Below are 71,652 nucleotides of genomic sequence, written 5' to 3'. Positions count from 1 at the left end.
GTGTAAAAGACATCACCTCGGGACACACAAGTCACAGATGGCAGGGGCAACATGGCAGAAGAGTTCCCAAGTAAGATACAAATCCAAACACCCCATACTAGAGAAGCTTCTACAAGGCAAAGGCTGCTCAAGCCCTCCTACTCCACATGAACACTTTGGAAAGTCTCATGGACCTCATATTTAGTACTTCAGATCTAGTGTAAGTAACGCTTTTGAGGTGGTAAAATTATACAAAGGAAGTTGCTAATTTGCACCTCGTTTAGCCTGGAAAGCACCAGCTTTTCCAGCAAGCTTTTCAATAGATTCAAATATTAAGAGACTTTGTACCACACTTTCCTCTCTAATATGACATACATACAGTGTTTTGTGACTTTGACAGATTTCCTCAGGGTATTTTTTAAAAATAGGAATGCAAACACTCTCTTAAAGGGATTAAAAATCAAGCCGGTTACCACTGCTGCTTGAACTGAATGCTCCCAAACAAGCCTTTCCTGCAAATGACCAACTGTAGGTCACAGACAGTTAAACTGGGAGAGCACTTTAAATCCCAGATGAGATACTATTACACACCATGGAGCGCAACCTGAGTCCAAGAAAAGGGGGGCCTGCAATCCAACGCAGGATAGGGAGCTTGGAAAAGCAACAAGGAGTAGTGTTTACCAGGAAGAAAAGGCTTCTGGAAACACCTGGCCATAAGCTTCTGTACATAAGCTGCAAAATCTCAATTCCTGCACAAACTACTATTTTTCTCGGATTTCTGCTTTCCCCTAAAAAAAAAAAAAAAAAAAGAAATCAAGAACTTTAAGTTCTAGAAAAACGCAGAAAGCAACTGAATGAGTGATAGGAAATGTAAGCTTAAAAATTCTGAACCATTATCCAAAAGAGACCTTAAAACAAGTCAAACACCATTATTCAGATCACATTCTTTCCCTACCCATGTAGCTGCATTTCCTGTGCTGCTTCAACCCAACCTTCACTGAACCTCTAAGGCTTATTATAAGGGACCTCTTGAGATCTAGCCAAGCTCTTCCCCTACCTCCATAAGCAACTCTTTTCCCCATTCCACGTGGGGCAAGAGCCCTCTGTAATGTCACTTGCATGCCTTAGATCATTACAAGCAAAGACCCCTGAGGGGACACAGAGCTACTCAAACCATGAAGAGTCCAAATGCAGCAACAGGGTTCAGAATATCCTCCCAAGAACCTTACTGGGCCAATAAAAAAATCCACCCACTTTGTTCAACTTCCGAAGACCTAAGATGAAAGTAGAAGGGACACGTAAACAAATAATTTCCTGCCTTACAGAAGGACAGGTGAAGTTCCCGACGACTGGAAGAAGGGAAATACAACCCCCATTTTCAAGCAGGGGAAAATGGATGACCCAGGGAATTACAGACCAGTCAGTCTCACCTCTGTGCCTGGCAAACTCTTGGAGCAGATTCTCCTGGAAGGCATGCTAAGGCACATGAAAAACAGGGAGGTGCTTGGTGACAGCCAGCATGGCTTCACCAAGGGGAAATCCTGCCTGACCAATCTGGTGGCCTTCTATGATGGGGCTACAAAACTGATGGACAGGGGCAGAGCAGTTGACATCACCTTCCTGGATTTGTGCAAAGCGTTCGACGCTGTCCCACATGACATCCTTGTCTCTAAATTGGAGAGACATCAATTTGATGGGTGGACCACTCGGTGGATAAAGAACTGGCTGGATGGCCGCACGCAAAGAGTTGTGGTCAATGGCTCGATGTACAATTGGAAAACAGTAACGAGTGGTGCCCCTCAGCGATCGGTGTTGGGACCGGTCTTGTTCAACACCTTTGTTGGTGACATGGACAGTGGAATTGAGTGCGCCCTCAGCAAGTTTGCCGATGACACCAAGCTGTATGGTTTGGTTGACATGTCGGAGGGAAGGGATGCCATCCAGAGGGACCCTGACACACTTCTGAGGTGGGCCAATGTCAACCTTATGAAGTTCAACAAAATCAAGTGCAAGGTCCTACACCTGGGTCGGAGCAATCCCAGGCACAGCTACAGGTTGGGCAGAGAAGAGATTCAGAGCAGCCCTGCGGAGAAGGACTTGGGGACATTGGCTGATGAGAAAATGAACATGAGCCAGCTGCAGTGTGCGCTCGCAGCCCAGAAAGCAACCGTATCCTGGGCTGCATCAAGAGGAGCGTGACCAGCAGGTCGAAGGAGGTGATCCTGCCCCTCTACTCTGCTCTCGTGAGACCTCACTTGCAGTATTGTGTGCAGTTCTGGTGTCCTCAACATAAAAAGGACATGGAACTGTTGGAACAAGTCCAGAGCATGCCACGAGGATGATCAGGGGAGTGGAGCACCTCCCATATGGAGACAGGCTGAGAAAGTTGGGGCTGTTCAGCCTGAAGCAGGGAAGGCTGCGTGGAGACCTCATAGCAGCCTTCCAGTATTTGAAGGGGGCCTACAAGGATGCTGGGGATGGACTGTTCATCAGGGACTGTAGTGACAGGACAAGGGGTAACGGGTTCAAACTTAAACAGGGGAAGTTTAGATTGGATATAAAGAAGAAATTCTTTACTGTGAGGGTGGTGAGGCACTGGAATGGGTTGCCCAGGGAGGTTGTGAATGCTTCATCCTTGGCAGTGTTCAAGGCCAGACTGGATGAGGCCTTGGGTGCCATGGTTTAGTGTGAGGTGTCCCTGCCCACGGCAGGGAGTTTGGAACTGGATGATCTTAAGGTCCTTTCCAACCCTAACTATTCTATGATTCTATGACATAGAGGCCCTGAGTTCTGTTTAAGCATCTCCATAAAATAAGATACATAGCCCATAGTTAGAACCTAAGTTGTCTCAATGTACTCATACCTGTTTCAACAGGTTCCTAAGTGGGTGCTAATATAACTTCAAAGCTAGGGCAATCTACATACAATAACACTCCCTCTTAGTGAGGTATTGCCTAACCATTTGCTAGGCCAGAGGAGAAAGCAATGCTTCCAGAAAGCATCACACAGTACCTTTTACGTTTAAAAGCTCACATACTCCTACTAAAAATAAGACCTGTCATCCTTGAAAGGCAGAAATAAATGCAGAATTTCCAGATGAACAAGAGAAGTGTTTCTCAAGTATCATGGGGGAGGGGGGTGAAGAGACACAACCTGGTTGATGGGCAGCAGCCTCTACTCCCTTTAGAAATATGTATTAGAACAATGTACCATCAATAAGCCTTCAACAGTAATCTTCAATTATTTTTTGCTACTTTGGCAATTTCCACCAAGCTCCCTCCCTCCCACCCACCAGAACAGAAAAGATAATTTTTAACCCAGAATTAATTCTTCAATCAAATTTCATCACAATTGCATAGGTAATGTTGGACTCGCCAATTTCTCTTAATCTAGCTCAAATTAAAGTACTAATAGCACCTTTCTAATCAGTCAGTCCTACTGCTACAACATGCAGACAACCCTCCCCTCCTAGAAAACAACCCTTGAACATCTTCCTACAGCTACTACCATCAGCTGCAGTTCACAGCCAACAGCAGAAATGTTCGGGTATTGTCAGGCAGCCAGTCTCTCAAGTAATGCTGCCTTCAAACTCTTAAAGGAAACACTGCTTTATTACCAAGGATTAGAAAAAACAACATCAGTCAACTACCAACTTGCTTATCCCCCAATACAGCACTATCAAGGATTCTGACACAAAGATGTTATTTTTCAGTAGTATCACAGGCCAATTGTAACCAGAACTGGAGTTTGGACATAGCAGAAACTTGACACTGATCACACAGCACACATTTTGCTCTTACACGTGTGAAAACGTCAAAAGTCTGGCTAACCAAGATGGACCTACCATCAGCCAGAGCTGAGGCTATCAGTGAAGGTGACAGCATCATAATATTGTATTTAAGAAGGCGGAAAGCCTGCTGCACAACAGCAGCTGGGAGACAGGAGTGGGAGCATGTGAGAGAAACAGCTCTTCAGACACCAGGGTCAACGAGGAAGGAGGGAAGAAGGCGCTGCAGGTGGCAGAGCAGAGATGTCCCCGCAGCCCATGAAGGTCCATGGTGGAGCAGATCTGCACCTGCAGCCCAGGCAGGATCCCACGGCTGGAAGAAGGAAGTGCCTGGAGGAGGCTGTGACCCCATGGGAAGCCTGCGCTGGAGCAGAACCGGTGGCCCCGTGGAGACAGCAGCTGATGCTGGAGTAGGTTTGCTACAGGACTTGTGACTGTGTGGGGGACCCACACTGGAGCCGTCTGCTTGCGAAGGACTGCACCCTGCGGAAAGGACCCATGCTGGAGCAGCTCGTGAAGAACTACAGCCTGTGAGAAGGACCCCTACTGGAGAAGTTTGTGAAGAACTATCTCCTGTGGGAGGAATACCACACTGGAGCAGAATAGGAGCATGAGAAGGAAGAAATGGGAGAGACAATGCGTAAGGAATTCACCACAACCCCCTTTCCCCTTCTCACTGCATCACTCAGGGGGAGGAAACAAAGAAATCGAGTGTGAAGTTGAGCCCAGAAAAGAAGGGAAGGTGATTTAACTTTTCTTATTTCTCATTATCCTACTCTGATTTGATAGGAAAATTAATTTAACTTATTCCCAAAGTCTATTTTGCTCGTAACAGTAACTGCTGTGTGATCTCTCTCTCTCTTCGTCTTGACACACAGGCCTTTCATCTTATCTTCTCTCCCCCTGTCCAGCTGAGGAAGGGGAATGAGAGCGAAGCTTAGTGGTTGTGGCAGCCAGCCAAGATCAGCCCACCACAGCAGAAAAAGAATTCTCTCTGAAACTCCTCCCTTCCACTGCATATACAAAGCGGTCCTCCAGAGCAGGCAGACAAGGAAATTATTATTTATTGTGGTACACAAAAACCCCAGTCATGCACGAGCCATTCATTGTGCTCCTGCACATTGTCTTGCCCCAGACAGCACACACCATGCCATAAAACGTGCAACACAACAGAAAACAGAAGTGAGCACTGAACCAAGAAAGCATACTCTAAAAAACAAACAAAAAAAATACACCCAACAAATAAACCTACAACCACCACAAATAAAAACGAACCCCCCACCTAACACAACCAAACATACCTTGGCACTTTCAAGTCCAGTGAGGGATGGTAGGCACTGCTGCAGAAGGCATTAAGTACAGGAAAGGCAGAAGAAGCTTTACACCAGCTGGAGTAAAAGAAATCATCTCCAGGAGGGACTTTATTTGAGGAGGATATGGAACAGGAATTCATCAAAGCTAGCGTCCTCGGCCAAGTGAAGGTAATGATTAGCAAATGAAAAAAGTTATTACCAATAACAAAGCCAAATAACATGCACTGAAAACAAAAACAAGCTTGAATTTGAGGTACTGGAAGAAGGAGCCTAGAGAGGGGAAACCAAAGAGACAGTCACATGAGCAGAGTAAAAAACCAGCAGGAAGCAAGAACAAGGCCAACTGTCCAGACACTGGTGCTAAATCCAAAAATGCAGAGAAAAAAGTGGCAATATCAGAGCACACCCACAGGGTAAACTTCTTTCTCTGACTGAAGCAGCAGACTCCAACTGCTTCCCTTGCATCCTGGAGGGCCATGCGTCTCAGCAAGCAGAATGTCCCCGACCTCTATCCCAAGGACACCAACACATGGTTTTTGCCAGGTCTGCAAACCAGCTATTAGAGAATATTTAATCACTCTTAGACAGTACCAATATAAATACAGACTATTTGCAAGAGCAGGAGTCTCAACTAGACAAAGAGAATAAGAATCAACAGCTAGAAGCTGAAGCAGGAAAAACTCTTACTGGAAAATGCACATAAGTTTTAATCTGCTGGGACGATACATCTAGATATTGGCTGTCCTCCACTACCTGGAGCCTCAAAAAAAAAAAAAAAAAATCAACATGAGATACCTTTATGGTCTAACTCCATCAGATGGTTGTAACGCTGATTCGAAAGTCACAAAGAAAAGTTGTGTAGTCTGGGTTCAAAACAATTAAAATGAAGGAAAAGTACAAAAAGCTGTCACTGCATGTGCTGCTGACGTAGACTTTTTTAATACTTGTGTCTGCGGAAAGACTAAAAATGTTTCTTTCTTCTCTCACTAGTTTGGAAGACAGGTGAAAGAGAAAATAACAGTTTTGTCCACGAGAAAATAAATAGAAAATTTGCACCTGATCTACTACAGTCAAAAAAAATCTGCACCAGTAAAGACACAAAAACGTTCCTATGTTTCAGATTCTGGCAGTTAATCAGCTAACTTCACAATTCCTGGATGTCTACAAGGACATCATGTACCTGTCCCTGTGCTGAAAAGGGATTTTAGCAGAGAGTAGCTTGTTTCAGAGTATTTCTGACATGCAATAAACAACATCATCTTCCTCAAGCAGTAGAGGCTTTAATAACATCGTATTTGTGCAGTTGTTGCAACAGGAACACGTGACAAGTATCTGGTAGACAGCAGAAAAACTGTAAGAAGGAGAGGGCAGAAACTCTGTCAAACTGAGTTTCAGTGATCACAGCGTAACCACCAGCCAGAAGCTGGCAACGGGACAGGGAACACTGCTGGCTGACAGGGAACACTGCTGACACTCAACCCATAACAGGTCATTTTTGTAGCTCATCATGCAAAGACTTTCAGAATGCCAAGCACTCAGAACAAGACAACCTCAAAAAAAGAAAAAAAGTCTCCCTTTCCCTAACTCCCCACCAGATTTGCTCATGCTCAGGGTCACTAAACAGCTGCATAACATACCACACTGCCTTTCCCCCATCTTGTCTAGTGCCTTGTGCTGACACCAGGAATTTCAAACATTACTGTCTTTGCCTTACAACTCATCCTATAGAAACAAGACTCACAAAAGTAGACCAAGAAACCAGCAGGTGTCCAAACTAAAGGAAGACACCAACAATACTTAATTAGAATTCCACTCTTCAAAGAACATATTTGGTAATTTCAAAATTACCAAAAAGCAAAGGATTAGTGGGTAACACAGGCCAAATTTTTCTCAATGACTGATGTACCCTCCCTGGCAAGATGCAGCTGAACCAAAGACGATATTAATATTTTGGCACTGAAGTGCGGAACTTCATTATCACATATGCAGAAGTCTTTTTCAAGGCACAGTGTACCATTCTGTTGCCCAAGCTAACTGCCTTGATCACTTACAATTAGTAACTAAATAAGCTTAAATACCTGGAAGGTATAGCACCACTGAAGTTATCATACCTCAAAACTAAGTTGATTTCTTGCAAATAAGGGTTATAAGAAACACTCCACAATACCAGATAGTCAAGAACTGCTATGTGACAACTACTTGCTTTGGTTATTTTGAGCTGCTCTCTTTTTGCATTACATACAATATTCCTTCAGAAACCACCAACCACACAGCAAAAACCTGGTCTCTGAATCGTACTCTGTGCAAACAGCTGCATCTCTCCTCATAGCCTGTCTTTCATTACTATTTCCAATGACTCATAGAAAAAGCATGCAGAGCCAGGCAGAGATGGTGGTACCCCCCACCGTCCTCCCTCCTCTGTCAACCCACTTCTCAGAGAAATAGGGTTCTGAATGTGCATTTCAAGACACTTCCAGCCCAGACAGCCGCTTCCTGCCAGCCGCATCAGGTCATCAATGGAACAAAAGAGGGACTGTGAAGAAGCACCTCCTCAAGTCTAAACAGGAGCTGACAGGAAGCCCCATATGAAGTGGGGAGAGTTAAACAGCAACTACTGCAACTAACAGCTATTGATAATAAAATAATACAGCTATTGATAAAAAAAAACCCAAAACATTATCTGTGAATATTCATGGATTACAATCTAACATGGGACTTGCATTGTATCTGACAGAAGCAGAAACCAAACAACCCCCAAACACACACACACAAAAAAAAAAAAAAAACACCAACCCACGGAAATAAAGAAAACAGCCTTGATTAGCCTGGAATAAAAAGAGCAACCCCGTTTATGCCACATAAGAATAAGCTCTGCTATGTCAATTAGTGACCTTCTGACCCACTCACCTAATCTGGAATGGTCACTTTGGGTAGAAGATGACAAGAAGTGTCAGAAATTCAGTTGGAAAATAAAACCAAAATATTTCCAAAAAGGAGCCATACATTTGAAATAAAACATGGGCAAACCAGACAGACATCATTCAGAAGTCTCAAATTGCCTCCCATCTAAGCCTGAAGACCTCATCAAGAAGAGGAACATAGGTTCTGAATTACAGGCTACTAATTAAATTACCACAGGTGTTTGCAAAACATAACCAATTCCATCTTTAAATCTTTTCCAGCATGGAATACTGTCCAGCAATTATTAAAGAAGGGACCATTTATGATCTGAAGTATTAAATATAGACTAGAGATTAAATATAAATACATGCAGGCTGACCTGCATAAAGCAAAATAGCTTTCACATATCATAACTTCAGAATGCGTTTCACACCTAATCTGCAAATAGTTCAAGATCTACAATCTTCTCTTGTCCTGTTGTTTGCACAGTTGCAACAATTTCCTGTGCTTCTGAGGTAATACAATTAAGTGCCCATAATTACTGAAAGACACTACCTTGTAGCTGGGGCACATGCACTCCAGATATTAGAATGGGAATGCAAATAGAAGCATCTTTAAAAGCTAAAAGTAACCCTACACCACAAAGTCAAGTTTGCCTTAACCTAAGGGGGGGAAGGAAGGGAAAAAAGAATGAGCTCAGAGATAAATCCAAAACAATCCTCACTCTTTCTTTGAAGGACTCCGGAGTTACATTGCTGTTCTTGCTAGCCTGAGATTTACAGCAAAAAAAAAAAAAAAAAAAATTAAATTCTTCAACAGCAGCTCTGGTTCACACCACCAGAACTGTTGCACTCTAAGCTCCACTCGCAGACTGCTTCATCCTCAGAATCCTGCAAGAGGCAGCGTACTAACTCTACAGTTTCCAAACCCATATGAAACTTACCTGTCTAACTTGCAGATGAGTCTAAGCAGACTCTAAGTAAGATATTCTGCACATTACTTGCTTATCTGAGGCACACTGAAAACTGTACCAAAATAAGTGAGAAAGCCTAATGCTGCTTTTCTCAAACCACATTATTGTTACCTACTGCTAATCACAGCCCTGTTCTTAAACAGAGGCTTGTAAGACACATTTTAACTGAACTATCTCACTTTTCTCAGTTGAGGCTAATAAGAGAATGGAACCGATGCTATTTATCACCTTTCTGAAAAATCTCTGATTTGAGAGTAAATCTGAGTAAAAGAGCAACCGTTACGTTTCCTTCACACACAGATTTAAGCTGCAGTGTACTATTTAAAATACTTCATCTTCAAATTACAGCTCTTTCAGCAACTGATACCTATACTTTTACAAAAACAACAGGGAACCAGCATTACAAAGTTACTCACATAATAAGCTTTATAGAGCTTCCCATCTAGCTCTAACTTTAGATGTGCTGATCTGTCCAGAAAGTGGTGTCCTTTATAATTCTTCCTCTTCATTCTTCTGGGTACCCTACACCTCTGAAGATAAAGAAATCTGTTTAAGCAGATCTTGGGTGACTATGCCAGATTTCAAGAGACAATGATATCCAAACACTTTCAAGCTAAAAATGGGAAACCCAAAAAGATGAAGACCAGATTTTTTAATTTAAACATTAGATTTTTTCAAGAAAACAAAGTTTAACTGAGACACACACAAATCATCCCAGTCAAAAAAAAATTGTTTCCCACTTTAAAGAGAGAAAGCATGCATCGAGGGAGAGGGGAATGTAATTCTTACAGAAAAGCAATGAATGAGAAAGACTCTTCAGGCTTTACCACAGAGGCAAAAAGTATTAATTTCGCTCAACGGTATCAGTTTACATTAAGCCATCTTCTAATCTGCCAGAAAGAAGGGGATTACCACAAAACCACAGGCAGTACACTTCAATCCTGAACATATTAAAAGAGCAATAAAGAGCAAGCATCATCCTTTTCTTGCTCAACAGGTTAACATCTTCTACAAGAAACCTCAAAAAGGAGAAAAAGAACAACATTGCCACATTCCATCCTGATGCATACAAGAAATGACACACTGCTCGGGCACAATGGAAGTTAGTTATTGGAAGCCAAATAATCTGGGCACCAAAATGCTTAAACCATGCTCAGGAATAACCCAGAATGAAAATATTTTCTACTATTCCAGGGGAAAAGCATGGTATCATCACCCAGCAAGCCAGATGAGGAAACAAGAGAGTCAATAATATTTTAGTTTCCAAAATGAAGGAACCTAAAATACTCCATAGTGAAAAATAAAGCTTGAAAAAAGCCTTTGCCAAACTGGTAAGTGCTAATTTCATCACAAAAATGTCACAATACCCCAACAAGGGGTATTTCCCACATAGGAAAAAAGCTATCACAAAACACAGATGAAGAATATTACTGTGCACCAGCCCAAGCTCTAGATAACAGCAAAGTACTTCTTACAGTTTTATCTGAACTGCCATATCTTTTCTGTATAGACTATTGTGATTTGGAGAAGAAAAAAACCCCCAAACAAACAAAATCCACCAAAACCAAGCAACCAAACACAAAACACCAAACTTGAAGTATTAGAAAACACCAACTCATAAAGCCATTTTTATTCAAGAAAGAGGCATCTGGTTCAAGCATAGTACAGGAATCCCTCTTATTACCAATCTTCAATTTAGCTCAAATATTCAGGTCAATGTCATTCATAATCTTGAGCAACTTAGCTGCACTCTGCCTCCCTTTCTCCAACTAAGCAAGAAAACACCTGTTTCTCAAGACTGTTGCACATTGGTTGCGGAAGTCAAACACTGTTAAATAACAACAGTACAGCAGTGACAGCTCAAGATAAAAAAAAAAAGGAAAGAAGACAAGCTGGAATGCCATTAAATAAGTTATTGTTATCCCTCTGATGTATGCTCCTCAGCAGACACAAACTTCAAACAACTTCATGAAATACCCATGTGCTGTTCCAGTTTCTAGATCCTTTATTTGTTGCTTGATTGAAGCAACAGCAAGCCTCTGACAATGCTGATGCAAGGCTAATCAGCATGATTATTCACATTATTATATTCCATGATTCTATGTTAGGTCCTCTCCTTATAAATACATTTTCCAATCTGAAAATCTCTTACTGTGAAGAAAGATTATAAACTCTCTTTATCCATACCTATAGCTCTGAGGCACTGTAATTAATAACACAAGCAAAATGCTACATTAACTAATTCACATTATGGCTCACACTGCTGGCAGGGAAATTAAGTACAGAAAATGTCAGACCAAAGACATAAACTGCAAATATAATGATCTCTTGCAGTTCCAGCTTAGTTGTTTTTGTTAAATAAGCTCCTTTGTAACAATGCAGCTGAGCCTTCTTTTAGAATGTATTAGTAGCAATAATCATAAGGGGAGGTGGGCAGGAATCAAAGGAATTTTTACAAAAAGACTGCTCAGTGGAAAAAAAAAAAAAAATTATTGGGAGTAGACCATGAACTCAAGACCATGAACCCAAGTCCTTCTGCTCTCACTTGTGTTTCTTAATTGCTAACCTACAGATTCTGCTCCCCTTCTTCTGGTCATTTAATCTTTAACTCTTACGCAAAGTGCCCTGGCTTCAGCTACAGTCAGGAATTCCCAATCACATAGGTATAAGCATCCTATAGGCCCCTAAGCAACCCTCACCATGGGTTGAGGGTTGAAAAATGGGTACTTTAAGCTCTCGAAAGCTTAACAAGTTCTCTGACTACCAAGGTGGATAGGAGGAAGGCTGTAACACCACTGCTTGCATTTTGAGTGACACAGTTGTTACTTCATTCTTCACAAAACATACTGGCAACCACTAGGCATTATTTGAAGCATCTGAAGGCTTGTCCTCAGACAAAACAGTAAAAACATCTTGTTTCTGACAAGGTGCAGCAAAATCAAATGCACAGCTGCTCAGCCTCAATAATACCAAGGCAATACTCAGAAGCAGAGATAAGATGGCCAAGCAACTTCAGAGTCAAAGATGATTTATCTAAAGACTAAGTCCTCATGATTAAGCAAGAGCTTAATGAAAGTATTAAAGCTGTCTACTGTGTTAAGGGGCTTTTGCCTGATTTTTTTTCCAAATGTGGACATAGAATTGCATAGATAACAAGCATCTTGGAAAATATTTTCTGTGAGGCCAATGATGCAAAGAGTCCACATTTGATGGATCTGGGGTTTCTTCAAGCACTGTCAGTGACTACAGCAAAACTCATCTCTCCCTGTCATGCAGCATTTGCTCCTGAAGATCTCCAATTCAAAGGGAAGGAGTTATTTTGACATATAGGCAGACCTCTCTCACTACATCAATCTTCATTCAAATCCTCATGGACAGAAAACTATTATCTGCTAGTAACTACACAGCCTCTGTGAATCTAAAGTAGTGACAATTGTTATGAAGCATCTAAAAAGACTACAGCATAAACCAAGTGCTCCCTGCCCCTTCAAAAATATAATAAACATTTTTGGTAAGGCAGCATAAACTATTCAAGCCTTGGAATGAAGTCCCTCCTTATACTCTGCCAGCAGTAAACTTGTAGAAACTCAGAATTTCCTCTCCAACAAAATCACTACAGTGTAACACATCCATCTTGCTGGGGAAGACTTATACAGATTTATGCAAAGTTCATCACCCAGCCAGTGGAAGAGAAAGTTTTCTGGCTCTTCATATCATCATTTGAAAGACAGAGGCAGACAGAAGTATTCAGTGAGCCATGACGAAACATGCTGTCAACTGTTTAGAACATGGTTTTATGCATGCTGTACTTTCCTGCTGCTCCAGAACTTATTTTCTGTGGCATACACACAGGCTAGTTTGCCAACACCAGCCTTACTTTCAAAAATGGAGGGGGCAGGGGCAGTCACCAGTACAAACGTTACCTCATCTCCTTCTCTTTAATCTCATTCTTGAAAACCTGACTTTGGTCTCAATCGCAGCTTAAAAAAAAAAAAAAAAGTTTCATTAAATTTAAATTGAAAAATATACAAAGGCATGAAAAGATCCAACTGTCATGAAGAAAAGCAGCAGACAAACTGGTCTGTCTCATGCTTATTATCCAGGTACAGCATATAGGATTGAATGTTTGCAAAAAGATTTTAAAAAATACCAACAGTGAGATTTCATGCATTCATTTTTAATATTGGCTCTTTTTCCATTAATAGCTGTGTTATGATCATACTATCCATAACTGTCTGAACAAAGAAATACAGCATGCTTACACTCTTATTAAACATGGAGATGACACAAAAGTTACAGACATGCTGGAGGACAGGAATAAGATCAAAATTACTTCAACATATAAAGCAAATATCAAGAAAAACAAAATTGCACTGGATCACATGAAAGATAATACACTTAGAAAAATATGATAGATGGTATAAACACAAGATGAGGAACACATTTCAAGTAAGGCACCTTCAAGTAAAAGGGTAACAGGTAACAACGCAGCAAAACTCTACTACATCATACCATTATGAAAATGTAGATACCATGCCATAATGTACAACAGTAGCATATCTATCAGGGTACAAATCCTTATACTGTTATAAGTATGCATATTAACATCCTTGATGGAAAACTCTTCTCCATTTCAGCAGTGCACTTCCAGAAAGACACAGAGTGAGTGAAGTCAGAACAATCCAGGGAAAAGTACTATAGGCCTACTGAACAGGACTCACAGAGAAATATGCAAGAATTGGGTTTTCAGTCTAAAAGGTAAGTGTAAGGGAAATACACTATTACAATTTCAATTTGTAAAAAGTTGCGGTTAAGAGAAAGAGAATAATCTTTTCTCCATGTCCATTGATAAGTAGTGAGGTAATACTGCACCAAGACATACAGAAGTTAGACACAGGGAGAACCCATCCAGTGCTAGGAACACTGGAGCACTAAAGCTATGGAGTCCCCATCACAAAGCCTTTAAGAACATGTTAGATAAGTACATTGGGGGTCGGCTGTTTTGGAGTTTGCTCGTTTGTTAAAATGAATCTATACAGCCACTAAGAAACACAGACAAGAGGTAAACTGTATCCAAATTATTGCCCTTATCAAACATCACAACTTCTTCTAAAGCATCAGCAGTTCCAAACCACTTATTCTTACCTCTTTGCTTCCTCCAGGTGACAAAGGTACTCATAGGCTACATTCTGGCGTCGCCTTTCATCCATTTCCTCTGCTGTCAATCTCTCATTATCCAAGACAGCTGCAAATAGCCAAAAGACACCCTCAAGTAGTTGAAGATTGAAAGTAACTGAACAGGCACACCAAAAATCAGATACAACCTTTCTCATACAAACTCAGCGCAGGTTTTATTTTTTTCAGGGAAATTAAGGACCAAATATATCTGTTCTTTAGAAGCAACAGAAAACGCCCAGTTTCCTTATCCTTCCTTGTCACACAAACTTGCCATCTTCCCTCTTCCGATTTCTCAATTTGACTGTGATGCAACTTCTTCCATCTTGCAACTGCTTAGAAACAGTCCTTCATTTTCTTATTTTCTTCTAGCTTTGCCTTTCTCTTCCCCAAAAGCACGTCAGTGACCTCATGTTCTATCTATCTATCCTCCAATTTTAGCAGTCAAAGATTAAGGAAGGTCGACAGCATATATTCACATGATATAATCTGTTCTATATCTTTATAGTTTGTCTCCAAAAAAATATGTAAATGCCACTCACAATCCTCACCTCGGACAGCCTCATTCAGATCCACAACCTGTGTGCCATCTTCAGATCAAGCTAAGGATTTACTTAGGTGTATATGCCTAAACCTGCCAGATTCTGTGTTTAAAGCCTCACTGATAAAGTCTGCTCTTCCCACTCTTACAGCTAAATACCGCATTCATTTTCTCATAGGAAAAAAAAAAAAAAAGACAAACCAACTTTTAAAGTTTTATGGACCAACTTGCCAAATAGGAAGTGTCCCATGCCATTATTAATCAAATGTTAGCTTAAAATACCTTCAACAAAACATGCAAGCGATGAGGCATCAACTACAGCATTTGGGATCAAACAGGATTTTGCTTCAAACTGTAAAGGGTCTCTTACAAACCAGGCTGAATTACCACAAAGCATTTTTCCGATTATTCCAGCCCGCACCCAAAGCTAGAAGCGCTGAAAACGGACTCAAACGGCAGGGTAACGCCTACCAGGAAGGAAAAAAATCCCTCCCAGCTCAATCCTCCCTTCTAACGTTAAGCCGAGGGCCCTTCCCGCAGCCCAGCCCGGCCGACCGGCGCTCACGGCTCTCACCCGCAGCACCACGGTTCCCCGCCTTCGCTGATTTCTGACGTGGTGCCGCAGCACAAGCGAGCATCCATCTCGGACACCTCGCACTGAAGCATCCCTCTCCACAGCGAGCATACGACAAGGAAGCGGAAGGGTCCGATCAGAACGGGCGTTTTGCCCAGTAAGCCAGGTGCCGCGGCCGAAGGACGCGGGAGACAGGGACCGCTGCGGCCACGCGAGGCCTCCGCCCGCGGCGGACATCTTGGGCGAGGCTCGGGGCCCTCCCGCGGGAAGCGACGGCGGGAAGGCGGCAGAACGCCCCCGTACTGCCCTCCTCTCCTCTCCTTTCCCCCCCTTCTTCTATCGTTCCTCTCCAACACGCGAGAGGGACGCCGAGCCTGAACCAGCTCCCGCACCCCGGGGCGCCGACCCCGCAGGAGGCACGACGGGCCGCACCCGAGATTCGGGGCCCCGCGGCTTCCCCCCGCGCCTGCCACACCCCAGGCTCAGTTCCCAGCACGGGCTCCTGAAAGGGACTGACAGCGCAGGACAGGCAAATCGCTGCTTAGCAGACCCCACGCGCCCTAGTACTCACAGCCATAATGAGGCCGGGCCATGGCCAGCCCGTCCACCTCCTCCGCCGCAGCCGCCATGGTGCTACGCTGGGCCCGGGGTGGCCGGGAACTGGGCGCGGCTGTTCCTCTTCCTGCCGCACCGGGTGTGGCGGGGGAGGAGTCGCCGCTTACGCTCTCTCCGTCTCCCCGCCCCAGCCGCCTCTGTCCGCTGCCGGTGTGGGCCGGTCTCAGCGCCCGGACTAGCTCGGCTCCGTCCCACAGGCCTTAGCCTCGACGCACCCCCGCCTGCCCGCCGTGCCTCACACTACGTCCCCATGTACCTTCTCGGGCCTCACGGCCCTGGCCCACCCGTAGCTTCAACGTCTCCTGTCAAACCCATTCATAACACCTAGCTAAGCTCTGACCTAAGCTCTACCAGCCCTGCTACATAGGATACAGCACAGGCCAACCCTGTCATGACCCTACATCCACCCTCTCAACCCTTCCAGCCTCCTGACACGCAAAGCCCCAGCAGCCCAGCCATCATGTGCACAACACAGCCAGGTCAACTCAGCCCCAGGAGCCTGTCCCAAGCCTACAGCCTGCTGGGGTGCCGCCTTCTCTTGCCAGGCTTCCAGCTGCACCAGCCCTCCTCAGCAGCAAAACCCAGCCTTGCTGGACACAGCTGTGCCCTTCCACCTAAACAGCTCTGCCGACCACACCATAGTAACTCACCTGAAATGTTAGCCACTGTTTGAAGCAGGGTGCCTCAAAACATCAACATGCAACAACAGCAACATTCAGCAGCACTGCCACAGGAAATAATCCTGCTGTAAAAGTTCCCTTTCCCTCAGTGCTTAAAGTGTTACTGTTGCTTTACCTAACTCTTGCTCAAGAGTCAGAGTACTGAAGATGTCACCAGCTGTCCCATGAATTTCACTGCCATGGCTTAAGTTTACCACTTAAGCACAAATGTAAGCAACTAGGTAGACCAATAGCCTCTCTTAGGAAAAACATCACCAACAGGGAGGGGAGATGATCCTTCCCATCTTCCCAGTGCTGGTGAAGCCACCTAGAGTACTGGCTTCAGTTCGTTGGTACAAGGAAGACATTGATAGAATAGAACAAGTTCAGTGAAGTACTGAGCAACTGTTTAAGGGCTTGGAGCATCCAATATATGAGGAGAGGCTCAGAGAGGACAGGACAAGAAGCACAGGGCAGCAGACTCAAATTAAGGGAAGTCCACTTAAACATAAGAAGAAACATTTTTATTCTGAAGGTGGTCAAACACTGGAACAAGCTGCACAGAGAAGTTGTGGAGTGTCCATCCTTGGAGGTACTTCAAACTTAATTAGACATAGTCCTGAACAACCCACTCTAGTTGACCCTGTATTAAGGAAGTGAGGCTAGACTAGATGCTTCCAGAGGTTCCTTCCAACCTCAGTGATTATATGAGTCCCTGGAAAAGTACATTTACAGAATTTTTTTAAAGGGTCTGTATGGAAAGGGAGAGTGACAGAAAATACAGAGGTGAATGCCAGACATAAATTACAAAACAAAAGGGTTTCTAACAATCATTTATAGTTCTAATTGTTAACATTTATTTGCATTACTTCATATGTGGCCACTTTGCAGTTATATAAACAGAAGACATTTAAAGTAATGTTTATATGTCGACTGAGGAGTGCAAAACTTTGTTCCCCCCAGAAATCCCATAAGATTTTTTGCACAATCCCACAATCCCCCTAAAAAAAACACCAAACCCCAACAAATCTCTCATAAACTTACTTCTTCCTACACGCTAATTCTGATAAGAAATGTAAAACACGATTATCACACGTCAAAGAACCTGTTTGAACCTCTTCAAGGTTATATTTCAGTGGTTCCTGTAACAGCTCCCCTAATTTAAGATGTGTGATCTCTGTTACTGTCTCTGCTAGTTGTTGTTTGTTCTGGTTTGTGTGTGTTTAATTTATTGCTTGTTTCTTGTCTTTTTTCTTTTTACTGTTGAACAGGCACTAGTCAGCCTTACAAAGAGCATTACAGAGGTACCTATTTTTCTCTAATTTCAAAATTTGCGCAACTAATTCTGTAAAAAAAAAAAATAAATTCTGAGTACTTGGCCTTAATACCTAATCACTGGCTTCCTAGGGGAAACAAGAGCACCAAAATTCAGTCTTTTATTTAAACTACTTTTATCTATTCTTTCGCAGGCCACTTCCTTTATGAGAAAGATCATTTCTGTCAATAGTGCTGAAAAAAATACATGTTTAGAACACCTGAAGACTCTGATGCTCTGATTCTACAGTAACTTGCAGATAACCTAGCTGCAGGCTACCACTGAAACGTAACCTCTTCAAATCCTCCTCCAACAGGGCAATATACGCAGCTTCACACGTGCCTTTCCAGAGTATAAGTCTTGCAGTTCAAAAAAGACTGGGAAATAAAAGCACATTCAAATAACCTTCCACTGAATAACTGTTCATATGAGTCCTCATTCCTGGAAAACAAAGCCTGAAGATGGAGTAGAATCTGCTCTACATCCCCTTTAACACTAAGAATTCCAAGCTGTCTCTTATCCTCTCTGTAGCACAAATGAAACTCTTCAAGACCTTCAATAACATGTCTATTGCAACTCTACATCTTAGCATCTTTCATTCTGATGATCTACCTCATGGATGTGAAGGATAACAGGAAGGGACTCTATAGGTACATAGCGAATAAAAGACAGACTAGGGACAACGTAGGCCCCCTCCGGAAGCTATCGGGAGGACTGGCTACCCAAGATTTGGAGAAGGCTGAGGTTCTTAACGACTTCTTTGCCCCGGTCTTCACTGGCAAAGGCTCTGACCGCACCACCAAAGTCTTGGAAGGTGGATGCAGGGACTGTAAGAATGAAGACTCTGGGCCCACTGTAGGAGAGGATCTGGTTAGAGACCATCTTAAAAACCTAAATGTACACAAGTCCATGGGACCTGACAAAATCCATCCGTGGGTCCTGAAGCAGCTGGCGAATGAAGTTGCTAAGCCACTGGCCATCATATTTGAAAAATCATGGCAGTCAGGTGAAGTTCTCAACGACTGGAAAAAGGGAAAGATAACCCCCATTTTCAAGCAGGGGAAAATGGATGACCCAGGGAATTACAGACCAGTCAGTCTCACCTCTGTGCCTGGCAAACTCTTGGAGCAGATTCTCCTGGAAGGCATGCTAAGGCACATGAAAAACAGGGAGGTGCTTGGTGACAGCCAGCATGGCTTCACCAAGGGAAAATCCTGCCTGACCAATCTGGTGGCCTTCTATGATGGGGCTACAAAACTGATGGACAGGGGCAGAGCAGTTGACATCACCTTCCTGGATTTGTGCAAAGCGTTCGACGCTGTCCCACATGACATCCTTGTCTCTAAATTGGAGAGACATCAATTTGATGGGTGGACCACGCGGTGGATAAAGAACTGGCTGGATGGCCGCACGCAAAGAGTTGTGGTCAATGGCTCGATGTACAATTGGAAAACAGTAACGAGTGGTGCCCCTCAGCGATCGGTGTTGGGACCGGTCTTGTTCAACACCTTTGTTGGTGACATGGACAGTGGGATTGAGTGCGCCCTCAGCAAGTTTGCCGATGACACCAAGCTGTATGGTTTGGTTGACATGTCGGAGGGAAGGGATGCCATCCAGAGGGACCTTGACACACTTCTGAGGTGGGCCAATGTCAACCTTATGAAGTTCAACAAAATCAAGTGCAAGGTCCTACACCTGGGTCGGAGCAATCCCAGGCACAGCTACAGGTTGGGCAGAGAAGAGATTCAGAGCAGCCCTGCGGAGAAGGACTTGGGGATGTTGGTTGATGAGAAAATGAACATGAGCCGGCTTCAGTGTGCGCTCGCAGCCCAGAAAGCAACCGTATCCTGGGCTGCATCAAGAGGAGCGTGACCAGCAGGTCAAAGGAGGTGATCCTGCCCCTCTACTCTGCTCTCGTGAGACCTCACTTGGAGCATTGTCTGCAGTTATGGTGTCCTCAACATAAAAAGGACATGGAACTGTTGGAACAAGTCCAGAGGAGGCCACGAGGATGATCAGGGGAGTGGAGCACCTCCCGTATGAAGACAGGCTGAGAAAGTTGGGGCTGTTCAGCCTGGAGAAGAGAAGGCTGCGTGGAGACCTCATAGCAGCCTTCCAGTATCTGAAGGGGGCCTACAAGGATGCTGGGGAGGGACTATTCATCAGGGACTGTAGTGACAGGACAAGGGGTAACGGGTTCAAACTGAAACAGGGGAAGTTTAGATTGGATATAAAGAAGAAATTCTTTACTGTGAGGGTGGTGAGGCACTGGAATGGGTTGCCCTTGGTGGTGTTCAAGGCCAGATTGGACGAGGCCTTGGGTGGCATGGTTTAGTGTGAGGTGTCCCTGCCCACAGCAGGGAGTTTGGAACTAGATGATCTTGAGGTCCTTTCCAACCCTAACTATTCTATGATTCTATAATTTTTTTCCTAATACTATTTTTTGAACCTAAATCATGTACAGTCAATCATGACCTTTCCCTTTAGACCCCATTTATCCCAGATAAGTTTAACTCTTATCCTCTATGTCTGTAATAAGTTTTAGACCCCTATTAATTTTCAATCTTCTCTAATTCTCCAATTACCTGGTTTAATTACATGTTCTGTGCCTACAGGGTCAGAACGTCCTGTAGCAATCCAGATTGAAAAATATATGAAATATATTGAAAATATATGTGTGTGTATATATAAAAAATAGTCTAATCCTTCATATACTAGATTATACTATTTTGTGTATTGGTTGCATGTTAGGCAATGGATTGCCAACAGCAAAAGTTGCCTTTTGGCTCCAAGCATTTGATCAAAATCATAGTGGTCAAATGAGACAAGTTATTGACGTGATCTTACAAGAAACACACAGAGACATGCACACAAACACCCTCACAACTGCCTCAGTGCCAGCACGCAATTGCACTCTCAGAGCTAGCCCAGAGTACTCCCACAGCCCTGATCCCAATCCTACCTGGTTCTGCTGATAGTCATGACATGATTCTAGGACACAGCAACAGGCTGCTGGAACAGCCTGTTTGAACTAACTTACTCTCTGAAGGCGACTTAGCCCATGCTGTGTGCCCATGATAAAATCCTCTCCTTCCTGTCTCATGACGTAGGCAAGCTCCATGCTGTCCAAAAGGCTTCTTGAACTAGAAAACTCTGCATTTTTCACCACACACCAGGTACAGTTTCTTATGAAGGATCTGTAAGGTCCAAGGAAGCCCCACAGCCACCTAGAAAAACAGAACAAAATGAAAAAACGGGCAATTGAAGATTCATTCTGTCTCTGACACTTATTCCCTGTCATTTTACCCACTTTGTAATGCTGTTTTCTTTTCTTCATTTGTTCCCTTGTAGGCTACCTAAAGAGACACTTGCAGAACCAATAAAGTAATTTAAGTCCTGAGCAGACTACAATATTTAGCTGGAAGCAAGCAAGTGGGGATGACCTAGATTTACAGACTGTACAGCAAAGACACATCTGACCAATTTTGCAATAGCAGCCACGTACCAAATACTCTACATCAAACCCATAAATTTCACCACTAAAACAGGGCTTCAGTGATGAAAAAGCTATTGTGTCTTTATTTAAATGGCTTTCATGGTTAATTGTAATTTTATCCCTAATACGATTCACTTCCCACAATTCACTACCTTCCAAAAAAATTAGTTCCCCCATAATCCCTACTTTGATAAAGGGAAGTTCCTTCTGCTCTAATAAATTTTACACACTGCTTACTCTTGCCCTGTTCTCAGGGAAGACTCTTGGGATTTTCCACTTTTTGTGACAGAATGCTCCTGTAAGCTTAGTTTCTAGCTGTAGAAGACAACTGTGTTTAGATTCAAGATTTCTCTAACAGATTAAGTATGTAGTATGTATTTATGCTAATCAAAGCATTAAATTAACAGTACTGTACAAAGACACCATTAAATTATGCATATAGTGTTTACAGAGTAAACATTTTTTGGTTAATTATTGAGCTATTACTACATATTTAACTACCTATAAGATACCTGTAGCGTGCTTAGCTTCATCTGAAAAAGGTATTTAAATTCAGCATTAATCAAAGCCCACCTGTTAGCACAGAATTTTTGACCAGCAGCATGGGATTGAAACAAAGCCTTTTACAAACAAGGTAAGGACTGCCATGAACTTCAGTGCTGCAAGACTGAAGCCAACAGTGCTAAACCTCAAGTGCAGCTCCCTAAAAGCCAGAACAGCATATAGCTTTCCTGGCAGAATTGTATATTGTGATATTCATGTCAATGAGGAACAACAAACACTAGAAAAATTCCTCAATCTTTACCCAGGCAATAGATGCTTCATCAATATAAAGAGAATAGTTTTATTATACTGATACATGATAGAATGATACTGTTGGGGCTCTGAAGTTACACATAAACATAGTTGTAGAAATCAAATGCAAACATGTCAGAGGCTGTACTAAAAAACATCTTTAAAAAATCGGGCAACATACTAGGAATATATTCATCCCTGTAGGAATGCAACAGAAGTTGTTCTTCCTGCATTTCAGACCTCATTGTTACAAGCTAATCATGAACCAAATACACATTTAAAATGGAGAGTTGACATTTTACGACACTTAACACTAATATCTTCTAAATGAAGAAGAGTAAATATGCACATGAAGAAAAACACTGCCAAAATTAGGAAAACTAACATGAGATTGCTAAAAGCTGGTTTATTCGATAACTTTTTTTTTTAAGCTGATTAGATAACAATTTTGAAAACAGACAGTTTTGACTAGAAGAATACTGAGAGACAAAATGAATGAAAGCAACATATAATAAATGGCAAAAGGCAAGACTGGCACTGATAAATCATAGAATAGTTTGAGTTGGAAAGGACCTTCCCCCTACAACACTCACAAATAACATGAGAAACTGATAAAGAAACCCTTTCAGGAACAGCAAACCCAAAAACACCCCTAAGAAAGCTACGGATTTGCTGCTTTTGGAAGGGACCTTCCAGACCAGCACTTACCATCACGACCACGCACGTTACCCAACCATCCTCCCACAGCAAGCAAACACCCGACACACCCTAAGAGCGCCGAACGCCACGGCCTCAGTACGCGGAGAGGGGCGGGGCGGAGCGGCCCCTTGCGGTACGGCTGCCCCGCGGAAGGTGAGGATGCCCTGCGCTGGGTCTGCCTTTCCCGACGGCCCTTGCGCATTTCCCAATAGTCTGCGCGGCGCTGCAGGATGATCCACGAGCTGCTGCTGGCGCTGAGCGGGTACCCGGGGGCGGCCTTCACCTGGAGCAAGCGCGGTGGCCTGCAGGTATGGGCAGCAGCGGACAGGCGGGCCGGACTCGGAACCCGGCTCTCCGTTCCCCTGCTCTCATCGATGTTTCCCTGGTCAGGTGTCCCAGGAGCTGCCGTTCCTGCACCCCAGCGAGACCAGCGTCCTGAACCGACTCTGCCGCCTCGGCACCGATTACATCCGCTTCGCCGAGTTCGTGGAGCAGTACACGGGGCACGTACAACAGCAGGTGGGACCGCCGCAGCGCTCCGCTGTGTTTCCCGGGCAGCCGCCGGTCCGGCCGGGCTGCCCCCGGCACTCGAGTGTCCCGCAGCGAGCTCCGTGCGGTGTGACTAAGGGGGGCCGCAGAGCGGCAGAGAGCGGCCCAGATGCAAGATCTCGTCCTTGAGGAAGCAAACTGTAACGATTTCTGATCAGTGCAGAAATCTGCTGTGACCAGTGCATAAATTCGAGTCACAGGTGTTGGTGAACTGTACAGAATGCTCATCCCTGTGTTGTAGTGAGTCCTCCTCATGGTTTGTGCGGAGGTTTGAGATCCAAGAAGCATGCTTGGGTACAAACAAGTTACCAGTGGTTCCCAGCACTTGCATCTGCCCATAGAAGACCTCAAAATAATTCTGCTCAAGTTGTCTTTGTGGCAAACTTCTGTTTTGTTTTTCTGGGCACTTCTGGTGGGGTAAGGTGCATTCCAGCGTGTTTAGACCACTGGCTGCTGCTGTGACATTGCACAGCAACACTATTACTCTTTAAACCTGCACTGGGGAGCTGATCTAGATTTTATTGTTTGGTTTCAGGACCATCATCCATCTCAGCAAAACCAGAGTGGGTTACATGGCATTTATTTGCGAGCCTTCTGCACAGGTCTTGATTCAGTGCTGCAGCCTTATCGACAGGCACTACTTGACCTAGAACAAGAGGTAAAGGAGAGAGATTTGGAACAAGGTGCTGCCCTGCTGCTGACAGGTTCTGGGAAGTTGTCATTTCTGCAATTAATATGCTAGCTAGTAGCAGCTAAAGAGACAGTATTTTCCGTTCCTAATCAGGAATGTCTTCCAAATTATTCCTGTGAGATGCTCTTATAAATGACTCTTCATTCTAATAAATGTTAAGCTCCCTCTAGCTTCAATTCAGTAAGTGCCCCATCTGCCTTAGAGCCCAGTGCTGTCTCAGACTACTGTGACTTCTGTTGTCTGTTGTAAAGGTTTAGATTAATTTCCACTAGATTAGTAGCTGTTGTATCTTGGCTACTGTTACCATGTGGTGGTTGTTATACCCTAAAATAGGACATAGCCCAAAATTTGGGGGGGGAAGGAAGGAAGAGGGAGGAACTGTGGGAATGGAAGATTTGGAATAGAGGCAAACGTGCTTTTTTTACTTACCCATACCTGATTTTGATTTTCATTAATTGCTTTGTTCTTGCAGTTTCTGGCTGACCCTCATCTTTCTGTCTCACATGTTAATTACTCCTTGGACCAGGTATGTCATATTAACAAACAGGTAGTGCTCTTCAGCTACTCTTATCACTCCTGGAGTCTAATAAGTTGGTAGAATAAATAAGGGTTAGTCTGTTATGTTGTGCTATTTCTTTTTAACACCTCTACATTTGTAGTCCCTTAATTGTGCTCAGAGGGTCACCTGCACTTTGATACATAGCTTAGGTCTTCCACCTTGTCCCTCACATATTTCTCACAGCTTGTGTTTAGCCTGAACCTCAGCTGAAGTGTAGTAACTCCATGAATCTCAGTCCAGTGGAGGAAGAACATACTTCCTAAAGATTCTTGTGTCATGTTTCTAATTTGTGGAGAAAGACAGATAATAGTTTCATTAAATTATTGTAATTAGCTGCTGTCCACACTTACTCAAGTGTAGTTTTTCTCTCTCCCTTGCATAGCAACCTAATTCAATATTTTGTTCCTTGTTCTGCAGTTTCAGTTACTCTTCCCCTCTGTGATGGTCATGGTGGAACAGATCAAGACTCAGAAGGTACAGTAAAATTGTAGCTAGTTTCTCTTGACAAGTTTCCTCTTTAGCTGATAAAGTTCTTTCTGCCCCCCACTACAGACCTTTAATACTAGGAAAGAATGTGGTTTCAGTAATGGATGCCGTATTCCCAGTACTGTTGTATAAGTACTGAATAACTATTTTGTAAATCCATTTGCCCTGGATTTGACTTTATTATCATGGTGGTCTTTGATGACTTGAATCACACTACACTTCATAGCATGAGATGCTGCTGGATACAACTTCTCTGAGTGTTTTCTTCCAATGTCATTTGGGGCAAAAAAAAAAAAAAAGAAGCAGAGCTGATGTTTCCAATCCACAGATAATCAGTTTTTGTTAAAGGAAGTTCTTGAGAGAAGCTTGGGTGTAGGACCACATATAGAAGGCCTCATTCTTCACTACATGGAGTGTGTTACATCTTTCTTTCTGTAAGACTTGTGCAGCTTGTTATGGCATTTTCCTGTTAGCAGAAAGCATAGTGTTTAAATGTCTGAAAAGGTCAGTACAAATTGAAATAACAGACCTAGTCTAACCATGTTTTCTTTCTGCAGATTCATGGATGTCAGATATTGGAGACAGTCCACAAACATAGCTGTGGGGGGCTGCCTCCTGTTCGCAGTGCTCTTGAAAAGTATGTAGATACAATAAAGCTGTTACTTCATTCTTCTGTAGTAACTGGAGTTAATGTAAAAGTGTTTTATCTTGTAAAAACAGTAAGATAATTTAAGATACAGTAAGATACATGCAAAACAAGCTTGCATGATATAAAAGTAGGAGTAGCATGCAGTGAAAACTGTCATAGTCCCTGTTTTTTATCTAAAGCAGACTCCTGACAGGAATTAAGGCTTTCTCCGTACTATGGTCTTGGGGCTGAGGAAGGTTAGGACCCTATGTTTTTTTTCTTCTTTGGAGGTCTATATGAACTCTTTTGCATATGGTAGGCTTGTTACTGTGGTTTGATCCTTCAAAAAACAGTGAGTTTTGCTAGGTTTGTATGTCCCTGGGGAGAAAGCTGGACTACTTAAAAGGTAATTTGTGTTCATGCCTAAATGGTAATTGAGTAGAAACTGCAGGACTGGAAAGCCACTGCAAGCTTACTTAGACATCTGGTGTACTAGCAGACCTCTGTGGAAAAGCCACATATTCAGAGCATATGTTAGTTTAGTTTTGCAAGTGATTGATCCACCTTCCTCCAAAACAAAAATAAAAATTCCACATTAGCCATTTAGCGCTTGCCATAATGCCTGACTGGACTTTCCAGAATGATGTACAATGGGTTTTTGATTTCTGTGCGGAAAAGCCTCACTGTGCTGCTTTTGACTTTAGGATTCTGGCTGTGTGTCATGGAGTCATGTATAAGCAGCTCTCTGCCTGGATGCTGCATGGATTGCTACTAGATCAACATGAAGAGTTTTTTATCAGACAGGGCCCCTCTTCTGGGAATGTCCCTAGCCAACCTGAAGAAGATGATGATGACCTAGGAATTGGGGGCCTTACAGGAAAACAGCTACGAGAACTGCAGGACTTGGTAAGACTGCAAGTTGTAGCTTGGCATCCTTCGGTTCCTAGGGCACAAAAGAAGAAAAATACATTGTCTTCTGCTTCAGTGTGAGCTATGCTGGACTGGACATGTATTGAGACCTGACAGGATGGGAAATCAACAGAATATTGTAGTAGGTCACATTTAGGCGTAAAGGACAGAGACATACCATTTGGCACCATTGCATAATCTTGGACAGGAAGCCCTACAGGTGGAATCTGTGATACTGTTATCTATTTGGAACTGCTGTATTCACCCTGCTTTTGACTGGCTCTTTTCTGATTCCTTACAGCAAACACTCTGATCTGCTCAAAACAGGCACAGGTGGTAGTGTGAGCAATTGCAAGGGAAAGGTTGTGGAGAGCTTGGGTGTTCACTTGTTTTGCACCCTTCTGGCAGCTGGGTCAGGTACCTTTCTTGCACAAGCATTTGTTGTGCATATGTTGCCTAACACGGTCATGACATTACTGGGGAAAAATGTGCTTTGTGAGAGTCGAGAGGCTGCTAAAAATATGTCCAGAGTGTGAATTTAGGGAGCAACCTGCCACTGTAGTGGGGAAATGCAGTAGCTCCTCACATAAATGGCATATCATTAAAATGTCCTTGTGCAAAGCAGCTTAATTGAGTAATCTTACTTTTTTTTTCTTTTTTTTTCTTTTTTTTTTTTTTGTTGTTCTTGTTTCATTTGTTTTTTTTTGTTGTTGGGTTTTTTTTGTTGTTGTTGTTTTTCTTTTTTTTTTTTTTTCCCCTGGGGTCTCTGACAGCGCTTGATTGAGGAGGAGAACATGTTAGCTCCATCTCTAAAACAGTTTTCTCTACGAGTAGAAATGCTGCCCTCATACATTCCTGTGCGGGTTGCTGAGAAAATCCTTTTTGTGGGAGAATCTGTACAGATGTTTGAGAATCAAAATGTTAACTTGACCAGAAAAGGTAAGGAACATCTTTTTTGTGTCCTTTGCTCAGTTATGAGTGACTGACAGGTACATTCCAAAATGCTATATTAGCAAATTCCTCAACAGTCACTGACTATTGGCTGATACTCTTCAGAACATACAGATGCTTGTGCCTGGACAGGCAGTGGTCCCAGTGTTCTGACTGATTCCAAGGGAGCAGTATAAGAACAGGATGAGTAAATAATACTTTCCAAACATAATCTCAAAGTTCACAGCAGCGAGTCACCATGTGATTTGCTTTGGATACATAAAGTCATGTTTTCTTTTCAGCTTGCATCCTCATCCCTGACAGGTGCAGACAGACACAAGGGCACATCTTGCTCTGAGTGTGTAAGTTGCAAAATGATGTCATAGGATTAAAATGCATCCACAAACATAAGAGATTCATTGCAAGGTGGTTACAAAGGTTGCTGTGCAAAACAAATGAGTAAGATTCTTCTTTAAGACAGAAAGAGAGAGGCAGTTCCAGCTGATGAGTGAGAAATTTACATTGGAGATGGTTTTCAAATATATTCCTATACCATTTGGGGAGTACTACTCTGGGGAGTTGAGTGACATTGCAGAGAACAATGGACCAATTAAATTAGACTGTTTTATTGCTTTTGTAAGGCAAGAAAAGGCCTTTCTTTGCCTGTATCTGTATCTTAGATAGACATATATGTCTTATTATAATCTTAGTGCTTATACCAATCACTGTTTTCCTGGTAATGTCTGCAAAAGGTTGGGGGTGGGAGGGAAAGATGCAGCATCACATATAAGTCCTTCATAGAAAACCTTACGAAAGGTTTTCTTGCAAAGAAGTGAGTTGAAAAGAATCTTCTAGGTTAGCTGGTTTAAAAAAAATTAATAAATCCCCAAGTTCAAGCAGTAGATAGATTTGAAAGGGGTGGGAGTAGGTGCAGAACCAAGCCAACTGCTTAATGTGGCAAAAAAGTTGTGGTTCAAAGAACTAGCTCAGTTCTAGAAAAAAAGGGCTGTAAGTGGAAATAATTTACATAGAAAATATTTGGGTTTTTTACTGATACCACAGCACTGCCATGGCAAATGTCTATACTGTAACTGTACTTGCTATAGTAATCTTGTAGCTTGATACTTGTACTCTGAGGCCTCCTCAACTTCACATTTCCCACCAGACCTGAGATGATGCTGCCTGAACAGTCTTTCTGCCCATGGTGCTGGAAGGGGTCTGCACTTCTCTAAATGGTATTCCTTTTCGTTGTCCAAAACACTTTTCTCATTGCTGCACAGGCTCAATCCTAAAAAACCAGGAGGACACTTTTGCAGCAGAGCTACATCGACTCAAGCAGCAACCGCTCTTTAGTTTGGTGGACTTTGAATCGGTGGTTGACTGGATACGAAGCACTGTTGCTGAGGTGAGGTTCCCACTACTACAGTAATAGGAAGATAACTACTACACAAGCTGAGAAGCAGTTCAGATTTGTGAATGACTGGGGTGGGGGGGCTCTTTAGAAAGAGTGACTGAACAAGTGTGTGAAAGCTGCAGGTAGAATTCATGTTCTTATCGGGCTTAGAACTTCATGGTTCCCCAACTTCTAATGACTAAAGGACATTAACAAATACTGTGTGCTTTCATGGGGGAAAGAAGTCAAATGACTTCTGAACTTTTCATCATGCTGTCAGCATGGTAGATGCTATCTCACTGATCACATTCTTTGCTTTGGCAATTTTTAGTCTTTTTTTCATTTGGGATAGGAGACTGAGAAGGTGGGGAGGCAAGAGAAGTGGGAACAAAGCTGGGGTGAGACTGATTGCATCAGAATTTTTTTTTTGTCACGGGCCTTCATGTTTCTTAGCAGGGTTTCTTGCTGGAATACATCAAGAGTATTCTAACTGCTAGCATGGACTGCTCATGCACAGGATTCTTAGTGTGTTCTCTTGTGCATTACATAGCTGCTGTTTTGTATGCATCTCAGTATTTTAAGACAGCTACTGCTTTAATTGGTTTTACATAAATCTGAGGTGAGGTTTCTTCTGTTTGTTGGGTTTTTTTTTGTTTCTTCACTAGCATCTTTGGAAACTGATGGTGGAAGAATCAGATTTACTAGGACAACTAAAGGTAATGTAACTGCTAGCTTGTTTTTGCTAAAGCAGCTTATCTTTTCTTTCTTTCTTTCTTTCTTTTTGGGTACTGGATGAAATTCAGAGCTCTCCAGCTGTGTTGGAGAACTTCTGGCAGAAGTTGTCCAAGCAATAGTGAAAATAGATGCTATCAGCTAGGGTGTTTAATATTTCTGTTCAGGTTTTTATATGCTTATATACAAAAAAATTATCTCCACAGATTATAAAAGATTTTTATCTTTTGGGAAGAGGTGAACTATTTCAGGCCTTCATTGACACTGCACAGCACATGTTAAAAACACCACCTACAGCTGTAACTGAACATGGTGAGTGTGACTTATTTGTTTACTGAGCTGTCTTTGCTGTGGTACAGCAGGAAACCGGTTAGCCATTAGTACAGGAAAGCTCTATCTTATCCTCTAGATGTTGTCATTAATTTTGAAAGAAGAGCACTTGTAAACTTCTCAGAAACTTTCAGATGGCAGATTGAAACTAATGAAAATAGCATGTCAGTGTTGCCTTTTATGGTTGAGCATAAGTAATTAATGCAAAATTAGCACTAGCTGCATCATCTTGTGAGGTATCTGCTCTTTCTTTGTCAGATGTCAACGTTGCATTTCAGCAGTCTGCTCATAAAGTGCTGTTAGATGATGACAACCTTCTTCCTCTGCTTCACTTAACCATTGAATATCATGGAAAGGAACATAAAGGTATCTGCTTGCTTTTTTAGTAGTGAGTTAAGAGGGGAGATGATGACCATGTTTTCAAGTCCTATTACTTATCTTTCTCTGAAGTTAAAGAAATATTAATTTTGTTCCTTTTGCAGTTACCTGTGACGGCCTAGCTTGCTTTGGCTCTTAAGAAGTTCTGTTCTCTCTCCTTTTCTTCCTTGCCATGGTTGTCTTGACTAAGAAGATGACTTAATTCAGCACCTCATTTGTTTTCAGATACTTCTCAGACTCGCGAAGGGCCTTCCCGGGAGTTATCTCCACGTGAAGCCCCTCCATCCGGATGGGCAGCTCTGGGCCTTTCTTACAAAGTTCAATGGCCACTGCACATTCTCTTTACTCCTGCTGTTCTGGAGAAGTAAGTACTAGGTATGGTCTTTATATCTTCAGCTACAGGTTTCCTGATCTCAGGCACGTACTAATGTGTTGCGGGTCTTTTTCCTGTCTATGGAGAGAAGGGTAGAGCTACAGTACTTTTATCTTGCTCTTTGAAACTTTAAGATGATTCTTTCTACTTATGCATATTGAGAGTACTTGTAACGACAGTGAGAACTCCAAGATGCTAACAGATTTTGTGAACAGTGCTACTTTGACAAAACAGTGTCAGCTCTGCCCTCTTTATGGTGAAATTAACTTTGTGGTTTTGGGGTCAGTAATCAATAGAAACAGAAATCTGTTACTCTGAGATGGGCCATGACCTGACCTATCCTGTCTGTTGGCTGTCAGCCACCTTGTTTCTTTTTCTAGTCTTGCATTGTTACCTGCTCCAGTATCTCCACCCAAGGAAGATTTTACTATTAAACGACTCTGTATTTTTTGGCTGTAGGTACAATGTTGTATTCAAATACCTGCTGAGTGTGCGACGAGTCCAGGCTGAGCTACAGCACTGTTGGGCTCTTCAGATGCAGCGCAAACACCTGAAATCTAACAGAACTGATGCCATCAAATGGCGTCTGAGGGATCACATGGCTTTTCTTGTGGACAATCTTCAGTATTATCTGCAGGTCAGGATTATAGAGAAAGGAAAACTGTATCAGTTAATCAGGAACAGTCAGAAATGCATGGAGTGAGCATCGAAGCCTTGTCTTTCAGATTTCAGATTCTTTGTACCTTAAGGGAATCGGGATTTCCCTTGGAACAACTCTAGAACTTTCTGAGTTCCCAGATTTATTGCTACAATTACAGTCTTGGATTTGTGAATCATTGAGTTTTACTGGGAGTTTGGGCCCTCTACTGCTGCTACTAAACATTTGTGAGAAGCCACAGTAATCTCTGAAGTAACATCATTAAGATACCAGTTAAGATACCATCCTGGCTTCTTTCCTTGCCCCATTAAGTGAACTCCAGTTTGAGTTAAATAACAAATGTTGGGTGGGTTTTTCGGTTGTTTGGTTGTTTGGTTTTAAGAATTAAAAAGCCACATTCTGACCATTTGAAGTAAAAAAAAACCCCAAAAAAACCAAACAAACAAAAAAACCTTTTCAAATGTAAACAGCTATTGATAGTAGCATGATTTTGTGAGAATTAGGTATCATTTTGTTAACAGCCATAACAGCTGAATTGAGGGGCCCAGCTTCCTATATTATTCAGAGTAATCCTGCTGAGCTACTGCACTGCAGCCTTTGTCCGGAGATTCCAGATGATACCTCTCAGTGTAAAATTCAGAGATTACTACCATCAAGTACCTTTGTTTACATGCTAGCTATATATTTTTTCAATACTTTAAGAATGTGACCTCTTTCTACTTAGATAATACTTAGGCATCAAAAATTGTTTGGGCCCCCCTTTAATGTACTAATGTTGTATATAATACCCCATTCAGGACACAGAGAGAAGGTGATCCTCAGCCTCTAGCATAAGAGCAGCAATAAGGAAATTTCCAATAAGGAAAGCCAAGTTTCTTACACAAAACTACTGTCTGATCTGAAGTACTCCCATTCCTCAAGATACTAATGAGATTTTTTTACATACCAGGTGGATGTACTGGAATCTCAGTTCTCACAGCTGCTGCAGCAGATAAATGCCACACGAGATTTTGAGAGTATACGATTGGCTCATGATCATTTCTTAAGTAATCTGTTGGCTCAGTCTTTCATCCTCCTAAAACCTGTAAGTAGGTCTTGATTCCACCTTTTTCTACAAATTCTCCAACTGCCCTAAGAAACATGTGTTTTGAACAGGAATAACAAACCATCTGTTTTCAAACTGATAGTTGATAGCCTCCTGCAGAAAAATAAAGCATTTAGAAATAAAGCAGGTATAAACTAGAACAGATAATTGAATTGCAATACTTTAATTTACAGTTGCTGAATGTGGATGCATTCCTAGGCATTTTAAATCAAGATTTCCCAGTATTCAGTTAACCTTAGTAACTTGAACTTTCGTTGCCCTATTTTTCTTACAAGCAATTTCATTAAAGAAGTTCCAAGCATAAAGCTGAGAACTGTATTCCCGAGGGACTCATTCTGAAATGCATTAGATTAGGAAAAATTCCCTCTCTTACCCACACATTAGAGGATAAAAATAGTTGAGATGTTCCCGAGTGGACTTTAAGGGTATTTTTTTATTGTTGTTTTAGTAAAAATATGTTACAGTGGTGCTAGTACTTTCATTAAACATGTAGCCTCACAAACACATTCCCAAAGAAGGTTGTTATCAGTGAAACACAACAATACCCGAGATCTTGTCTGGTTTGTTTATTTTGCTCTCAGGCTGTGGCATGAATGTGGCAGAATACTCATTAACAAGTCTGAAACTTTGAAGTGTTCCAGTAGTTAGATCTGTGAGCCATTTGGGCTTTCTTACACTCTTGAATGTAAGTTACCTTGATCAACTGATAAAAAAGAAAGTTTTGTGAAAGTGAAACCAAAGCCTTGACCCACAGCTCTGGCTGTGCTTTATTCTTCCTTCTCAATCCTGAAGCTGCAGTGAAGGCCTGCTGTCTAGATAGGGAAGCCAGTGTTCAACTTCTGCATCTATATCTTATATAGACATATAAATCTTATTATAATCTTAGTGCTTATGCCACTGTTATCCTGGTAATGTCTGCAAAAGGTTGGGGGTGGGAGGGGAAGATGCAGCATCATATATAAGTCCTTCTCCATAGAAAACCTTACAAAAATGTTACAGGTGCTCTAATATCTTCCTTACTGATTGGAAAACATGGTATCAGCAACAACTTAATTATGAATGCTGCAACTTTTTAGATACTAAGAACAGCTTTTTCTGGGTTTGACCTCTATTTAAACTTACGTTACAACTTCTGTTGTACTTTTATCCCATGCAGGTTTTCCACTGCTTAAATGAAATTCTGGATCTTTGTCATAGTTTTTGTTCTCTGGTCAGTCAGAATCTGGGCCCACTGGATGAACGCGGAGCTGCACAACTCAGTATTTTGGTGAAGGTGAATCTGTGCTTATCTGGACCTGTTCTTCTCCCATGCAAACAACTGCCTAAGTAGTCATATTGGCTTTAACAGCTGTAGAACAGGACTGAGTTTAAGCTGAAACCTGCTATATGGGTACTTGTAATGATTTTAATTAATCAGCGCTTAATTATACGCAGAAAAAAATACACAGAAATTAACCTATTGGAATAGAAAAGGAGGTGGTTATCAGTTGGTGATTCTGCTCCTCCTTTTGGATACCTATCCGCTAATAATTATGGCGGCTGACAGCTTACCTCATACTGGAACACAAGCATCAATTCTCTTACAGTGATACCTTTCTTCAGGATGTTAAAGGGTTGTTTAAGCAGGAACAGAAAGCAAAAGCTTGTTTTCTTTCTTGAGAATGCCCACCCAGAACTGACTTCTTCTCATTTGTAGGGATTCAGTCGTCAGTCGTCACTTCTCTTCAAGATTCTCTCTAGTGTTCGGAACCATCAGATAAACTCTGACTTAGCTCAACTGCTACTACGCTTGGATTATAACAAATACTACACCCAGGCTGGAGGAACCTTGGGCAGGTACAAATATCTTCATGGTTGTCTGTGGCATTATCCTGGGGTACTTGAAGTACAAAGTGATCTAAATGATCATAAGTAATTTTTATTAATTGTGGACGCCAAAATAATTAAGAGCAAAGTGTTGATAAACACTATGGCAGAAAAGTAACAAACCAGCATAAGTTAACTTTTGGGGTTTTTATGCTTTCTCCCCATCAAGTTTGTTTTAGCATGAAGTTGAGCTAGTTGCTAGTTCATTCAGGTTGAAAAATGCTGATGTGGGTTGATAAAGAGAGTTCCTTTCAGCATGTATTTTTAATATCTACTCTTCTCTTGCAGTTTTGGGGTTTAAGCACTAAGACCTTTTCTTCAGGCCGTGACCAATGCCATGTTAAGCAGTGGAGACCATGCCCTTGGAGAGCCTGCACTGAACTGAGTCTTAATTTGTGGCTGGCTCTTGCTGGTGAAGCCCTGTTTCAGAAGGAATTGGCAGGAAGTGCCACTTACTGTGAGGCTGCCCTGTGACTGCAGAAAGCCACTCCATGTTTTCCAAGCTAGTAAAAACATGCTTTCTACAGCCCTGCATGTATGTATAAATGTTTTTAGGGAGGCAGTCTGTACCTCTTCAGAAAGTGAAAAAGCAACAAGAATTACAATGTTTTGACACTTCAGCTGGACTATGATCTTTTCCAAGCTGAAGTATGGAGGAAGCGGTCTATTGCTCTTGACTTCTGAATAGAGCCATAGCTTCATTCATAGTTCTGCTGCTTTACAGTACACAATCTCTGCTAATAAAATACAGACTTGCAGGTAAGTGAAACAACTGCACTGAAAGGGGGAGGAAAGAAGGATTTTTAGGAATCTCTTCTCATACAGTGCATTGTTCTAGCATATCTCTATAGGTAAAGGAGCCACTAGTGGTGTCACATGCTTTCTCTATAAAACATAATACTTTTTGTGTGCTAACATTATGCTCATCAAGAGTGAAGTAGGAGCTTTGCCCTGTTCAAAACACAAACCTCCCTCTGCTGACATAAAAGAGTGCTAGAACTAAAACTGGGGAGAAACACTCAGGATGCTGGCTCTAAATGCTACTAGCGACTGTCCTACAGAACCAAAATAAAACCATCTTGTCACGCAATTATGAAGAATATTGTCAGTGTCTGCACCCAGGTGCAGAGAGCTTAGAGTGGCACAGCATTCTGTTCCATGAAAAGCAGTGTTTGGCAGGAACTTCTTGCATGTTACCAAGATTTCCTAGTCTTGCTAAAACAGACTATCTTGCAGTGAAAGTCCAGTTGGATGAATGGCAGAAGAGAGCCCTCCAGTCTCACTGGGGTGTAGTATCAGCTTTCCCAGTTTGAACAGGGAGGCTACCACCAGGAAACCACCCTTGCCCTCAAGGTGTTGGTATTTTCATGCTATCTAAAGCTGCAGCTCTTGAGTGTGCCTGAGGGGAAAAAGGATGCTTTATGCACTCTCAGATACAGTAACAACAGCCAGCCAAATCAAATGCCTGTCATCTTCAGTACACTACAGCTGCTTGTGGCTGGACTGTGCCTGATGCAGAGTTTAAAATCCTGTGACTGTGGAAAAAAAGTTAGAAAACTAAGGGTTAAGTTTGGATGTGGGATTTACGGACCAACACAGTCAGAAGGTGACTGAGCTAGAAAATGATAAAGTAAAAAAAATACCTCAAGAAAAACTTACATTTTTGAAGCAGGGGACTGAAGACTCTGAAGGAGGCTGGATGGAGGCCTGGGTAAACATAAAAGGTTGTAAAGAGTGACAACTGTTGAACTCTGCTTTTATCTTTATGCAAGTTGATCATTAAGATAAAGTGCCTGGCTGTGAATGCAGCAGCTTAGAAGTAGACTTACTCCATTACCATATAAACAAAGCTACCCAGCACTTACTCTTTACACCTCAGTCTCCCAGCAGTTCAGTTGTCCTAAGTCCCTGTGTCTGCATCTCTTCTTAGGTAGTGCCAGTAGGCAGGTCAATACCTATATAGTCACAACAGTGAAAAAACAAAAAAAGGGGTAGCCAAAACAAAATATCCCTTTGTCCTACAAGTTCTCACCAGGCACTCACAATCAGAGAATAATTAGGGTTGGAAAGACCTTAAGATCATCTAGTTCCAACCCCCTGCCATGTACAGGGATGCCTCACACTAGACCATCTCTCCCAAGACTGACCTGGCCTTGGACAATGCCAGGGATGGAGCAAGTTGCAACTTCAGCAACATGTTGCTGAAATTAAAAATATCAGCAGCAAAGTGGAGGAGTACACATCGTGCTGTTCTTCCAAGAAACAAGTACTGCTGCCCTGAACTTGGTCATAAGGTATTCACTTCTTTAAATACAGGCTGCCAGTTAAGAACACCCCTATCCCTTCCTTTACAATTGATTTTGTATTAGCCTTGACTGGAAGCAGAGTATTAGAGCTGTTCAGCTCAGAGAAATGTAAGCATTTCTTTGCCCTCCTTTGGAGGCACAGTCCTGGAATAAGTTTAGATAAATGAAGAGTCCCAGCAGCTACCACAAGAGATTGAACATTTATTGAATCATAAAAGTCCAGGAGATTAAAACTATATACAGTAATCCATGCACACTGTCCAATTACACAAACATTTAAAACCTGATTAAAACACAGTCTGCACAACAGTGGGACAGCAAAGTAAAGTTTTTGTTTAGTGGGGGGCATAGTCATGTTTATATTTTGGATGTTTGTTGTAGCCTACTCTCTCCCCAGCAATAAGGCTCTGGATCACCCACTCTTGAGAGACAACAGGCAGTTGTAGAGCTTCAGCACACTTCAAGACACCAGCTGGGCAGGAAAAATCAGTCACCACCACATCATAAACACCCAAAGGAATATCTGCCCAGGAAGAAAGACAGGGATCTGTGAGTTATGAAAAGGATCTTCGCTGCAGGAGATCAGTTTGTTTCACCACTGTGAAACTCTTCCACGTCCTCTCATTCCTAGCCAGGGAATTCTCTTTTCTAAAAGTTAAGACATTCTCTACTTGTACATTCTACACTGCACCTTTCAAGTAAAAGATTCCCTCAAGTCCAGATAGAAATCTAACAGAAAACCAGTAGCCAACATGACAGGCAGGACTAGATATCATGAGTCCTGACCTCAGGCTGTGAGTACCAGGGCCTACCTCCCATATGGAGATGGAGAGACAGCTGAAGTCAGAGGGATGAGGAAACACAATTCTAGTGACCTACAGAAGGTCCAGGAGCAACCCTTGCCTCTTTTCCCGTTTCAACATAGGGCTGGAAGCTAAGGCTTGTGTCCTGAATTGTTGCACCATCTCCTCTGGAAGGTAGGTCTTCTAGATGTCACCTCCTAAATTATATTCAAGTAGAGAGCTAACATCTGCACTTTGCCTTCCTTTATGCTTAAAGAAGGCCCTGTAAACCATCCCAAATGGTTTTAGACCATATTAGAGACATGGGATGGCATCCCACGGTATGGGATTCCTGACTTCTAGGCCCGAGACACTGGCCAATGAGTACCTTTTTTGTGAGCACTTGAGTAATGCTGTTTAACAGATGCTGCTCCCCCTGTCATGAGAATTTCAGACCACAAATTCAGGAAGTTCTGCTGCTGGTCTGACACCAGGAGAACCTTCAGGTTATGGAACGGGTTTTCTCGTGGATGCCTGCAGAGTAAAGAAGAGATTTGCAGATTGATAATAATATCCAGTAGCTTGAGACTTTACTTGAGGACTGCAGTCTAATTCTTCTAGTTACCTGACTGGCTCCCATATGAATATGGAAATTCTCTGAATATGGGAATTCTTTGGGTATCTTGCATACAATGACCTGCTCTCTTACCACCCCCCTCCTAAAATACTTGGAACAATTATCCTCTGTTTATGGACAGTAAAACAGTAGACAGTATTGGTGGGGGGTGTGTGCAGCAGCCTAAATCCAAAATTAGGCTAAGCTCCTTATTCCTGAACCACTTTTATGTGCATACCCAAAATGCTTCTGCTTTGACAGGGCTGAGTAGGCTGGCTTCAGTCTTCTGCCCAAAAGCTCACAGAGATTTACAAATTGCTTTTGTCCACCCTTCACCTTGCCTAAAGAGTCTGACCTGACAACTGTTCTCTCAGAACAGACCTACTAGATTAGACTACAGAAAATGCAGAAGCTGGCTTCAAAACATACCAATGAAAGGAAATTGCAGTAGTATTGCTCCCTTTTATCCATTTCTGAGCAATTAGTCAGCCAAGTGTGTGGAAAGCCTGGCCTGAGTTCTGCCTTCCTCATGAGGGGACCGACATTTTTTCTTACTTCCCAGGAGACTTTTTTTGTGATTATGGCACGCAAATGTACCTTGGCATTAGAGGTCACTGTAAATCCAAGGAATGAGATGGAAGTGCTCTTCTTACATGAATGGAAGGCATGGGGAGCAGTACTAGGACCATCTTCAGTACTCTCTGATTAAATCTTCAGTCTGTGCGCTCAGATCATGGTTATTTGGCACTTACCATTCCAGCAATTTTTGCTCCTGGAGACTATAACCAGCTGGCAAAAGGTAATTCCGGTAATTCTGAAGCTGGTTAGCATGACAGCTGTCATGGACCCAGATATGAGACACACAAGGGATCCCTCTGGCAAGGCACAACAAGTATTTCCGAGTTTGACAGTGCTGATCCGCAATTAAAAGACACTGATATGCTGCACTGCACTTCAGGGGAGATAGATAGAAAAGACATGTCAGCAGGAGACAATGCTTGCAAAAAAAACCCAGAAGTCATCCTGCTGCTAAACACTTCAAAAGAGAACAATTAAACCCAATTTTCAGAACCATATTATATGGAAGGTGAATTAGATAAACAGATTCTGAAATCAGGAGTACCTCTAATAGTCACCTATTCCAAGCTGTGCAGTTCACAGGCAAAAACTCTGCCTAGTAGTTTTGCTATCATAATTATGTCTTCCAGGTCAGAAGAGTCACTGTTTAGTTTGAGACTCAGTAAGTCCCTAGAGAAGACTTTGCATCCTCAGGCAAGATGCACCAAAACCAATTTACCCTCTCTGTTAAAAATCTAAATTTAAAGTAAACGTGACAGCAAATGACATTAATTGTCCAAGTAGATCTGGTAAGTGAACTATGAAGAGCCCTACCTCTAAGTATTCTGAGGCACAGACCTGTGGTACTGCATCCATCTGGAGTACTGCATCCACTCCTATGTTCCACACAGTACAACAGAAACAAGACATACAGGAGCAGGCCCAGCCAAGAGCCGTTAAGATATCTAGGCACTGGAGCATCTGACATACAAGAAGCAGCTGAGAGAGGTGAGCTATTTAAGCTCAAGAAAGGAAGGCTTGGGTGGTCTTATCAATGCATATTCATCACTCATAGGAGGATGTACAAAAGGTGAAGCCAGATTTAAATGCAGGAGATTCCTTTTGGTTTTTGGTGGTTTTGTTGGTTTTTTTTTTTTTAATTGGGGATGGTCAAACACAGGATGAATCTGCCCAGAGAGGCTGTGGAGTTTCCATCCCTGAGGACACTCAAAACCCACTGGACAAGGACCTAAGTAATCTGCTCTACTTGATCTTGCTTTCAACAGGAGGGTTGGACAAGATGAGCTGTGAGAATTTCATCCAATCTCAACTATTCTGTGACTACTGTTCTAGATCAGTAAGTGAACCCTTACCTGGGTTTCATTGAAGTCTTCCAGAATATAACCAGCTCCTGCTCGCAGCTGCTGTGCTATGTAATGTTTGTCATATGGAGTTATCTCTAAAAACTCTACAGCAGAAACAGAAAGTTAAATTTTTGGCTGTCATCCATCTGCGTATGTTCATATATTCCTCAGTCCATTGATCCTCATCCACTCCAGTGAGGGAGCCCAGCCTTCCTCCCAGGAATAATTAAAGAAAACCCTTTGAACAGTAAAATAAGAAAATAAACCTCCCCACCCCCCCCAAAAGAAAACAAAACAAAACAAAAAAACAACAACAAACCAGGAGGCAAAAAAAGCCAATTGCCAGATAACCCCTGCACCAGCAGCAAGCACCCGGGCTGCTGCCTTCATACTGCAGTTCATTGCATGAAACATGATCCCAGCAAAGGCAAAATGGAGCAAACCACTGATGCTTTGCAGTCCTGTGTTTCTCAGCACTATCTTGAATCTCTCAAAACCTTCCTTCTCATGTTATACTGACACTGCTGATCTCACTAATTTTCACATCTGTCTTAACTTGCTGAACAGCCCTAGGATCATCACCAAGGTTTGCCACATTTCAGGCTGTAAATTGTCTAAAACAGGGATTGAATCTTAGGTTCTTTCTGCAAAGGATTAAAGAACAAAAGGGTAAAACAAGGATTCACACAAATGCCTGATCAGAGAATATCCAGTGCTTTTCCTAAAGCCACAGCATTCCACTTGGAAATGCAATGTATAAGACTAGCCTCACCTTCTTCCTCCTCGCTACTCCCTGCAGGACCATCTGATGGCTTCTGGTGATTGACCAATTTGTCACTGGGTGTTGCCATGGTGAGGAGAAAGGCATAGCCCAAAAAGAGAGTCTTATTATGGGGCAAGGGTCCATGATGGTCCTCCAGTACTGGGGAATCTACAGCATCTACACCTTCACAGGTGCTTACAGATTCTCCAGTTCGCACAGCCCCTGCAGTGAGACAGAGGCACCATGAGTCTCAAAAGTCAGGTTCAGCACAAAGACCCTGGGTAAGATTTGGAATATGTTCAAGTTCAGTTATTTTACTGGATGAGACAGAGGGAGGCAGGATTGGTAGGACAGGTAGAGATCTTCTACCCTTCTGGTTGCAAAGAATCTTCAAATCACAACCTGAAGGGCAAAATTGATAATGTTTTCCAGTCTATCAATATCCTGAAAAAACACCTATTGCTATGAAGGGTTCCTTTAACAGCAAGGCATTTCAGGACTGACTAAACAGGTAACAAAAGAGATAAGAAAGGAGAAAGACAAATCACAACATTCAAGTCAGAACATTTCTAAAAGGCAGAACTGAAAATATGGCAGGAAAATACTCAGACTGTGCTAAAATAATCTCTGCTGAACGCATCCAGGGAGAATCAGTCTCAAATCCTGCAGGGCAAACAGGCAATCTTTTTGTTTATGAAAAGTGGAAAGATCAGTTACAGAAAAAACAGCGAGGGAAAAAACAGCTGACTGCAAATTTAAAAGCAGAAAATAAGATTCTCACCAAGCTTTATCACTGCGGATTTGCGGCCACGTTTAGCTGGGGATCTCTCATCTTCAGAAGCAACAAGTTTCCTTTTCCCAGACAGTGTGCCCAGTTGGATGCGTGGACTTTCCTGCACTTTACGAGTGGGAGTCGTGCTGCTGCTGGAAGTGCTGGGAGAACCAAGGTTACTACGTCGCTTCCGCTTCCCCTCCACAAGATTATCTGTGATACAGAACACAGAGATCAGTCACTGCCTGTCACATAACTCCATGAGCTTTCACCTACCTATCTGTACAGAGAGGTGGCTAAACTCCACAGTACCTAGAAAGTACACACTACCACCCTCTGACAGGGAAGAGAGAGACAAATGGTACCTCACTTTCATATCTCTCTTGTCAAGCCCAGTACCCTGCCTGTCTGTCTCTTTTCCTCTCAGTACTGCTGGAGAGTTTGTATCACAGCAGCTATCCATCAAGTGTAAATGAGTACAGCATCACTATCCTAGATGCAGGCCACTCTCCACAAGCCAGTTAATACCAGTAAGTCTCTGAGATAGATGCAAAACAAAAGTATCTCAGAGATGCCATTAAGAAGTACCCAGGAAGATTTAAACATTGGTAATTCAGGGTAGGAGCTAGAAGCGTCTCAAAGGCACAGGACACAGAATAACAGCTCAGCCAGCCACTGAATAGCACCTCCCCTTACCGAGACTGATGTCAGCTGCTTTGTTCAGGGGGGTGACAGGTTCATAAGGTCCTAGTCCAAACTGCTCCCGTAGCTTATTTCCTTGTTCCAGAGACAGGATAACAGCCATTCTTTTGTACCACTTTCTCTGGCCTTCCTTTTCAATGCAATAGTATAGCTCTCCAGACTCCTTCCGATGTCCCTTCACCACACCTGACAAGACAGCAAATAACACCAGTTAACCAACTATCCCCAGGCTTTGCATCCTCCTGGACAAGCATCCATTTCCCATTGCATCCAGCAACTCAGAAAACCCAAGGATGGAGGTCAAGCATTGCTCTTACCTGCACTAAAGTACTCATCTTCTGACAATGCAGTCACCTCAGTCTCCAGTGGGATAGGATCACAGAGTAAAATATCTTTTCCTAACACATCACATTCGTATCCATCATCAAAGAGCAGCTTGTACTTTCCTGCCCCAACATCTTGGGTAATCATCCCGGAGTAGAAGTACCCATTCGAGGACCACTTTGCTACCACCCTGAGTCCCACAAAGCTGCTCCCAGGAGATGAGTCCGTGCAGTCAGAAGGACCAGTCACCACTTGTAATGGGATTTCTGGAGAATTACTTCGACGTAAGGCACAGAAGCCAGAAGTGTTGGGTTTCTCCCCTCCATCTGGCAGGCGAACTGAATGAGTAAATGATTTGTCCTCAGGCGATGCTGTAGTTGAGAGATCCTCCATAGCTGGCAGTCCAGCTAAATCTCTGTAGAAAAGAGAAAAGCAGCCCCATAAGGAAAGAAGAGAAAAGCGCTTCCAGAAAGATCAGGAAAAACAGTTACTAAGTAAAAAATACTTGGGCAAGACGCTTGCACCTGCACATGCTATCACAAAAACTAGCTCTTGAAACATTCAGCACTCCTTCTATCACATTAAGTCACCAGCTCCCCATTCTCTTCCTTGGCAATAAATGAAAGTTGTTATCGCCTTTTTCCAGGGTACCTTGTTCCTGTTGTTCGAGATGGTGGGCGGCCTCTTCTTCCTCGCCCACGAGGTGTCATAGGTGCTTTGCCACCCTGACGAGTGCCAGGCATAGATTCCTCCTCTTCCTCACAAGGTAGTGCTCCTGTCTGGCTAACTCTGAGTGAAGATGCTAGCTGACCAGCTCCTTTCCTAGGGCTAGAGAATTTATAAGTTAACTGCTCTGCAGAAAGAAGCCAGCTCATTAGGATCCTCCCATTTTCTCTGATCTTACAACTGGTCAAGATTGCCTTATTATTGCTAAATTGGCAAGAGTTTAGGCAAAGCAATGTTTCACACGGAAAAAACTGCTCCTTCAGGAAGAACACGTGAAAGTAAAGACTATCTCCTTACTTCCATTCATCAAGGCAGATCCTTCCCAGAAAACTCCTGGTTTAGGGTCTATCCTGTTTCACATTCCCCCCAAGCCAGCTGTTCACTTCTGTAAAATATCTGTTCTTCCTTCCCAAGGCTCTGCACATACCTTAATTTTCCTAAGACACCCCTGCCAACGGGTAAAGCAAACTCTCCAGTTCCTGTCCCACACACTTTCCCTTTGGCAGCTCCAGTTCCTCGCCCTGAGCTGCTACTGCTGCTGTGTGTGGCAGAGTGACCACTGCTTGCTGCGCTGGATGTACGGTGGAGGCTTGAAGCCTTAGATGAGAAGGAGCTGACATCACCAAGGTCTCCTGAGGTCAGCGATGAGCCCACTGCAGTTCTAGAGGAGGATGCATCGGTCTCACACTCCTGGCACTCCACTACAGGCTCTTCAGTTTCCTTAAGAGAAAAAAAACCCAAGGAGGTTTCATCAGAAGTGACACACTTGCTATACAGAAGCTCTACAATCATGAGGGAAAAGCAGACAAGTGGAGACCATGTTCATGAAACTGAAGCTAGCTATGCAAATTTGAGTCTGAACTGATCAATTGTAGACAGTGTTGTGTCTCACTATAGGCCTGTAGCTGCTGTATGTAAAGAAGCAGGAAATCAGTCAACATGACAGAGCTTGGCTGATATCAAACTAGTCCAGCTCTGAATAATTCCCACCCTGCAAGAGTGTGAGAGTGCCTTTCATAACTAATAATGGATCAGTTTCAGACAGCTGGTCTCTTGGAGCCATTGAAGTTTTATGGAAATAAAAACATGTATCTACAAAAGAGTGATATCAAATGTTGGCAGATAAGTTGGAAATGGTTACATGATTGTGATTACACAACCTATGTAAGCAAATTTCAGGAAACTTAATTCTCTATTTTAATGTTACAATAAGCAACTTAATGTGTAGTATCAGGTGTGAAAGTATAATCTTTTCACTGAACTGATTTATCCTCTTCTGTCATTACTCACTGTAACAACACAACCCAAGACTCATGTTATCCATCTTTATAGCAGGACAGCAGTAACATTTTCTTTTTAGCAGGCTAGTGTGATTACTGTGCACATCACATCAGCATTTGTCAGCTATCTTTAGAGACTCCATAAAGATTTGCCGATTAATGAATGGACACACACCAACAACACAAGTGCCCTAACAAAAGGCTTGTATATCTTTTGGATTTAAGTTGCTTTTTATAGACCTCTTACACAATCTGATCCACAGGACTCAAAAGTGCAGTTAGAAAGGACAATGAGCTGCAAAACAGCCTAAACTACCCTACGTAGTTCAATTTTACAGGCAGAAGTTATTTTGTTTACTAATAGAATTTCTGATTATTCTGAAATATCTGTATTCTGACAAAACCCCAAGAATTTTAGAACAGCTGGATGCACATAGTAAAGTCTTTTGTTCAGTTCTTTGAGAAGAAAAAAGACTCAGTGTACCTTCAGAAAACAGTAATGGGCATGCAATACACGAGCAACAAACACACAGCTTTGGCCGTGTGCTAAATGTTCTTCATGAGCAAACGTGGACAAGTTCGTCATCACAGTGCTGACTTGTCTGCTCATTTTCTGCAGCCACAACATATTATTCTCATTTTAATTATTTTTTCAGTCAACAAAACATTACACTTAGCCCTGAAAACAGGAACTTACCTCAACTACCTTTCGTTCCACCTCTGCACCATTTATGTAGTAAACATCAGTTATAACTCGCGTTACGACAGTGCGTACTTCTCGAATAGTTCGCATGTGGCGATGCTGCACTCGGCCTTTGGGTGGATGAAGAAGATTAAACTCCTCCTCTCCCTGTAATAAACAGAACAAAATAAATAACAAACCAAAATCAGACCACAATGAAAAGCTCATAATTTCTGGGTAGAACTATCTGTGCAGTACAGTTCCTTCATACCCTATTCAAGTACTGAGATACAGAACCTTTCGCCATCTTGTTACAAATTAGATGCAATAACACAAGAAACCTCAAACAAGGGAGAACTGAACACATTTTCCTGATTTGCTGATGGATAGAGGAAGGGAATCAAAGCAACCCAAGGAGGAAACAGAAAATCTGCTTAGCATGGCTTCTGATACTCTTTTATTCAGTGGTCTCTCAGACATACCACATTGATGTTGCATTGCGTACTTATGGCCCTGTTGATCTCCCGTTTCCCAGAGGATGCACTATTCTTAACTCAAGTTTAGAGATTTATTTTTTTTTTATATAGTCTTTGTGTTCACAAGAAAATATACTCTGCAGTTCTAACTGCAAAGCAGGGTTCTTTTGGAAATGCAATACTTTCTGACGTACTAATTCAAAGTTATTTATCTTGTTGGAACATTCCTCTGGAGGAGCTCTCCCCTTGTGTGTTTATCCACTGGCACTGGATGGAGAGGGAGAGCAAGCTGTCCGAAGTTGGCTGGTGCAAAACAGAAAGCATCAAACCCTTTATTCAAAATTTCCTGCAACTCTCATCTCCATCCAACAAAAAGTGACCATTTTCTTTACAGTGTTAACTACATCTGGACACAACACCCACGCCACCCAAAAAACAACCAACCGACCAAAACTTGTCTTATTTTTCCAGAAAATAAATATGGAGATATTTACTTCCCAAACTTACGCTGCCCACTGAATATTGCCAGCTTAGCAGTTGTGTACAGCTGATGCAAGAAAGCCTGCAACATTAACATTTTAAAGTGGTCTTTTGGATTTTTTCAACAGAGAACCTACTCGCAGTGAATTTACTGGCTGAAGGGATACTTAACTGTTCTAAAGCAGTAAAATTAAATACAGGCAGCCTTCATCGCACCTGACTGTGCAGAGAGTCCGTGTCCTCTCCAGAGGCATTCAGAATCTTTTCCCCACTCTCCTCAGTTTGGACTTTTGCATCTCGTTGTCCAGGTCTTTGCCCAGACATACTGGTTCCCACTTCCACCTGCCTATAGATTTCTTCTGATGTCTGCGTTGCTGCTGTAACGGTTGTTGGGGTAACAAGACAGTCCGCTGTAGTCTGAATCCCTTTATTCCTGGTGTTTGCCCACCTCTCTTGGCTTTCATCAATTTTAACAGCTTTACTTGGTTTCTTCTGCATCCTCCTCTCTTCTTCTGTCTCAGTGCTTACGATACCAGTCTCCACAGATTCTCCATCCTCTGCATCAGAAGGCTGTTGATAGCAGTTCTGCTGCATCCTCTGAGAAATTTGGATCTGTCCAGCACTGTCACCTTCTTTGTGTTGCTGGTACTGCCAACCACTTGGATTGTTTTGTAATTCAGCATCTTCTTGAGTGCCAGGAAAACTGAACAGATTCCCCCTGCAAACCAGTCATACACAGACCAAAATTATGATTAAAAAAAGAAAACCAATATGATGTCACTCTAAAAAAATTTAAAAATACTCCAAACACCACCAAAGCCCGCAGTGCCCTGGCAGTCACTCAACTGCTTCTTAAGACTGCACAGAACTCAGGGAGTCTCAAATTATAAAATAACCTTTCAGCATCTCTCAAGTGATTCACATAGCAGCTAGAAGAATGGCTGACACCTGTAGAGAATTAGGTGCTTTTCCAAACACTAATAAAGCAATCTACACTCCATCCACACTTCAGGCACCAACTATACAGCATACTTCTCTGGGCATCATGCTATCTTGCAAGTTGCTACAGTCTGCTTCAGCACATCATTGGCTTGAAACTGGTAATTATACCTAGCAGGAAGAGGCAGGAGCATAAACAAAAATGCCATCTAATGTTTTCACTAGAATTTGTGTTCCCTATGTAGTGTTATCAAGTACTACATGGAATGGCCTTCAGTATAACTGTTCAATGCTCTTGAAATAAAGGTTACTCCTTCTCTGTTGACCAAGATCTTAAAAAAAAAAAAAAAGAAAAAATGGAATAGATGGAATGAAAAAAAAAGATAGAATTCTATCAAAAGACAGAATGGAAAACACTGAAGAAGCAGATTTCTACACCTGGTCCTCCAGCCAGCACCCTTATCACCATAAGATATGCAGCAATAAAGTGCTTTTCAAAGCAACTGGAAACAGCAAAATTTGATGGACTTTTAAGGGAGACAATAGCAGGAACAGTAACAAACACCACAGGTCAGGAGATCTTGGAACAAGAGAAAGAAGAGGCTTTTAAACAGCTCTAAACATAATTTCAGTTCTCTCAAGCCCCAGACTTTCCTGAAGCATATTGGCCAGCTGTAATCACAACGCTGCTCAGTAAAAAGGGCCTGATCGCTATTTGAGATACAAACACAGTACTTATAATACCCTGGTGTTCCCAACCTTCTAAGTCACCCGAAGACAATGACTTAGTGCAATTTCTTTAATGTAGAAAATGCACTTATGCATACAAATCCAGCCAGGACTGGCAGGCAAAGACTGTGAGGAGTTACCTAAGCGGAGAAGTGGAAAAACCATGACTTCTGGCCTCATCCTCTCGACGAACTTCACAGACACGACTAAACACAGATGATGTTTTCTGGAAGCTAGCAGTGCAGACAGAAAAAAAACAAAAAAAGAAAAAACATCAGGGAGTGAGAAAAATCCCTTATACAGCAAAATGAGAGTTCTCTAACCCCTAGGGAAAGCAACAACTGGTAGTGAGCTTGCTGATTTATAGAACCACAGAATGCACAAGATGATAAGTCTCAAAAGGTCAAGCTGCAATTGTATAAGCACTTCTGCCACTTCTGCAGACACCTTAACAGCTAAGATCAGTGATACCAATTCCAGAAAACACAGTGTGTAAAACCGCAGAGCCATCAGGAGTTTCACCATCTACTATCTTTGGTACCCACCAGGGAACATAGACCATTTATGGCTTACTCTCAGGATTTTCACAACACCGCAGAAATATTGAGAATGACAGTCATAAAGCAGATGGAGAGATCAAGTTCAACCTATACCTAATAAAGACAACCCATCCGCAAACAGCAAGGAATGACAGCCACATCCTCGGCGCTGATGCATGACTAATGTCCAGCATGCAACCTTGTGAGAAGAGATACTGAGTTTATTTCAAAGTTTTCTCACTGCTTCAAACCAATGTACAGGTCACTATCTTCTGACTCAGATACTAATTAGCACTTACAAACTATACACCCCAAAAGCTAAAATCAAGCAATGCTAGGCATTAAATGTGAGATAAGATATATATGTACAAATCAAAAGACCAAGGGAGTAACTTCTGTTTGGGGCAACACGTTAAACTGTGATTTCAGTTTATCAGTTATGTTTCTATCAGCTTCATATCAAAAAGAGAATTCCCTTTCAGAACTCCTCAGAGATCCTTTGCAGAAAATTGCAGGAAATAAAGCAGAAAACCATGTATTGGAAATTTAAGAGGTGCATAGGGCAGACTTGCATTCCAGACTGCCCAAGACCTGAATTTCTGCTTTGCCTACAATCAGGAGGCAAAATGCTGACATTAGTAGGAAGCACAAGGACTGTAGAGAAAGAGCAGGTGGGGCACCGACTTTGCCCATGTACTTCAAACCTACTGCAAGAGCTGAAGAGTTAACGGCACAGCTACCGCTCAAAGCGTCCCTGCTTCTGTGCCTCTTGTTAACTTTTTTTCCTCCCTGCTGCTGGCCATGAGTGGAAAAAGGACCTATCCAGACCTTCACATTAACTCTGCACAGCAACAAGCACAGTTACCTGGCAGCAGCCCCAGCAGCAGCAGAGGCTTCATTTTTCCTGTCACTGGCTGCAGGCTCTGAAACAAGAAGGAAGCGAAGGATGATTTTGGTGTCAGCTGAACAGACTCTCCTGCCCCTTTCCAGCCCTTTACACTCAGCAAAGAGAGAGGTTGAGTAACACTGGACAAAGAGTGCCCAGGCCTCCCTGCCCAACTTCTCATCACACACCTGAGTTTCTACAAGTTTTAGACTATTAGACTGAATGTCACTGGTCTGATCAAAATACTAACTTTTTTGTCCAGATTGTACTTTTAGAATTTACTCCTCCCAATATAATTGAACTCCAGTTCCTGTCCTGTGACACTGCCACTACACATCACAATTTTTAGTCTGCTGAAAATACCTTTCCTCACAACAGAGGCCTCTCCTCTCACTCCATCCTTGCTTAGAGCATTGCAGAAACAGAGAAACAAATTTAAGTGACACTGCCCAAAAAGAAAAATAAAAAAAATTATAGACACTCAGAGACTGTTTTGGGGAATGCCATAAAGCAGTTTTGCATTAAGGCTGAGATTAGTAGGACAGTATGTTTCAAGGTGTCATCCTCTTACTTTCCAAGCTGAATGGCAGGGACTCCTCGCTTCCATCATTCACAGGCGTAACAAGGTTCATTCGCAGTGAGAGTTTTGCATCAGCCTCAGGAACCACACAAGAATCTCCTTTGTCGCACATTTCTGACACATCTGTTGATACCACTGCACTTTCCACAGTGACGTTGTTGGTCTCCTCTGCTGTAACATCACTAGTTGCCATAGTGCTGTCTGGGCAAATATCATCCACTGCAAACAGGAAAACCAAAAAAAAGTAAACCAAAAACCAGCTACTGTCATTCACACTGATGGGATTCAGGTCGCAGTTCTACTCTGCATATGCTTCATCGCATGCATCAGCAGTAGTGCAGTAGTGGGAATTTCTATCTAGAGTTCTTAAGCGTGAAAGTTCTGTAACACAGGTGTCATCCTTAGCACGCAAAGGATACTATTACCCAAGCATAAATACACATTTCCTTTCATCCAGCAAATGCAGGGTGTTGTTTCATGAACCTAGCAGAGTAAGTCCTGCTGAAAGATGATGAATACTAGGAACAGTACTTTAGCGTAAGCTTCTTCACTACTTCTGCGGGGTCTTCTGCGCTCTTTAATAGAGTTGTATGCAAGAACAAAATGAGTGCAAGAAATACATGTCCTATACCACCCCATACTCAGGGAGCAAACACCTTTGCTAGAGGCCAAGATTACAACAAGGAAAGTGTGGAGAAGGGATGAGCCTTCCCCAAAAAAATGTATGTTTTTTGCCAAGATAGGTTTGAGTTATCCCATCAGATCCTGCATCAAGAATCAAAAGCTTCCAAACAGGCTTTTCCTGCAGAACAGAGCAGGACAGGTCAAACTCACCAATTGGTGTGCTGTGTCTTCTGGGTCCCATTTTAAGCTGGCCAATAAGTGGTGGTGTTATGCTGGTCAAGGGCTGAATGACATCACCCTCCTTTGGCAAAGTAAAATGAAATGGACTTCCTAAAAGACAGTGCATGCCAGGATTAGTAATTGCAGGGGACTACTTTGGTTAAAATACCAAAAGCACAGGTTCACTGTGCTGTGGAAATGGGGAAAAGTATAACCTGGTGCTGCCCTGTACAAAGCTGCCCTCAACAGTTACTGGTTTCAGGACAGCTGCTCTAATTGATCTTCACGTTTTGTGTGGAAAATCTCTCGGTGAAAACGTGGGCTGTAGTCAACTTGGTGCAGCTGTCCCCAGGTGCTAGATGAACATGCTCATGTATATCCTGACACAGACAGACTTTTGCAGAATGCAGCTTTGCTTCAGAAACATTCAGGATTTTCCACAGAAAAGTGAGATGAAGCCAGAAACGGAAATGAAGGTTAGGACAGGAGTGTATTGGCAGAGCTATGTATTGCCTGAATTAGTAATTTGAAACTTATAAAGAATGATGCTTTATTATCAAAAAGCCTTGGATAAAAAGTCAGCAGATGTACTTCAGCTAGCCACCTATGGGCCTAAATGTAGCAGTCAATTAAGGGTTAGAGGATGATAGCAGCAACTTGCCCAGAAAGTAACCTTTAAGAGAAGTAACAGATACTGCAGCTCCGTAACTAGCTGCCAGCTGCCACCAGAAGCGCTGGCCCCATCCTCCTGTCCTCTCCAGTACTTCTGCCTCTTGTGCAGTCTCCAACATAAAGGGTCTGCAGGGTCTATTGGGTGAAGTAGCCTATCCCATCAAGGAAACGATGCCTTTCCATCACGGAAAAATGCTCCCTCCTTCTGCCTCACCCCATGCCACTTATTTGCAAACCTTCAACATCATATATTGAAATGAAATTTGCATGCTGCATTCTTTCCAAATTGCATATAAGTGCTTAACAAAACTAACAGAATAACCCTTCCTCCCACACTGAGGTCAAAACAGGTTTTCATCATCTTTCTCACTATCCTTCCTTTTCCCTAAAACTGTGCTTGTTCTTTGAATTTCATCAAGCTATTTCTCAAATAATCCAAGTCACAATCCGCAGAATTCCTGAATTTTAAGAAGCATGTATTAAAAACAAACAAAAATCAAAAAACACCTCCCCCCCCAAAAAAAAAAACCAACACAAAAAAAGAAACAAAACAAAAAAAAAGGCCACAAAGCAAACCCCAAACTAAACAGTATTGGAAAATTGTTACTTAAGGACATAGAACACAAATTCAAGTCCTTAAATTTGAGCTAACACTAGACATTCAGATAACAACTTTTAGTTATAGCCAGATGCAGTGCAACATTCTTCAGTTACACAAGACACTGACATGTGATTTACACAGCTACCTTGTGGCACATGAAGCCAGAAATACATGACAAAGACATAATCCCCTCACAAGAAAAAAACAAACCACTGAAAAGCTCACTGCTGTCCATCTGAAAACTCTGAAAGCCATCAGCTGCCACAGGTTTTAAAAATATGATTCAGCAATTGCAACATCCTTGAGACTGACCTAAGGACTTCAGTGTACTTTTGCAGCGGGTGGGTATTTCATAGTGTAATGGTACTCACGCTTTGTGGGGACACCACATACCAAAAGGCCGACTACCATTCCCACAAACAGCTTATGAATGCCTATCACATCATGACCTATAGCAGATCTCTACTTACCTTAAAAGTGCTTTATTTAAAAACTGCAGCCTTCAGAAACTCCACTAAATTTGGTTGATTCAGCTACCACAATCCCTTCTAGCCTACAAATTCCATTTGGCAGGCTAATAACAAATGATCAAAAGAATTTATTAAATGATCAGTCTGCATTTTAAGAAGAGATAATCTAGTTAGCAAACCAACAGCTACTACTGGAGAAAACAAACAAGCTTCACACTCACGGAACCTGAAAAAATGTGTATGCCTTAAAGTTCTATTGCTTTCACACAGCTGCATCAACTGTAGTAACAATGAAAAAAGTGGATTCTCTCTACAAACTTTTCTTATGTCCTTAAGACCATCACCCCTTGTGATGATCCCTTTTATCTTCCAGTGTCCAAAGACTGTCTTTTCAGCCCACTTTGTTTCTCTCAAGTTTGCTAATTCTAAGGTATAAAAAATTTAATTTGCTTGGGCGAAACTTTCACAGGGAGAGTTGGAAGTTTCTAGCGCAGTGCAGATGGCAACTATAAAAATATTAAAACTTCTTATTTAACTTCATATGCTTAAACTCTATCATAACTATGTTAACAGAACTGCTTATCTGTTTCTTCTTTATTTTATATTACCAGTAAAGTTAACTTTTTGAATAACATTTTATACATACCAAATTGTACACTCTACAAAAAAGATTTCACAAACAACCATAACTTCTATAAGCTCCAGAGTCCTAGAAACAGACTTCAATAAGTAAACTTGTTTTCCATATCCCCATGTTCTATCATGTTCCAGCCTTTTAACATTTTTAATAGAGTAACTAAACAGTTAACCTCTTATTCAAGGTAACTTTAAAAACAAAAAGAACCCCCCTCAAACCTCACCATCCAGTTTCTACTCCTATTAGTTAGACTTCTCCAAGATCCTTTTAGTCCTTATCCAAAGTTTATGCTTCCTGATGTATGCTTCATAATCTCTTGGTGAGGGATTAGACTACAGCTGGAAATAACTATTATGAGAACAAAGCTGCTTTAAGAGAAGAGAGATGCTTTAAAGCTCTTCTCACCTTGGGTAATGCAGCCCAGCACATGGGTGGCTTCTAAGTTCAAGCACACACTGAAGACGGGTCATGGGGAGCTTCTTGTCAGCCAACACTGCAAGTCCTTCTCAGGGCTGCTCCATCTAGTCTCCCCCAGCCTATGTTTGTCCTGAGGATTGCCCCAACCCAGGGGCAGGACCTTGCACTTGGCCTTGTTGAACTCCATGAGGTTTGCATGATCCCACCTCTCCAGCCTGTGCAGGTCCCTCTGGATCCCATCCCTTCCCTCCAGCATGTCACTGCACCACACAGCTTGGTGTCAGCAGCAAACTTGCTGAGGGTGCTCGAATCCACCATCCATATCGCTGACAAAGACGTTAAAGTGTGCAGTCCCAATGCCAGCCCCTGAAGAACACCACTCGTCACTGCCCTCTGCTCAGACATTGAGCAGTTGATCCCAACTCTGACTACAACCATTCAGCAAATTCCTTATCCACTGAATGGTCAATTTATCAAATCCATGCCTCTCCAGTTTAGAGACTAGGATGCCATGCAGGACAGTGTTAAATGCCTTGCACAAGTCCAGGTAGATGACGCAGTCACTATTCCCCTATACACCACGCTGTGGCCCCACTATAGAAGGCCAACAAATTTGCCAGGCACGATTTGCCCTTCATGAAGCCATGTTGGCTGTTGCCAATCACCCCCATATTGTCCATGTGCCTTAGCAAACAGAAAACCCCACAACCAGAGACATCACTTAAGCATGTTCGCAAACCATAATTTTCTTGATGATGAAAGACAGACTTCTTCAGAAGTATCTGAACACTGCCTTTTTGCCCTTATATCTCATCCATATGCCATTGGAGGAATTTGAATACCAAGCTAGATTGATGCAGTATAACAGGCAGTTCTTCTGCCTGTTGTATTATCTCAATTCAGAGAGACCGTGATTTTCAGTTATCACGAAGACACAATGACCTATTGCAAACCACTGAACAGGGAAGACTGAAGAAAACCCATCCTGACAGCAGCAAAAAAAACCTCACGGAAAATGGAAACAGCCTAATCTAACATTAATAAAGAAGCTCGTCTTCTTGGTCCACAGAGTATATCAAAGCCTGATGATTCAGATTTTTTGTACCATCTCCAAAATCTGTCACTGAATCTTACCTACTGCCCCCAATATGAAAAATATAGCATGATTCGATTGCACAACTTACAAACAATATTCAAAGCTTTCCCTAACTATCATTATTTCCCTAACTATCATTATTTCCCTAACTATCATTATTTCCCTATCAGACACATCTAAATACCACAAGAACTTAAATCTGAAATTGATGATGCAACTGTCTTGATCTACAAAACAACCCACCAAATTGCCTCCAGCGTGTTACTTGCTTAGCACAGACTACTGTTAGAGAATGCACTAAATTTAAATCACTGCATTTCTGGCCAGCGGAAACACTCTGCTTTCACACTCAACAACAAAGCAGTTTGTTATAACATTCTGAAAGAGATGGTCACTAGTTATGGGATGTCAAAGAACGCAAAAACAATAAAGCTCCCGAACATCTGACTGGTCCTATCACATTCCAAAGAATGAGTGCAAAAGTTACACCAATTAAATTGCTGTGATAACTGGTATTAATACACTCAACAATACTGACTAATTCACGTGACTACTATTGAGACTACTATTGAGAAAATGGAGGTTTTAAATCTAAACAAAGAAGGTATCAAAACTTTTACATGAATAAACATATACTTGACTCAAAATAAAGTAACTATGGCAGAAGTTGTTCTCAGATGTTAATGATGTTAAATAGCTCTGGCCACAAGGATCCATACTCCCTCTAAATAATTTGAGCTTTATTTTGTTTTGAAGTATGTCAACAGATACTTATAGCAAAATCTGGCCTGAAATCTGCTTTTGCTGGAAGCTCTCCAAAACTGACGACCTGCATAAGCATTCAAATCTCTTTTCCACATTTTGCTGTAATCTAACTCCTACAGCTATCAATATTTACCTGTCATTCTTATCTTACAATGTAATACCTTCACCCTATTTTTAGTGTCTAAACTTTCTTTTCAGCAGTCAGTTCCATGCTATTAAATGGTTATCTTTCTCAAAGAAAGATTTGTCTCCAAATTTGGTATTAGAAACACATAAGTATTACACTCAATCCCTTTTCATCCAAGTCTCCATCTAGCACTTCAAAGACATCTCACCTACTGCTGTTCAGACATAAAGAAGAAAGCTCTTCATCTTGCTCCTTTTTGAAATCTGCCATTTTGACCTTTCCAAACAGGATCACATGTTCCAGAAGTCAGCACGGTTCAAGGTCACAAGAACTGAAGAAAAGGGGAGGGAACCATGTAAGAATGAGCTCAAAAGGCTTTCAGGAAGAAACAGCGAAAGCTGCCGTAGGTGGCAGAAAGGATCAGTTCATAACTGGAAAAATTAAACATGTAGTTCAGAAAACAGTAATAAAAAATACTGGACTCATGAGACTGATGAGAGAAGTTTGGAAGAAGTTTTGAAGACATGTACAGCTCTCAAAAAAACTCCAAACATAAATTGGCAGAGAAAATAAGACAGGTGTCCCTCACTGACAAAGAACAGAAAATTATTCAGATCAATTGTCAGCTGAGTACATAAAGAGAAAAAGACGACTGAGTATTAGGAAGTGTTTTTTTAAGCAGTACACCTTACACTGATGTCTCAAAAGGAAAAAATAGAAAACATTACCATTTCAACAAAGCTCTGCAGAACAGACTATAGAGCTATGAACAACACCATGACCTTTGAGTGGTAAGAGAAATTCTACCTAGCCCACAGCTTTACCAGTTCCACAAATCAGAATCACAAAGTGGTCAATCTGAATCTATCAGATGGTTCACAAACATCTTCCCTGCTAGATGTCTCATTTAATTCGAATATCACTGTGCAATTCTCCTGATCTTCCACTATGCTCTAACTGAAGGACTCGGATAATTCACAGAGCATAAACTACCACAAATCAGTGGAAAGAGTTAAATAAACCTCTAATAACATACCAGTCCATTCAGAGATGTAAAGACAACCATCACCTATTGACAACTAATGTTTTCAAACACTCGACTTTCATAATCACTGTCATCGTAAGAGGGGAAAAAACACTTTCACTCTCGGAATCCTGCCATTTAATGAAAGATTACTTGCATATCAAAAGTGCATACAACCCAGGACAAAGCTCTAGTAAAACTTTGTTTTCTATTACTTTCTCATTTGAGCAGTACATAACGCTATGTTTTAAAATAAAGCCAACTAAGAAGTAAAACCCCCACAAAACTCAGATACAGCATCCCTCGTTTCTTGTAAAACAACACAACAGCATGCTAAAGGGATTTCAACACATCATTACAATACCTGCTGAGCCACAGGTATTTCACTCACAGCTTATGTGTGAGTGAAAAGCCATTCTATATTAGAATAATATTGAGGTAAGTGTTAGTTTCTGGCTCGGAGCTGCTCTATACACTCCAAAAAAGAAAATTCACCTCTGAGGAAAAAAAAAAAATCAAAAACCAAAAAACAAACCAAAACTAAGGAGACCTACAAGAGGGCAAGAACAAAGAAACGCATGGCCCTTTCCCTTCGAGGGCTGGAGGACACTGCTGCTGCTGCTGCTGGGGGAGGTGACAAAAGTTAGAAAAATCTCAGAGCATTACCAAGGTCACAACATTGTGAGTTTTCAAAGTTGCTCTTCATTTCTGCCACAAACCAGTGAGGCATTGTTAGAACAAGAATTACTGTCCAATTCTTGTCTTCAGCGGTGTGAAAGAGGTGAAAAAGGTAAAGGCATCTAATGCATGTAACACAGTAACTTACAGTGCTGCTCTTAAGAGAGGCTGTTGAACATGCATCCAAGATCAGTGCTCCCTGAAAACACTGAGGATTGTACACAGTTGTCCTCGATATTATTCAAAATATGTACCTGTGAACTACTAACCTAAATTCACTTACCACTGGAAGGACTGTGGGATTTAGCAGCTGACTTCTCTTGTGGCTGCACCTGCTCTTCTTGCTCCAGATTCCTTCTCGTAAGTGTGTCCTCTGCATTCTCTGGCACCTGGTTCTCCTGCTGAGTCACCAGCAGGTCAACCCCTCTCTCCTGAAGTAGTGGCTGACTCCCCGTCCTTTGTCCTGATTCTGAACCACCTGGATGTTTCTTGGCACACAACACCATCTCAGATGGAACATCATGCTTTAACTTAGGAAACAAATTGTTGTGCTGTTCCAGTAACTCCCCTACAGAAGGCTTAGATAAAACTTCATTGAGCTTTGGCATGTTTTCTGAAGCAGTCTTGAAGGACAATTTATCCATGCTCTTTGCCTCTCCAGTGCCAAAAGTACAACCTTTTGAAGTTTCTTTTTCCCAGCTTTCTGGTCCCATCTTTTCTAATTCTTGGGCCTCAGCAGGCAAATTTTTGCTATTTTTACAAGAACTATCAGAAAATTCCACTTTCATATCTTCATGACACCGTACTTCCCTGTCAAGAATACACCTCTGAGAGAGCGGTATATTAACCAAGGACCCATCTTCATTTATTTGCTTCTCTTTTTCTTGCAGTTCTTCTTCTTGTTCTTCACACTGAGTCTCAGGAACTGCCTCATGTTCAGAAGTCTCCTGCAGTGGATAATCCTCACACTGTGCTTCTCTACCCCGACTGTATGACAAAATCTTAGGCAGACCAGCCTGATCTGCAGCAGCCTGACTTCCAGAAACACACTCAATCTCCTGATGAGCTGTAGGGGCTAATGACCCATATCCTGCTACATCTGCACTGGCTAACTGCATTACAGGCTCTCCTGAGGTCTGTAAATCCTCCTCTTTTGCCTTTTCACAATTTTCAGACAGGATTTGATCACCTGCATCCAGCCTCAGTTTTATATCATCATTCTCCAAAGAACAGAGTCTCAAGTCTGAGGCCCTGCATTCAGGAATCATTTCTACCTGTGTGGTTTTGCTGTCTTGGCTGGTGTTAAGAGAACCTGAACTGACATCTGTATCTGTGGGCTGGCTACATTCACTTGCAGAAAGCATCAGCTTACAGGACTCAGAAGGCTGAGATGCAGTGCCACCTGCAGACATCTTTGACAAAGCATCTGTGGGTCGAGTGAGATCTTCTGGTAAGCATAAAAGGGTTAAAGCAGCAGCTTTTTCTTCATGCTTCTTCTCTGGGCTCTGAGTTGGAACAAAGATATCCTAAAATGAAAAATGTAGGACATGGAGCACCAGGGCATCCCAAGTAGGACTGCTTGTTATTCCTACAACATTATACTGGATTATGGAGCAAAGCAAGCTCAGCACAAAATGACAGCTTCAAACAAACCAACCAACCCCACAAGAACAACAAAAAAACACCACAAAACTCCTCTCTCCTCCACCCTCATTCATACGAGTCATAACTGCCCCATTCTTACTGAGAAAAATTATCACCACCCATTACTTTTTAGTACCTCTGTAGCAAAGTCAGACACAACCCTTGGTACACCTCTCACTACCAAATCAGGAAGTATAGGTTAAGTATGGCAAATTAGTAGCTATATTTAATCAAACAACCAAGGGCTCTGGAAAGATCTTCTGGAAAGCCGCTTTCAACTAAGAAGTCCTGCTTCAACTGCTGAGGTCTCTAGTACAACCTTTTTTTTTTCTGCCTTAAGTTGATAAAATTCATAGTATGAAGCTATAAAGCCACTGCCTGTTAAATCCATTTGAACATTAATAACTTCCAGAATTAAAAAAAAAACAAACAAAAACAAAACACAAAAACCCACAAAGGAAAAAACAGATAATAAGAATAAGCAACTTGAACAATGCAGTACATGAATTACAGCCTTGTAGAAGAAAACAAATGCTTTATTACAAAGCTGCTTCACTTTCTCCATGACAAATGATGCTAAGGCCTATCCTAGCAAAAGTCTAATTTATGATGCGGTTTCAGATGAAAGATGCCCAGTTCAGCATCAGAAAGCTGCAGCCTTTTCAAAGAGAGGAGAAACAAACAAACAAACAAAAAAAAGGCACAAAAAAGGATGCACAGAGGCCAACTCAAACACACATCTGCAACAGTCATACAATAACCTCAGAAAAGATATCTACATGAACCCTTACATGAGAGAACTCTGGTTGTGATGGTATGGGTAAAGATCCTGGAAAAAAGGCTGGGGCGCTCTGGGACACCGGAGTTGAAGCCTGTGGCAGGACAGGAGGTCCTGGTGGTATATGTGGGATGGCCATCTCCACTAGCGTATCTCCTCTCTTCTTCTGCATCACCTCCCTTTCTTCTGCAGGGCTAGATATATCCATCTGTACATCTGATTTGAAAGAGCAGAAAATACATTACTAGCAAATTCTTGCATTATACCTAAAGTTTCTAGCATTCTATTAACAGATTTGTCTTCAGTGGCATATGCCACTTTCTCATGCTTTAATGAGTGAGTTTAAAATCTTCTCTCCAGGTGAATTCTTTGGGAGTGGGGGGACATAAACAAAACAAAAAACAAAACAAAAAAAAAAAAAAACCAAACAAAAAAAACCCAACACAAACAAAACAAAAAAAAATAAAAATCAACAAACACATCCATGTCCCTAAACTTAATGCGGGGAGAAAGTGTTTGGTTAAGAATTCATGTAACTATTTTGCTACTGGTCTAAAACTTATACAATTAGAAAAAGGTATCTGAAATTTATAAGAAGCATTTCTCTGAGGTTTAAGGAGTTCCCCCCCCTCCTTTTGCTATTTTAGTAAAAATGATACCAAATTCAGAGCCTGGCTAAAAAAACATCTATTCTAAAAGCATTTGACATTCTGTGGCAGGAATCTCACAGAAAGGAATGGTGATTTTATACCACACTAAAAGTCTGCATTGATGGGTACCTTGTGCCTGATGGCAACCGGGTATTAGAGAAAATGTTTAAGAACCAAGGTATCCTATAGAACACCCCATCTTCTGGCATGGCATTCTAGAATGCACACATATAACATATGAAAATTTTCAAAAATATTGTTCAGGTCATCCAAGTTCAGGTAAAATAACTCTAATGATGCAGTCCTCCTCTGTCTTCTCTATTGCCCTAACAGTATATACTTAATACAGATATCTGCCTGTAGCAAGAATGGCTTGTCCCTAAGAAAGGACAATTGCAAGCAGCAATCTTCATCCCATACAAAGTATTTCCCATCTTTCAAGTGAAGAGGAGCTGGCCAACAGTACTAACTTTATTACAACAGCTCTGGAGGAAATAGCAACAGCATGTTAGCATCTGAGTCACAAATACAGATCTCCATCACCTCTTTCAGTTTCTCAACCCTGCTGTACTCTTTAAACACAATTTTAACAGGTTTTGAAAAGGCTGCATGCTCAGACTAAACCACGGAGCACAAAACACAGCCACAGACTAGTATGCAGAAAATTTTACCTTTTGCTTGCTCCTGTTCAGTAGGACTGCTGGGGACAAGAGCACTGGATCCAAAGGCAACAGGAGGAGGAACAACTAGACCTGAAAAGCCACTGCAGACCAAGAAAAGGGAACATGGAAAAGACCAGCATGCATCACTACAAAACGCATTAACTTTCCCCCAAACGTAGCTCCAGCTTGCCACAATAGCAGGTCGAAGGAGGTGATCCTGCCCCTCTACTCTGCTCTCATGAGACCTCACCACTTGCAGTATTGTGTACAGTTCTGGTGTCTTCAATATAAAAAGGACATGGAACTGTTGGAATAAGTCCAGAGGAGAGCCACGAGGATGATCAGGGGACTAAAGCACCTCCCGTATGAAGACAGGCTGAGAAAGTTGGGGCTGTTTAGCCTGGAGAAGAGAAGGCTGCATGGAGACCTCATAGCAGCCTTCCAGTATCTGAAGGGCGCCTACAAGGATGCTGGGGAGGGACTGTTCATTAGGGACTGTAGTGATAGGACAAGGGGTAACAGATTAAAACTTAAACAGGTGAAGTTTAGATTGGATATAAGGAAGAAATCTTTAGTGTAAGGGTAGTGAGGCACTGGAATGGGTTGCCCAAGGAAGTTGTGAATGCTCCATCCTGGTGGTGTTCAAGGCCAGGTTGGACAGAGCCTTGGGTGGCATGGTTTAGTGTGAGGTGTCTCTACCCATGGCAGAGAGTTTGGAATTAGATGATCTTAAGGTCCTTTCCAACCCTAACTATTCTATGATTCTATGAATAGCAGTCTTCTCATAAAAGGAGGTGTTTACTAGCAGGGGATTTAAGAAATGGCATTGACCACATCATTATTTCATTTCATCGCAAAATAAAGCCAGACTTTTCTCATTAGCGCAAAATTAAAACATTAATTGCTTAAAATCAAGCACAAGTCCTTAAATAGTGGAAAGGTACTACTAAAATTAAGCTATTGCAGTAGTTTATGTATCTTCTCCTTACGTGAAATGACTCTCCTGTGCAAGGGAACCCTGTCCAGACAGCTGCAGAAGTTGCAGACTGCGGGCAGGGGTGCATGCCAGGGAACTTCCCTCTTCCAGCCTGGTTATCGGGCAGCCACTCCCTACAGCAGTTGTTAAAAAAAGGAAGCAAGGTTAGAAATCTGGTCAACAACCAAGTCGATCAGAAAACTCTTGAGAACAATATTCACACTACTGCAAGGTTACTTCTCAGGTGGGCAAGGACAAGCTGATTTTCACACAGAGCTGGAGAAAGACTGCACATGAAAGTTCAGTATGTGAAATGTGAGCATAATACAGTTAAGATGAAAAAGTTAAGTTTGTACTCGTAGAATAGATTTTTATCAGATGGGACAGTACAAGTTTTCCTACTTGAGAATTTTAAAATAAAACTCCCCAGTGGCTCCAATATCAGCACATTTGATCCAGCAGTAGAATACAAATACAGGCAAGGTTCTTACAAGAAAAGACACCTTGCATTGACCACTGACTCAGTGTGAGCAGGGGGTTACTGAACCTTCTGGACACAGGTTTCATGCACAAGATCATACTGGTAGACAAAGCTGGGACAAATTAAAAGCAAACAAAAAGTATAAAGTGAGACTTAATTTAGCTCATGCTTTATAAAGTGTGACAAAGTTGCCATTCAAAACTTCATTTTCTAGGCCTTTCACTATTAAGATTGTTAAGAACCCTTCTTAAGCTTTCAGATACTAAAACGAGACACAGACATTCTCCTAGCAAGACATATAGTAATGACAGATCCTCTTATGCTATTTCATGTAATCTTTTCTCTTACAGGAACATTAAGAGAAGGAACAGTAACCTAGGTGACAAATAAGGCTGACTAAAATTACAGTACAAAGATTCTGATTGCAGGATCCTGTCCTATCCCAAAGAGGAAAGCCAGTTCAGGGGAGTACAGTGGAATGTTTTGCCAAAGTTACCCAACATAAGAAAGTCTACAGTATTTTCCTGAACTACTTACTACACTTTACATGGTGTCACTACAAAGGGTGAGCATTATTATTGCCAGTTTCAGAATAGGGTAAAATGGGTATTTTTTTTTTTTTTTTTGTTCTTCAAGGGGCACAGAAAGAAAGAAAATCAAGTGTATTAAACAAGCCAGTGTAACTGTTCTAACAAAAAGTGACATTTAGACATTGCTCCATAGCTGTGGCATTTCATTTCCAAAACAGTCTTAATTTTAGCAGAAATTATGTGAAAAATACTCACGGCACTCTGCACCCTAAAACATTGCATACCTAAAAAGATCAAGTAGGGATGATGATTATAATGATCTCCAGGATGGACATTTTGGCTCTGCTTGTCTATTGTTACCTGTTGCATTATTCTCAGGAAACATCTCTTCCTGACTTGACAAGATATTCAACTCCTGGTGACCAGAATCAAGCAATTTCTCAGTTTTAGCGGGGTCACAGGCAGGCAGTTGTTTCCTGGTACATTGTTCTGCTTCCTCCAGAGTTCTGGAAATGCAAGACACAGTCACTGACCTGAGAAATTCAAAGTATGAATTAATACTGCAACATTGTAAGGAAAATTTATCTGCACACATAAAAGGCATTCACTTGTGTATGCTACAGAATCAAAAAAACAAAACCAAAAAAGATAAACAGGAAAACTGACCTCTTTCTCCTGACCAAATAAATGTTACATCTTCAGAACTGTTGTTTTTCGTTTTCTACCAACCTAAGTGATATTTAAACGGAACACAGATTGTTCTGCTGACTTCCATTCAATGTGCATTCTAGGAATTTCATTTCACCTCCTTTTTAATATTATTTTGTGATGAAATATGAAAATACAAGATGAGCTAAATATTACTCTATCTAGCATAAAAGAGCTACAGAGAGTTTTCAACAAACTAAAATGTCACATTTAAAAATAATTAAAACTAAAAAGCTTACAATAGTAAATACTCAAAAGCATCCAGGTATAGCCACCACTTAGCTTTGAAATTTCCCCTGTGAGGCCAAAGCTCATGCTGCAGTGATTAAGTTAGCTTGAAATAACTTCTGTGACTTAAACTGAATTATTATTTTTAATATAACCCACTCATTTAACTTTAAGAAAATTATTAGTATATTTTATTATCCACTGCACTCTCCCTGAAAAATAAACCTTTTGGTATCTTTGTGTGTCTCATCAGTACTTCATCTTTCCCTTCACTTTTCTCTTTTGCCTTGGAGCCTGAACCCTCTACATCTACAAACCTAGGGAGGAAAAGGAAAAAAAAAAAGAACACAAATCAATTTCCAGAATGTCAGCAAGAGACCTACAAAGAACATGCACTGTTCTACCTTTCAGACTTCTCTGGCTGGCCTTCCAAAGCAGTACATACTTCTGTGCTGGAGAGAGTTTCTGTGCTGTCCCTAGGCAGTTCTAGTAACAGCAAGGAAAAAAAAAATTGTTACTTGGGTCAGCTGGTTAATATACAAAGGGAAGAAAGTGCAGTTCTGTAAATTATACAAATATCAAGTCAAGCTTTACAGGGAAAAAGAAAACATCTTTGAACTATCAATGATAGCAACAAAAAAGACAGGATGAGGTTTTTAGCAGGGAGAGAATTCAGTATCAGATTATTTGAACATTCTGGAAACAAATTAGGAAAGAGAAGTGCAAGAATCAATGACAACACCTGGACAGCTAAATGAAAACAAATTAACTACTCCAAAGGAAAGAGAAGGCAAAATTCTTTTCTACTATCAATGAAAACTACCAATACTGTTTTTCCTGACAAAGAAACATAACCCCTGTAATGTAAAGAAACAAGAAAGAATGGACAGAGCAACAAAAGGACATCTAAGATCATCTTCACGTACCATCCATAGCATCATTCTTCACAAGTCCAGGAGCTCCAAGGTGAAACTGGTGCCTAACATCTCCTTCACTGGGCATGAAGTCACTCTCAAAGTCCTGGCTCTGTGAGAGCTCTAGAGCTCCAAACTGCAGCTGTGACATGCCTGTGTCTAACACCAAACATGCATAACTAATATATATACAAAACCAAAAAATAGAGCCATCTATCACTTTACCAAGGCAAAATATACTTTTCTTGTTAGAAAGTGTATTTAGGCTATTGCTAAAACTATGAATAAAGACTCTGATATCAGCTGTACTAATTAAAAATACAGTAACAGAACAGGGACAGTGGCCATTAACACAGAAACCACAGTTACTCAGCACAGTCTTACATAATGCCTAGAGGTACTGCAGCACATTTGGATTTCCTGATGGGAAAACAATCCTGGTAATATACAGCCTGTGTCTCAAAGCCCTTTGATGATAGCAACCATTATGCCAGTTCTTTAGTCTGCTATGAAAAAGACTGCATCTCATAACAGTCACAATGCATCTATGCCTCTTCTAAGCCATTCCCAGTATCCAAGATCTTTCTTAATAATGATATGAAATCACTGGGGTTTAGGTTTAGGGGTTTTTTTAAACACCAAAGCAAACAGATCAGTTTCCAGAAAATATGCCAATTTTCTGACCCCAGATTTTAACTGCCCCCAGTCAGATTGGTGAAGCAGCTGAACTTAAAAACAACACAGGCGGCTGATGAGATTCACAGCCCCAAAAAGTTACCTTCTATACACGAAGAAGTAGTACAATCCTCACCATCACCTCCACCGCCTCCAGCCTTTCCAACGGCACTGCAACAGACACACTCATTCGCATCGCTTCGGTGGGTTCCCCAGGCCGCCTTCCTACAGCCGCCCGCTGTCCCGCGGGGTCGCTCCGCACCGGACGCTCCCCAACGCAGCCGTAGCCACCGCCTAGCCCATGTTTAAGTCCGCCCGCGGCGCGCGGCAGCAGTTTTACAGGGCGACAAACCCTGGAGGCGGCGGCCTCGCCCCGGGATGGCGGCCCCCGAACTCGCGCCCCCCGCACCTGCGCTCCCCGCCGGGCGGCGGCACTTCCTCAGCGACGCGGCCTCGCGTTCCGGCGGCGCCCGGGCGGGCAGCGCTCTCCATCGGCTCTGCAAGCAAAGCGCCGTTAGTACGACTGCAGCCCCAAGGCGCGCCGCAGCCCCGACTACAGCTCTTACCTGCGGGCCGCTGCCGCTCCGCCCCTTCACCCTCAGGTGCCCGGCTGCCGGCACGACTGCGGACGATCTCCTGCAAAGCAGGCGCACAGATCACGTTAGAGCCACGCCAAGCCGGGCCGCGCCGCCCCGTCCCGTCCCCCTTCCGGACGCTCACCAGCACGGGGCTCGGGCTCTGCCGGGCCGGCAGCCGCCGAGCAAGCACACCGAGACAGGCCTGCTCCGCGTCCTCTGCGCCCGCGCTCTCAGGCTGCGAATCCTCCACGATCAGGCGGGGCGTGTCCTGCTGCGAGAAGCCGGGGTCCAGCTGGCTGCCGCTACCCTCCATGCAAGGCGCCGCGAAAGGCGGAACGCCCGCCAGAGCTCAGCCGCGGCCCTACTCCGCCCGCCCGCCTCCCAGCCCGGCCGTGCCGCCACACCGCGCCACGCTTCCCGCGGACGCCATCTTGGAGAGCGCCGATTGGCGGTGCGCGGTTCCCCCGCCCGCGCCGCCAGCGCCGTTACCAAGGAGACGCCGTCCCGGGCACCGCCAGGCAGGTCTGGCGCTGACAGAGGCCGCGGCCTGGCCCGGTAAACGGCTTTTACAAGTTCTGGCGTGTTTGGTTTTTTGTTGTTGGGTTTTTAGTTTTTTGGTGTTTTTTTTTTCACTTCTGCACCTCTCTGTATTTTATGCATGGGAATTATATAGACTTTATTTAAAAACCTGCTGGAGAGCCAAAACCACTGCCGACTGAAAAAAAAACCCTGATATCTGGCCTGGAAGAAACTGTTACTATGCAAAGTTATAGACACAAGGTTGTATGTTCTGAAACAGTAAACAGGACTTGTTACATGAAAGGCCCAGTTTGCACATGCATGTTAAGAACATTAAACAGTCTATAAGTAGTTACAGGTTTTGTACACAGGAAGGATGCTTTAGTGGTTGGTCGTTCAGCTCCCAGAAGATGCTCCTTTAAGACACACCAAGCTGTGTTACTGGAAAGTTCTCCTGGTACACTAGTTTAAAAAGTGCATGCAACTTCAGTTACTGTCTGAAATTTGCCCCAATGCCAAATAACACCACAAGGCATGTGATTACTAAATCCTGCTTTTGGAAGATGAAGTTGTTCATAGGCTTTTGCTAGCCCTCAGGAGAAGCCAGATTTCATGTTCACAAAATATTTTATCCCAGAGAACTGCAAAGGAGACAGGATCATGGTGGCACTTTTGGCAGTCTACAATCCTCAAATGTCACAGAAGCTTTAGGACAGGCTTTTGCAGTTTGTTCAATTCCCTTCAAGCAGAATTCTCCTTCCATCAGAATGAAAGCATTTCAAATGGTCTTCCTTTATGTTCACTCTCAAAATTAAATAAAATGTAATTGTTTGTTTTGATACAGGGGGCTTGATATAAGAAACGCTAGTGCCTGGAAAACATAGAGTTAAAGTACTTTTTAGCTTAACTTAAGTTGTAGAAAGAAAACTATGTTATAAGTCTGTGGAATTTAGGGGCCCCACTAAACATGAGTTAATTGTTTCACACTGGCCTTCTAAAGTATAACATTTCACACCATCCTTCTACTTATCAGTTAGTTCAGAGACAGAGCCTCCCAAACATCTGCTAGCTTGGGATACTCCTTGCCTGCCCATCCTGCAATAGGTTTTGCAGGAAGGTCACCCTGTTCTTAATCTTTGCTAGTTAACAGAAGAATTACAGATATGGTTGGTTTCAGCTAATTGTGTGACTACTGGGGTGTCCAACTGTGCCAAAGGTGAAAAGTTTAAGAAGAGGAAGACTCGTTTACTTCATCTTGAAGACCCCTACTCACAAGAGGAAGACTCACCTACTTCATCCTGAGACCCTCGCCCATGACCACGGGGGGGGGGGGGGGGGAATAGAGGGGGGCACTGCGAATGCGCAAAGGACCTTTTAGCTCATTAGAATACAAAGCGGGGATAGGTCATGAATATGTATAGGCGTGTAACTTTAGAGGATAAATGTAGAGGAAAATGACACTGAGGGGTGCATACTTTGGAGGAGCTATCCCCATGCACCTCAGCACTGAATAAAAGCATACCTACTTTACAACTTTAATGAGTTGTGGAGTCAATCCATGTATCAGTTTTGGCAAAATAGAAAGTAAAGCTGTCTTCTAAGCACAAGTATAGCATGACCTCTCATTTTTTTTAAGCAAGTTTATAGTACTCCACTACTGATCCTTGCTGGACTTACTAGCAGGTTTCCAAGCCTGCTACTGTCTTCCCCTTCAATGTCTAAGAATAAGCTCCTTATTGAAAGAAGACGAAACAACTATATACTTCCTCACATCATCTTTTACACTTCTATCCTTCCAGCACCTCTTCTTCATTAGCTTCTAGCAAACACATGTTCTTCAATAGTGCATTAGAAAGGCCTGCATAAGCCAAGTCCTCCTTCAAGCTCCAGATTTTTGTATGAAGGTGTTTCTATAACAGATCCAGTTAACTACTGACCGGGGGTAAAAAGACAGAATTATTGTGTTTACAACAACATGAGAAGTACATGCAACTGGGCAGACATTTGCCATACATTAAGTATCTTTGGGGAGAAAATAAGATAGCAGTAAAAACAAAGAATGGATTTTGATGAGCAGATGTCAATAAACAGATAACTGGCAAGTAAGATCTTGCAGGACAAAACTTATGAAGAAAGCAGTTTCTTTTCTAAAGGCGCAAGTGCAAGCTATCTTAACACAAAAAAAAAGAAATTTTAACAGGAGAAGATGATTTGACTCCAGTATAACAAGAAAACAGAGGAAAGGAAACAAGAAATCAGAACTATATCAACTTTCTCAAAGGATCAGTATAAAAGAATGGCAGGACATACAAGGACAAAAATTAAAAAGGCCAGAGATATAAAGAGCAACGAGAGAATGATCTACAGGCATACTAGCGGGAAAGCAACAACTCAAGAATTGTTGGTCTGCTGTCCTGAAGGAACATTATGGGGTGGGTAATATCGAGAAGGAAGAAGCCTTTATTGTTCTTCTCTAAAAAAGGTTAACAGAAAATGGGAACTAGCTCAGCTAAACAAAGGGCAAGGTTTCAGCCTTGAAAAAGGGCTGAATCAAGTTAAGGAGTGCTCGCCTGAGCCAGATGTTTTAAAAACTGTTGAGTCTAGACTTCTTCCAAACAAATGTTCCTGGAAGTGTGAGCAGTTACCTTTCAAAACTCATGGAGGATAATTAGGTATCTGAAGACTAAAAGTGGCAAACATGCTAGCCACTCTTTCACAAAATTCCCATCGAATCCTCTAAAACTTTGACAACAAATAATCAAACAAATTGCCAGTTTGCGTCTAGAAGGTAATGGAGAGGAGATAGCAGCAAACATAGATCTGTAAAGACAAGGCACATAGCATTGATCAGATTTCTTCTCCTGTCACAGCAACAGGCCTTATGGACAGAAGTGGCAGAATAACAATTTAATCATAGTAAGACTTTTACCAGTATCTGTTTGGGGTTCTCATAAGCAAATAAGGGAAGCATAGCAAAAACTTCGTCTGAAAAATTAACAAACTGCAACGAAGGCAAAAATAACATTCTCCAAAAGGAAGGAATTGGCCACACAAGTTCAGGATGGGGCTGCTATGCTATGTGGCACTACTGTAAAATAAAGCAGCTTGGGGGAGTCATAGTGCCTGACAAACTAATCATGAGTTGGTGTCATGCTGTTGCTGCCATGGAAGAAGGTGCAAACAGCAAGCATTATACTTATGGATAGCATGCGGATGTTAGATGCATACTCTACACTGGCAGGGCCTAAGTTAAGCACTACATCTAGTGAAAAGATGGCAGAGAACTGGCTATGGTAACAGCCTTCAAATAGAAAAAACATGGATAATAATTCAGTTTTCAAATTCACAGTTTAGGGGACAAGTACTACAAATTCATTTACATGAACTGCAAATAGGTTTAAAGTAACACAAAACAGAAATAAGCAAAAATAATTAAAAAGTAAAGCTAACAAAACGCTGCCTCTGACATTCAAGACTTTTGGGTATTTTAAGTATTCACAAACAGGTATAGTTGATCTTGGTATGAAACAGGAAGTTGGACTAAATCATCTCCAGGATTCCCTTCCAGTTGCATTTTTCTACAATTCAATACTGTTTCATGGACCTGCATAAGATGCAATTGAGAACTCAGTCCAGGCAGTCAAATTAGCAAAAGCCAAGTACGCACGTGAGCTTTAAAGCTGACTGCACTTTTTGTTAAGTTTGTAATCTCATTTCACCCCATCTATTTTTACACTAGGAAGAAGCAGCCTGCCTTCTTTATAATATACAAATCTTTAATATGAATATCTCCCCTCAGTCTGCATGCTGCCTTTTTTGCCACTCTTACTGTAAATTACTAATAGGCTGTGACCACCTTTATCTAAGAAAGAGGATGCAAGAGCAAAATCAATCTTTGCTTCATTTCCCTTCAAGCAAAACATGTCCAGCATCAGCCTTTCAATAAAGAAAGGTATGAAGGCTGATTTTTCCTATTTGGAGTATTTTTCAGAATTTCTTGTATCTTACAGAATTTGCCATGGACAGTTGGAGCTGTATTTTGTTCTGAATACTCCTTTCCATTGTAGTCTACTGATTAGGATGGCAAAACCAAAAAACATGAGTCCTAGTACTCATTTCTTCCACCATGAATCAATTTTTCTGTTTCTCACTGCAGTTACAGGCCCCATCCTCAGATGGCGTTCATAAGAGCACCAAATTCCACATCCTAATTTCGAATGAGAATTACATACCTAAACCAAGATGCCTATCAAGATAGCTAAACTTAATAAAGGAGTAAGGATGCTACTTGACTTTGAAAATCTATGTTTAAGTATTGCACTGTGTTATTGCAATTTGTTATTTACACGGGAGACACATCTATAAACTACCTGGCCAATTTCTGTATGCGTTGTCGTCTGCTCCAATAATGCGGGAATAAACACTGGGTAGTATTCACAGTTCCCGGGGTCCGTGAGTCCCGTGGCAAGAACGCCCGGCACGCAGCGATTGCGTCGGCCAGTGCCGATGTGCTTTGTAAAGTGCCTGGAGGGGACTGAAGCAGCCGCTGCTGCTTGCGCTCGCAGCCGATCCTGGGAGCGGCGGGGCAGTCGCGGCCACCCGCGCTCTGCCTCTCGAACGCGCAGGGAGTCAGGGAGCCTCATTCTCCCCTCGGCGCGATGCTCCAGACACCTCGGACAGCCCCGCCGGGAGCCCGCGCTGCAACCGGGCAGCGCTCCCGCCCCACGCCGTGAGGCCGCTGCCCCGCTCCGCCCCGCGCTGAGGCGGCCGTGCTCAGCGCCGTCCCCTGAGCCGCTGCCGCTGCTTCCACGGCTCCTCGGGCAGCGGCGATGGCCGGCCCTGCGCGCCCCGCTGCTGGACGGAGCTGCCCGGGTCGCTTCGCGGGTCGGTCGTCGCCGGGCCGAGCACAACGGACACAGCAGCCGCGGGCGCCCGGCCCGCGTTACCTGGTCGCAGCCGGCAGCCGGCGAGCAGGGCCGGTACCGCTGTCTCAGGCGGAGGCACAGGGCGCTGCAGCCGCAAAGGCGCTCCCCGCCTGACCCTCCCCGCTGACATCAGGCGGGCGG

General features: G+C 42.4%; 3 protein-coding genes across 10 annotated transcripts in view; 1 reads left to right on the top strand and 2 right to left on the bottom strand.

The window, feature by feature from the left end:
* Positions 1-15,919, bottom strand: part of IQGAP1 (IQ motif containing GTPase activating protein 1) — a 64,746-nt gene extending 48,827 nt beyond the window's left edge. The window contains exons 1-2 of one of the 3 annotated variants that reach the window (XM_080626353.1): positions 15,815-15,919; positions 14,099-14,198 (exon numbers count right to left, since the gene is read on the bottom strand). In XM_080626353.1, coding sequence (XP_080482479.1) covers positions 14,099-14,198; positions 15,815-15,872 — 158 coding nt within the window. In that variant the 5' untranslated portion in view covers positions 15,873-15,919. Of the gene's footprint in view, positions 1-12,876; positions 13,323-14,098; positions 14,199-15,814 lie in introns of those variants that run through there. The other 2 variants (XM_080626355.1, XM_080626356.1) reach the window with 2 other exon arrangements.
* A 7,133-nt stretch (positions 15,920-23,052) lies between these two features.
* On the top strand, positions 23,053-35,355 carry TUBGCP4 (tubulin gamma complex component 4; the record flags this gene model as incomplete). The annotated part of the gene is made up of 18 exons (XM_080626796.1): positions 23,053-23,130; positions 23,213-23,341; positions 23,907-24,029; positions 24,535-24,588; positions 25,039-25,095; positions 25,665-25,744; positions 26,440-26,641; positions 27,418-27,583; positions 28,855-28,979; positions 29,633-29,683; positions 29,906-30,011; positions 30,288-30,395; positions 30,633-30,771; positions 31,240-31,417; positions 32,388-32,522; positions 33,700-33,816; positions 34,240-34,379; positions 34,698-35,355. The coding sequence occupies 18 exons, from the start codon at positions 23,053-23,055 to the stop codon at positions 34,708-34,710; spliced, it is 2,001 nt and encodes a 666-aa protein (XP_080482922.1). The 3' UTR covers positions 34,711-35,355.
* A 1,547-nt stretch (positions 35,356-36,902) lies between these two features.
* On the bottom strand, positions 36,903-66,724 carry TP53BP1 (tumor protein p53 binding protein 1). Of its 6 annotated transcripts, none has more exons than XM_080626148.1 (27): positions 66,210-66,724; positions 66,056-66,125; positions 65,899-65,986; positions 65,593-65,660; positions 64,827-64,973; positions 64,305-64,386; positions 63,325-63,470; positions 61,967-62,087; positions 60,987-61,078; positions 59,679-59,881; positions 57,527-58,769; positions 50,748-50,867; positions 49,905-50,132; positions 49,313-49,370; positions 48,049-48,141; positions 46,457-46,958; positions 45,300-45,452; positions 43,750-44,042; positions 43,248-43,424; positions 42,590-43,011; positions 42,267-42,458; positions 41,580-41,783; positions 40,808-41,020; positions 40,045-40,139; positions 38,866-39,065; positions 37,886-38,031; positions 36,903-37,238 (listed from the first exon to the last, which is right to left on the bottom strand). In XM_080626148.1, the coding sequence occupies exons 1-27, from the start codon at positions 66,378-66,380 to the stop codon at positions 37,051-37,053; spliced, it is 5,715 nt and encodes a 1,904-aa protein (XP_080482274.1). In that variant the 5' UTR covers positions 66,381-66,724; the 3' UTR covers positions 36,903-37,050. The 6 variants fall into 6 exon arrangements, 5 of the variants coding, with proteins under 5 accessions (XP_080482274.1, XP_080482275.1, XP_080482276.1 ...); XM_080626149.1 differs by having other exon boundaries at positions 65,626-65,660; XM_080626150.1 differs by having other exon boundaries at positions 45,309-45,452; positions 65,626-65,660.
* Positions 66,725-71,652: the final 4,928 nt, after the last annotated feature.

This window comes from Psittacula echo, assembly GCF_963264785.1.
Source record: "Psittacula echo genome assembly, chromosome: 10".
Lineage (NCBI taxonomy): Eukaryota > Metazoa > Chordata > Aves > Psittaciformes > Psittacidae > Psittacula > Psittacula echo.
This window is presented reverse-complemented; position numbering and strand designations above follow the sequence as displayed.

Excerpts from the sequence above, each read along its gene's own strand:
- TP53BP1 (XM_080626147.1), bottom strand. The coding sequence starts at position 66,380 with ATGGAGGGTAGCGGCAGCCAGCTGGACCCCGGCTTCTCGCAGCAGGAC. Across the intron at positions 66,126-66,209 it reads AGAGCCCGAGCCCCGTGCTG|GAGATCGTCCGCAGTCGTGC; the intron begins GTGAGCGTCCGG and ends CCTGCTTTGCAG. Across the intron at positions 43,012-43,247 it reads TCTCGAACAACAGGAACAAG|AGATTTAGCTGGACTGCCAG; the intron begins GTACCCTGGAAA and ends TCTTTTCTACAG.